This window comes from Ambystoma mexicanum, chromosome 13, assembly GCF_040938575.1.
Source record: "Ambystoma mexicanum isolate Mex_15411 chromosome 13, UKY_AmexF1_1, whole genome shotgun sequence".
NCBI classification, from domain to species: Eukaryota; Metazoa; Chordata; class Amphibia; order Caudata; family Ambystomatidae; genus Ambystoma; species Ambystoma mexicanum.
Window position 1 is genome coordinate 622055992 of NC_090938.1, and position 72089 is coordinate 622128080.

Sequence of the window (72089 nt, forward strand, 5' to 3'; positions counted from 1 at the left end):
CACCTTCCCTACCCCACAGGCAAAGTCACCCTCATCACTGCCACCCACCTTCACGGTCATCCGACCCATGAAGCGCGTGTCAGTTGAGGCTTTCGCTACCACCTTCTCGGCCCCCCCTCCCCCTTCGGCTGACTCACACCCTCACACAGCCCTCTCCACTCTCCACTCTGCTATATCTGATTTCCTTGATATCCTTGCCCCTGTCATGAGAATCCGCCTGAAGCCCAAAGCCAAATGTAACTCCTGGTATGACTCGGATCTCGTCACCCTTAAACGTGAGTGCAGGGTGGCAGAGAGGAAATGGCGTGCTTCATGTTCAACCTCTGACAAACTGGCCTGCCGCCTGCTCCAAAGGCAATACCGGCTCTCCGTCCTCACTAAGAAGAGAACCCTTATCCAAGCCCGCATCTCTGCGGCATCTAACAATTCGGCTGAACTCTTTAAAATCTGCAAGGAGCTGGCCAACCCTGCTGCAGTCTCCACCTCTCCTGTCCCCTCCCAGGCCCTCTGCACGGCATTGGCCTCTCACTTCATTTCAAAAACACAGGACATCCTGTACTCACTCTCCTCCTATCACCTCCCCCCCTCTATTCCCTGCTCTCCCTCTGGCCTTTCTGCAGCCACCCCTCCTCCCTCCTTCTCTGCCTTTCCCCTTTTTTCTGCTGAGGAGGTTTCGAGACAAGTCCGATCTATGAAAGTCTCGTCAAAACAGGTCCACCCCTGTTCCTCCAAAACTATCAAGGACCACATCGACTCCATGGCTCCTGCCCTGGCTGACTTCTGCAATCACTCCTTCGCCTCTGGAGTCTTCCCATCCCCCCTCAAGCACTCCCTTGTGCACCCCCTTCTTAAGAAACCCTCTTCCGACCCCTCCTGCCCAGCTAACGATCACCCAATCTCTATCACTCCCATCCTGGGCAAGCTCCTTGGGAAACTCGCCATCGACCAGCTTAATCTCCATGCTGAATCTGTTGGTAGTCTTCATGACCATCAGTCTGGCTTCAGAGCTGCCAGAAGCACGGAAACTGCTCTCCTGAACATCCGTGAGGACCTGCTCTCAAACCTTGACTCTAACACCGCTTGTGTTCTCATTTTGCTCGACCTCTCTTCTGCCTTTGACACTGTCAACCACACCATCCTGCTCAACCGACTCCGTGATAACCTGGGTATCACTGGTCAGGCTCTGGCGTGGCTGACCTCCTTCCTCTCCAATCGACCCTCCCAGGTCCAACTGGGTTCCTTCCTCTCTGACATCTTTTTCTCTACCTGTGGTGTCCCCCAGGGATCTAACCTCTCCCCCTGTCTGTTCAACCAGTATCTGGCACTTCTTGCTCACCGCATCGCCGCTCTCTGTCCCAACTTTCAGTGCTACGCAGATGATACCCAGCTCATTTTCAGGCTACCCTCGGCCTCCTCTTCCCTTTCCCTCATCTCTGACTGTCTTTCTGCTATCCAGGAATGGTGTGCCGCCAACAACCTCTACCTTAACGCCAGTAAGACTGAGATTCTACTTATCGGCACACCCGCTCCCTCCTTCCCTGCAGCACTCTGGCCGGCCTCCCTTGGCCCTCTTCCTGCTCCTACCTGCAAGGCAAAAAACCTTGGGGTCATCTTCGACTCCACACTCTCTTTCTCTCCTCACACATCTGACGTCTCTAAGAAGTTACACTATCAGCTGCACCTCCTCAGAGGTATCCTTCCTTTCCTCTCCTTCCCCCAGAAGCTCACTGTCTCCAGAGCCCTTGAAGCTGGACTACTGTAACAGCCCCTATCTAAATCTTCCTGCTTCTACTCTCCGCCCTTTGCAACTCATCCAGAACAGGACCGCAAGACTTGTCCTTGGCCTCAAGCCCAGGGACCGTATCTCTCCAGGACTGAAATCACTACACTGGCTCCCAGTGGCTGCGAGGATTAAGTTCAAAACCCTCTGCATTATCCACAAGGCCTTCTGGGGCCTCGGGCCAAAATACCTTCAACTCTCTCTTCCTAAATATCTTCCTTCTCGAGCTCTTCGCTCATCCACCTCCAACTACCTCAGGGTCAGCCGCTTCTCCAAGCAACGAGCTGGGGGTAGATCTCTCTCCGCAGCAGGGGCCTCCCTCTGGAACAGCCTTCCTGCCTCCCTGAAACTTGAGGAGAACCCTCTCCGTTTCCGGATGCACCTCAAAACCTTCCTCTTTGCCTCTGCTTTCTCTCCCTCTCTCCCTTGCTAAAATCACTGAACTTTCACTGAATCTGCAACTGGGGCACTCACCGATCTCGGTCCTTGGCCCAGCCACTCTTCCCTGCACTGCCTACCTGCACTACGGGACTGTCTCTGTATCCTACAGCCCCTTTCTCCCGGCACTTACCTTGCACTTGCCACCAGCTGGCCCTATTATTTATCTTGTATTCTACTAACCATGTACTGCACTTTCCTGCACTTGCCACCAGCTGGCCCTATTATTTATCTTGTACTCTACTAACCATGTACTGCACTTTCCCCTCTCCCCTTCCCCTTGCACTTTTCCCAGTCCCCTCTACACTTGTGCGATCTGAATGACACCTGGCCTAGTAGGATCGTTGTCTGTCTCCCCTTGTTCCCCTCCTCCCTGCCTCGTCGCGCCTTGAAACACTTGTGTATAGGCGCGTTACAAATGCCATATCATATCATATCATATCACATATGGAAGGAGGGGAAAGGAATGTCAGGAGTTACCACGTGGCCTTCTCCTCTGAGCCATCTCTGGTCCCCGGGATCAGAGAGGAAATCCCCAAACACGCCAGATACCAAGCCTGGTTCGATGCTGGACTTGAGAGAGTTGGCCAGCTGTGGAGAAAAAAGAAAATTCACATCAATAACAGAACTAGAGGAAACTCTCCAACTACACCTGATTCCGATTTTCCTGTATCTGCGATTGAAAGGTGTATTATCCAAAAGAGAATGGAAGACCAAAACGCAAAGAGAGCTCACACCCTTCGAGACTATTTTGGACACGACCAGCACAAACCAAGGCCTAATAGCACGCATGGATAGTGCACTGATCTGTAAGGAACTGCCTTCAAGTCCCTGCCTTAAAGAGAGATAGGAAAAGGATTTCGGTAGAGAATTCGACTAGCAGGCTTGGGACAGAATTTGTGAAACACCATCCAGAATATCAATTGCAGCCCAGTACAAACTACATGCAATAAAGCTACTCCACAGATGGCAGTATGACCCACACAGGCTATCCAAAATGTTTCAGACCTCCAGCCCGAGATGCTGGCGACAATGTGGCATGGACGCCGATTACTGGCACATGTGGTGGGACTGCCCCAAAGTTTGCATCTACTGACAGGAAGTCCTGCATAAAACAGTTAGACGGCATAGAAAGGGAAGTATGCCCCTTCCTGATCCTTTTTGGTCTTGAAAAAGTGGACGACGAACTGACTAGGGTTATAGGGCTAGCATCCCCTCTCCTATTGGCTGAGAGAGTGGGTCTGGTCATCAAATGGAAATCCCCACGCCTCCCAGATAAAAAGGACTGGATACAGATCGCAACAAACATCTACACAATGGAAAAAATCACGTCAGCCCTCCACGACAAGGCTGCATGACACGAGGAAGCCTGGTGTGACTTTGCCAATCACTACATCGCAGGCTCAGTGGCGACCGACCCAGCGCACCAAGGAATTTAGAAAACACCCCGTCCCAGTACGAACCGAGCACCACTTGATACGCCACCAGCTAAACATGCCTGTCACAAACTTAATCATCAACCCTTAACTGAAAAGAAGATCAGGGGAAATGTTATGTCGCCCATTACAAAGCGACACAATAAACGCCAAGGAACTGGAAAAGCTACGAGCACTGTTAAGGGATGGGAGGGAGGGGGGTAAGGGTTTAAAACTTCCTTCCATTATGGCAGGACATGCATTTGTTGTTAAAATGTTGTTCAGGTGGAACGATATAGTATCTTGATGTACCCCTGCAAGTATAACATGCCCCAACCTGTATGTTCAATCCTGATGTTTAAAAATCAATAAAAATGTAAATAAAAACAAAAAAAAAAGGTGCTCGCACAAAAGAAATAGGGTTTTATCCTTTAAAAGAGTTGTAAGCGGCGACAGTGCATAGTAATCTGAAATACAAACCTCCTGTCTATAGCAGTGATGATAGTCCAGAGGAGAATAAGAGAAAAGAAGACATCAGTAAGATCATGCAAGACAAAGAAGAAAAGAGTGAGTGGTCGAATGTGTCGAAAGAAATAGAAAGGGAAATGGAGAGATGGAAAGGAGAGAAGTATAAAAATTACGAGATAGCGCTTATGCAGATGAATGGATAGGTGGACAAATATTACTTAAAATAGATGGGAAAAGCATCAAGGAAGTTAGGCAAAGAGAAGATATGGATGAACAAGATAGGAGAGACAAAGAACAAGATAGAAGATTGAAAGAGGATGATCAGAAAAGGAGGAACAGGTAGCAACGAGAACAGATGTATCAGGAGGAGCAAGAGAAAAAAGAAGGGCGGGCATGGGAACAAAGAAAGTCTGACAATAGACAGAGACCGATAGAAGGCAGGGATAGAATAGAAAGGAAGAGAGAAGAGTAAGATGCGCAAAAATAAAGGGACAAAATAATACATAGACGAAGGGAAGAAGAGGAAAGAAGGGAAGGAGTAAGGAGAGAAGAACAAAGACAATTAGGTGAAGAAATAAAACGAAGAAGGAGACAGCAGGGTCTTGATACCAGTCTTTTTCTTAAAAAACCAGTAGGGCCAAGCCCAGAAATACGATGGGACATACAGAAGAGTTCCCTTCAATAAAGGAACGAATGCCAGGGGCATCTAGATTAGCATTAAACGAGGAAAGATTTGATGCGGAAAACATTGGATAAAGGATCGATAAGGCCTATCAACAGTTGAGACAAAATAGCAAGCATGAAACTCGAGGGAAAGATGATCGCTCCCTAATGCCACGATCACAAAGGGAGGAGGGAAGCCTGAGCAGTGATGAACGCCGATCATTGTCCTTAAGCAGACTGAATCGAGACAAAGGTGAAGGGGATGATAGTCACACCAGTTGGGGACATGACATGTCAGACGAGGAAAGAGAATCCATTCTTAGGGTAGAAGGAGGAATTACATGTGCCCCCGAAGGAAGCTTGCAAATGGAAAAAGAAGTAAGATGGTCGGATCTGGAACAACCTAACGATCGGGCACTAAGTCCCATAGCATATCCAGAGCGTCCCTGAGGACGATCGTATAGTGAGAAGGGAAAATCACTGCCATATGTGAACAGGTTAAGATTGCTACCATCAAGGAGACGGGCATGGACGATCGTCCCTGGCATGGATAGGGTAATGATGGGAGCTGACTGTGGGTTGGGGTTTACACAGTTTTCCTTATTGGAAAAAGGGTGAGCAAGACCGCAGTATATTCTATTGCCGCAGATGGACAAGGATAATTTAAGGTGTAAGCTCCCGAGTTTGACTTTGGGTGCTGGCAAATGGATATACAAGTTAGAAAAAATGACAGAAGGAAACACACTGGCCATAGGGGACATAAAAGGTCTCCTGGCAGCTATCCCTAGGGAAAGAGCTGATGACATACGGAGGGGAGCAGGATAATCAAGTTTGACAACACAAAACACAGCACATGACAGAATGCTGTTTAATAATTGTAGAGCAGACATGCAGAGGGCTCTTAGGTTACAGTATCCCAATGCATCAAATATGGGGGCAATCATGACACGCAAGATGAAGGCTTATGAAGACCCTATTTCTTACATTCAGGACATTCAAGAGAAATTTCAACTTGAAACTCACAAGCTGTGGGAAAAAAAGGTGGCATTATTTTACCACATTTTATGCCAGCGGTTGCCTGAACCAGTGGAGAGACAGATGAAGAAACAAGTGAGAATGGAAGCAAAACTGTGTGCTGAGATACAACTGACGATAGTGCATCACTGTCGGCTATTGCAAGAGAAAAATAAGAAGAAAGCTGAGATTAGGAAATTCAAGGAAGCCAAGTTAGTTCAGAAATATTTTTCAAAATTTGCCACAGAATGGGCGGTAATGACAAGCGGAGAAGGTTTGGGAATGCAGGATGCAATGGTTGTATCACAGGTGAATAATCAGCGCCCGATGGACCAAGGTGGATATGGGTTCATGCCACGAGGCAGAGTTGTGGACTATAGAGGAAGAGGAGGATTTCAAAATAATCAAGGTGGGTTTCAGAACACACAGAATGAAAATCAGAGTACCCAGGGAGGATATAACCAAGGGGATCTTGTCAGACAAGCACCCCCAGGATGTTGGACATGTGGGATGACAGGGCACATGGCACACGTATGTGGGAGCCAAGGGAATGTACAGAATGGCCTATCCTCAAGAGGGGGACAATTTACCCTGCACCATATAGCACACAAACTAGGGAAGGGTTCACCCAAGATATTACACTGTATCAGACACAAGTGCCACGAGTAAAGCAGATACAGCAAGAAGAACGAGTGCAAATGTAACCACCACAAGGGCAGTCGCAACAAGTCCCTAGGCAGACAGAGCAGTATGCAAACACAGGACAAGTGCTGACACCCAGAATTGTGGGTGCCACTGTGGTAGGAGAAAATCCTTTCACAGGGACTGAGATGAGCCTGTACCCATAATAGAACAGCTCACAGGGTGACTTGATGTCTTCAGTACTATCTGTGACAACAGACCCCTAAGAGGAACCAAGTGTCGATGTGACGATAGGATGCAAATCCTTTTCTTTTCTAGTATACACTGGGGCTACTCGTTCATGTATACGAGAGGGAAAATATCCAATGTCAGGAAATGGCATGAAAGCTCAAGTGTTCTCTGGAGCTACAAGTCAAGTTCCTTTTACTGCTTAATTACCAGTCTCTATAAGAGAGTGTCATATGTCTGTTCCTTTGTTATATTCATGACAGAAACCAGTTAACATTTTGGGAAGAGATTTGATGACAAAACTTAACATGACGATTTCATTTACTGTTCAAGTAATAGTGTGCTCCACTCCAGAAATACACTATTTAAACGTGGTAGAATTTATATTGACATTCACAGGGCAAGTGGATCTGCAAGGTGTTCCAGTAGATCCAGAGATTTGTCAATATGGGATAAGCATTTTGCTGACATGGCTACCTGGCTTAGTGGGAAAAATTGTGAGGATACCTGACAAGTTTTTGTTTAGACCACAAATACCTATGGATGAGGAAGGGGGACAGACTATCCCAATAGAATTGGAAGCAGCCATAGTCCAAAGGGAAATGGCAATTCTCAAAGGAGTAGGCGATGAGGATAGACCATGGAGAACAGTTCTAGCTCTTGAAGAAGGGTACAGATTGACTGATATCACTGATGATATGTTAAGGGAAGACCAAACAGATGTTGAAGGGGAGTTCTTATGAGCATCACATACTAGATGAGAATAGAGAAGAGGGAAGTGCTACCGCGAATGCCAATAATGTGGCAGCATCCAAGATTTTTTCAGGAATACTTGGAGAAGGTGCCACAGGCTCTTATGACGTTGCTCTATTGAAGAGAGCAGGGGAAGTTAAAATAAAGCTGAAGCCAGGAGTAATTTCACGTCAAGCAAAACAGTACCCCATGTCTCGAGAGGCCGATGAAGGTATGTTTCAGACTTTTTCAGCAAAAAATTGAAAGGAGGATCATGGAGATTTATAAAAGATATGAGACTGATTAACCAGATTGTAGATGCAAAGTTTCCTTTAGTTCCTAACCCAGCGACAATACTAAGTAGTATCCCGGTGGAAGCCCGATATTTCACAGTGATCGATTTGAAAAATGCATTTTTCTCAATTGCGTTGCACAAATATTCACAAGACTTGACTTCCTTTACGTTCCGCCAAACTTCACTGAAACATACCTGTTTGCCCCAGGAGTACTGTGAGTCCCCATCGATCTTCAACAGAGTCCTACAGATGGATTTAGGCAATATTTATCTTAAGAGTGGGGTGATACAATACGTAGATTACATTTTAATTTGTAGGGCCACGCAAGATGAGTGCAGACAAGATTCGAATCAGTTGATGACTATTCTAGCAGACAAGGGATATAAGGTAGACGACAAGGATAACTTACAATACTGTCAGGAAGAGGTGTTTTATATATAGGTCAAATGATTTTGCATGAAGGAAATAAAGTGTCACCTGAAAGGGCTGAGGTGATTTTGAAAACCTCAAAGCCAAAATACAGTGAAACAGATGCAACAATTTTTGGGGCTATGCAACTATGTTAGAGCCGGGTGTTTGATTACAGTTCGTACACAAGACCACCTTTGCAAGCTTTGAAGAAAGCACAAGTGGATAAAGTAAAAATAGAATTGACTGAGGAAATGGAAGAAGGGTTTGAGGAGTTGAAAAAAGCAAATTGTGGAGCCCCTGTTTTAGGGAATTCCCAATTATGCTGAGGAATTTTATTTGTTTTCACACACAAATGGGACAGTCATGACAGCAGTGCTTACGCAGAGAACTACATTGGGGTAAAAGCCTTTAGTGTACAACACTGGGATTTTAGACACAGTTATGGGAGGACATTTTCCTTGTGACAATCATTGGTAGCTGCTGTGTTCGCAATTGAGAAGTCTACAAGTATAGTAATGGGCTGCTCTATGACTCTCTTCATGGAGCATGCTCTGTTTGCCATTTTAGAGAAAGGTACATTGACATCCCAAAGAGCTTCAGCCTATGAGGTGATGATCTCTAATCCCATGATTAAGATTGTAACATGCAAAATAGTGAATCATGCTACGTTTATAGCTGAGCCAATAACAGAAAGTGATCATATGCATGACTGTGCTAATTATGTTGAATTTATGATGATATACCCTATGTGAAGGAAAATGCTTTAGTAGGAGGGAAGATTCTCTTTGATGATGATTCTTTGAAAATTGACCAGACTAGTGGGGAAAGGCATTCAGGCGCAGCGGTGTGAGACACAGATTAAACTGGGAATTTGAAGTTGTGCCAAAGTGCCAGGCTACAAGCAGCAGAATTGGTGGTGTTTATTGTCGCGCTTGAGAAACATGAAGGGCAGGAAGTGACGGTGTACAGTGACTACGTCTATGTGATGTCAACAGTACACGCAGGGCTAACTCGTTAAAAAAGGAGGGGTTACCGCCATGCGGACGGCACTCCAGTGCAGCACACATCTTTATTGGGCAGGCTTATTAAGGCACTACAACTCCCAGTAGCCACAGCGGTCGTTAAATGCACAGCTCATAATAAGCAAACAGATTGGATCTCTTGCAGGAACGAAGCCTCAGACTCAGAAGCCAAAAGGGTTGCATATTACTTCACAACTCATCGAGCGAGGAGGTCTGGAGCCCTTCCTCGGTATTCTGGACCAGCCGGCACGACAGAGATGCTGTCCCCATCAGATGCTGTGGTAAGAAACAGTGTGTCACTTTGAGCACTCCAGCCTCTTCAGGAAACCACTCACTATCTCTCACGGCGAGGCCCTTCTGTGCGCAACACAGATATTCTGAAATCATATCTGTCCGCTTTGAGGCGGGACGCTTTTATGCGCTGGGCCAGTGTTGAGATGGCCGCCACCATGATTTGTGGTCACCTTGTCTAGTAACATGCCAAATGGTTGCCCTACCAACACTTCGAAGTACCTGACTGGCCTCCTGCCGTTATTTGTTGATTTCAGACAGACCAGAAGACGATAGCCGGCCTACACCACCCAAGGCCTGCTACATAAGTCTGAGGGTCTGTCTGCGTCTGTATTACTTCACGACTCATTGAGCGAGGAGGGCTGAGCCCTTCCTCGGTATACCTGGACCAGCCGACACGACGGAGAAGCTGTCCCCATCTGAAGCTGCGGTAAGAATCAGTGAGTCACTTTGTGCACTCCAGTATCTCCAAGGAACCCCTCACTATCTCTCACTGCGAGGCCCTTCTGTGCGTAACACAGATATTCTGAAATCATATCTGCCTGCTCTGAAGCAGCTCGCTTGTACACGCTGGGCCAGTGTTAAGATGGCCGCTGCCGTGATTTGTGGTCACCTTGTCTAGTAACACTCTGAATGGTTGCTGCGCCAACACTACAGAGTTCCTGATTGGCCTCCTGCCGTTATTTGTTGATTCCGGAGAGATAGGAAGGCAATAGCCGGCCTGCACCACCAAGGCCTGCTACATAAGGCCGAGGGTCTGTCTGCCTCTGTATTATTTCACGACTCATTGAACGAGGAGGGCTGGAGCCCTTTCTCGGTATTCCCAGACCAGACGGCACGACAGAGAAGCTGTCCCCATCTGATCCTGCGGTAAGAATCAGTGCGTCACTTTGAGCACTCCAGCATCTACAAGAAACCCCTCACTATCTCTCACTGCGAGGCCCTTCTGTGCGCAACACAGATATTCTGAAATCATATCTGGCTGATCTGAAGCAGCTTGCTTTTACACGCTGGGCCAGTGTTAAGATGGCTGCCGTTGTGATTTGTGGTCACCTTGTCTAGTAACACACCGAATGGATGCCCCGCCAACAATACGAAGTTCCTGATTTGCCTCCTGCCATTATTTGTTGATTCCGGAGAGACCGGATGGCGATCGCCAGCCTGCACCACCCAAGGCCTGCTACATAAGGCCGGGAGTCTGTCTGCGTCTGTCCGTGACGGTGCGCCAACTGCCAACCAGAAACGCTGCTGCACTGCTGCTCTGACACTCGTCCTAATACTGAGCGCACACCTCAACAGCCCGACTCCCACCGGATTCTATCTTCCGCCTGCTCTCACCTATGGGAACAGAAATGCTCCGGGACATACCACCACCACTAAAACTGTAATACGTGTGGCACATCAACGTACATCGCACCCCACAGGTACATTCCAGTGAACACAACTTCGAACTGTCACCATTACAGTAACCATATCCACTCTCTGATTGCCCTCACCCCTTATATGAAGATCGCTCTGCATGATTACAGGTCCACAGTTAAGCCACTTGCTCAAGTTTTCTCTCTGTTTGTCTCCCCTACGCCGATGGTGACCTGCAGAGTACAGTCCTAGGGCTGCATCTGCATAACCACATGCTTCCATGATATAGACACCATACCGGCTATCTACCCAATCTACCCGCTTGCACCACCCCACCTTACATACAAAGTGGGGGCCCAGCACCACTACCACCCTCCTTGCTGCATGCTGTAATCACCATATATATTGCTCTGCGATTATCGTCACCATTTATTCTCTTTGGGCCAACTCCCATATAGGCACCAGCCGCCATTATGCTCCGTCAGCTTCCTCCTTGCTAATGTACAGATTTTTTTTTCCCACTTAAAGATTCTGACTCCTTCCAATGCTTCTTGTTCCCTGTTTACCAGCACCCCAGCAGCAATATTACTGCCGGGGACATCTACAACTAGTAAGACGCAAGACCCCATGCTTCTTCACCCCAGGAAGCCATATTTAAGCACAAATGAGATCCGGTCAGTCAACGGTTGGCTTGTCCCTGTATGAGAAACTTTTGTTTCCATATCTATCCAGCATACTGCTTTTTAATAGTATATTTTAGTACATGCAGATATTTGAGCCACTTGGCCGTACATGGAGAAGCTCAACATTAACTGAGTTCACTGTTACATATTCCCCTTTCTAGGGAGACCCGGTCTAGGTCCATGATGAAGGCTGTCTGACCGACTTGCTGAAACGTCACGGGACGGAACACCCTCAGGATTGGAACTGTCCCTCTGTACTTTCTAGTACAGCTGATCTATATTTAGACGTAGACCGCTGACTAGGTCACCCCTCAGTCTGGCTCTATTTTGAACATTTGGTGCTCTTAAAAAAATCACCAATAGCAAAAAGAAAGAAATATTAACACAAACCATAAAATGCAAATGTATTTGTGTCCAGCACTGAAGTGCCCTCCACTATACTGATTGTATGTTTATGTTGAGAGGGTGACTCCTATTGGTGACAGTACCAAAATATCTATTGTACCTGTATATATTGTGACGTGTAGCATTTTATTTCTTCACTACGATATGTACTGAATATTTTTTGTTTTACAATTTTCAAAAAAAGAATTGAATAAGAGTTGAATAAGAATGCGACATTGATTGAAAACCCTTGTCATGAAAAATGTAATGAGTTGGGTCAACACTGCTTCATTAATACTGGCTAAAATATTAAAAAGCTATGTGAACTCGTTAATTTCTGTTGCTTCTCGATCTCCTAACTTCCTTTAAGCCAGCACATAGCAGTCTCTCTCTGCAACAAAATAAAACATGTTAAAATTGGTGCTGTTGATGGAATAGATGTCAAGAGAAAATGTATGTGGCAGGACGCCACCTTTATGTTTCTATGGCCATTATGCTCCACTAGGCCATCTACCAATTGTGTTGCCCTCATCTAGCCACCTACTGTATTGCCATGTACCTCCCAATTGTGTTGCATTGCTAATGATATTAATTGCTCCACCATCTACCAATTGTGTTGCCCTGATCTAGCCACCTACTGTATGACTGTATTACCATGTACCGCCCAATTGTGTTGCATTGTTACTGATATTAATTGCTACTTGCCAAACTCCAATTTTGGTGCCCTGATCTAGCCACCTACTGTACTACCATGTACCTCACAATTGTGTTGCACCGCTATTGATATTAATTGCTACTTGCCAACCTCCAATCTTGGTGCCCTGTTCTAGCCACCTACTGTATTACCATGCGCCTCCCAAGTGTGTTGCATCGCTATTGATATTAATTGCTACTTGCCAACCTCCAGTGTTGGTGCCCTGATCTAGCCACCTACTGTATTACCATGTACCGGCCAATTATGTTGCATTGCTACTGATATTAATGACTACTTGCCAAACTCCAATATTGGTGCCCTGATCTAGCCACCTACTGTATTTCGAAGTACCTCTCATCAATGCTGCCCTGCTATTTGTTTTAATTGTGCTGCCCAGCGGAAGTCATCAACTGTGCTCCACTGGTCCATCCACCTCCCCTTTACCCTATGACAAGCTCTAGAGCTGAGCATACTTGCCCTTGTGTACTAACACTGGCAAAGGCCTGCAGTTACTGCGCCCAGCCCTATGCATGTAAACTGCTTTAGCCTGCAGAACCTCATCATTGTGCCTCAGCTTCATGCCGCAGCATGACACACTGCACCTAGCCCATTATGGCTCATCATAGTGCCTATGCTAGCAAACTGTACTCAGCCCATAGTGCCCGATCACTGGGCCTTAAGCTCAGGTTAGTTAACCACACCCAGACTAAAATGTAGTAAAACTGCTGACAAACTATACCTAGATCACTTAAATGTTTTTACTGTGCCCTATACTGCTAAATTATATCTAGCCCACAGTACCCACCTTAGAAGCCATGTTTCTTGTCCTAGACAAAAGTATTATCATCCTAATGTAAACATTTCTACCCAACACCGACACTCACCCCACTCTCAAACCGCTTATCCACGTTGTATCGCCCCCCCAACATTAAAGCCATCACTATGGCCTTCACCAACTCAACTATCAAACTGCCCTCTATGAAAAATCTGCTACCAACATCTAACCAGATCAGGCCTTTATACTTCCTACCACACTTCAACCCCACACAACAGACAACACACCTAACCAGTAAAGACACCCTACACACACCAGAGATATTATCAACTACCCAATGGATCCTCTGATTCTCAAGCAAGCCAAAGTCCAACCAACCGTGCTCCACCATCTGAAGAAATCACAGACTATGCTCTAGACTCACTAACCGAACAACTCCAAAGCCTAAGCCATGCACCAACAACCACAAAACTAAATCCACTCAGGATCCCACTCATCCTTCACCCCCTCAAAAAGTCCCCTCCAACAAAAAAGCTAGGTAAACCCACAAAATCAGAGGAGCACTCATGAATGCTAGATCACTAGTAGCCCATGCCACCCAAATCACAGACATCATTACAACGAACCAGCTTGATTTCCTTGCCGTCACAGAGAACTGGCTTCACAAAGCAGCTGGCCCCACCCTCTCCGTAGCCATCCCTGACAATTTCACCATTATCAGAAAAGACAGAGAAAACTCTAAAGGAGGAGGCATAGCCTTCATCTGTAAATCCAGACTCGATATGAGAGAAACGTAATCTACCCCCTCTCATTCCGCCAAATTGCTATGAGTCAAATTACAACTATCGGCCAGCCGTACTATCTCCATGCACCTGATATACCGTCCCCTAGGACCACTAGGGACCTTTGTAGAAGACATAACGATGCTTCTCAACACCAACACCAAATCCAGCTCCCAAACTATCATACTCTGCCTGTCCTCCGTTACAAATTCAGAACCTTGCATGTGGACAGATAACAACATGATCTCATTCACCATCCAGGACAATCCCCAAACCAACTCTACCAGACCCATGGCCCCTCCGACCCTAGCTAGAAACAGGAAGAACATCATGGTTCCCAACTTCCTGCCCATGCTTCAACCCATCACCAACCTTGTGGACCTACCATCCAATCCCACATATCTCATCGACCTATACAATAACACCATTAACACAGCCATTGACACCATTGCACCACTTAAACTCAGCAAAGAGAAACCCATAGCCCACCTAAACACCTGGTTTACTCCAAGCCTAAAAGCCCTACGCATCGAGAAAAGACTTGCTGAGAGCAGATGGCAAAATAACCCAACAGCTCAGAATAAGATTCTTCTCACCTCCAAGGCCGCTAAGTATAAAAAGGAAATCATTCAAACAAAAAAGATACCTTCAATGACAGAATAGAAAAACCAAAAACAAAGGTGGGGACCCCTACATGGACATCTGGGGTGAGTTCAATATATACTAAACAGAGAGGATGCCCTATGTGCTGAAAAATTCCATAAATGTGTTTCAGAAAACGCATGCTGAGGACCAGAGAGTGTGTTATTATTAAAAATATAACATTTTATTCTGTTACAATTTCATAAAATACATCATTTTTGAACAATTATAAAAGAACAATTCATTTCCAATCAACATGTATTTTTGTGAACAAAGTTTTTTTGTGCAAATAGCGCATTTTTGTGTAACATTTCTCCTATGTGTATATCACTAACACACCATTCTACCATTCATCTTCACAATCCAATCTAGTTTGTATAGAGACATTCTAAATCATTTTTAAATCATTTTTACAGTAGTAATCTTCCTAATTTGACAGTCCACCATTATGCATCAAAAACAAATCCTGGTGCACAGACATCCAAAACGCCCTCTGTAATAAGATAACCATGCTCCAAGAAAAAAATGAATGCCAAAAAAAACACCCTATATAAGATTGCCCCAGATACACAAGAAGCCATTCTGCAAGAAACCTCCTCCAAGCAAACTAGTCCCAGCCACCAATTTAAATTCAACTCTATCTGAACCGCTGAGGCTGAGAAAATAATCACTTCCCTAAAACCATCCAAATGCCTGGGGACACTTGCTCAGCACTTATTATTAAAGAAGCCGCAAGCAGCCTGGCTCCTTTCATCACCACTTTTATGAACACCTCCTTCAAATCCTGCTCAGTACCCTTCAACCTCAAAGTTGCCTGAGTACTAACCCTACTAAAAAGCCTAATCTAGACCCCAATATTCCCACCAACTACAGGCCAATCACACATGTACCCTTTCTTCTCAGAATCCTGGACAAAGCCACCTACCTCCAGATTCAAGCTAATCTGCAGATCAATAACCTAGTGGGTACACGCCAATCATGGTTCAGGCCCAGACATGGGACAGAGACAGCCCTCATAGACCTGAACAATCAATTTCACGACGGGAAAGACAAAGGTGAAGCTTCCACCCTTCTCCTCTTGGACCTGTCCACCGCGCTTGACCTCGTAAAAGATAATAACCTGTGCAATCACCGCAAAACTGCCACCCACTTCTCCAAGGAAGCCACCACCCGGATAAGCTCATTCTTGGACAACAGGTCCTTGCATGTATTCTCACCCACCTCCGCAGCAGACCTAGTTCCTATCATATGCAGAGTACCACAAGGCTCCTTCGTCTCCCCAACCCTATATAATATCTTTACAAAGCCCCTGTTTGACATACTTGACAATCTGGGTGTCTCATACACCACCTATGCAGATGACACCCAGATTCTCATCCCTATCCTAGGTGACTATGACAAAGATACATTCATGATCAATAAAATCTATCTAATTCTACAAACATGGATGGCCCCCCATGGCCTATGCCTCAACGATGAAAAAACAGAGCTCCTAATCGTTGTGTCCCCTAACAAATTGACTAAACTATCCACTCTCTATAATTCCATCCTCATTGATGGAATTAAGATCACAGTTTCTAAGGAGGTCAAGTCCCTAGGCTTCTACCATGAATCGGGTCTTAACCTTAATAAACAAATCAACGCCACAGCGTCTCCCACCAACTACACATGCAAACTGATCTTTACATGAAGACCATTCCTGTCTGCGGCAAGCTGCATAACAATTGCAAGAGCCTTAATCCTTTCCAAAGTAGACTACAGCAAAGGTAACACCTCTAAATTACAAACAATCCACAACAATGCCTTAAGAGTGGATCTAGGCATACCCAAATCCCAACACATCGCCCATGTGAGACATGATACCAATTGGCTTTCCATAACTGACCGAACAAGCTCAAATCACTCAACCTCACTCATAAATGCTTGTCCAATAAGGCTCCACTTTACCTCACAGACAGATTTTCTAAACACACCTCCACACGTCCCATCAGAAAAGCACAAACCAACAGTCTCAGAATATCTAAATTCAAGCTAAAAAAAACAAATAGGAGGTGCTAGCTTTCCAGTCATGGCCGTGCAACTGTGGAACTCTATATGGGACTCACTAAGAGCCATATCTCCCTTCCATTGCTTCAAATCTAACGCCAAGAAGGGGCTGCATTCCCTAGACTGCTGACCCCTATTATGTTTTCTTGTACTTCCATCCGTTGATTTCACCTAAATATGAAAAAAAATTTAGTAATGCATCCAGTGTATATATGTACCTCGAGGACACATTCTCCTGCTCTAGCTGTACTTTAACCGCACATTGTACCAATTCTTTATTGTGTACATCTTTATACTGTCATATGTAACCTTGTAACATGCTCTGCGCACAGATGGCTATGGGCCCGGCATGCACTATAAATGAATAAACAATTACAATTGCAATATTCACCAGATATTTGGAATTGTAATACTGAGAATATTAAAGAGAAACTAGTCACAACCATGATAATGCAAGAAGGTTTTAATAAATTATTGATAACCCAACTAATGGAAGTTCAAGGGAGTGCACGAAAGGAAGAGCAGAAATTATGGAAGCGAAAGGGGGTGTTCTTTATCCCCCACAGATTCATTATGTTGACAAGATAGCACTGGAAAGCCTGTGATGCCAGTAGCGTTATTAAAGGTTGCGCTTGAACAGCTGCCTTACACCGTGCATGTAATTAGGGAGAGTCTTGCTACAACGATTGCAGAAGTGTGGTTCATTCTGAATTTGCTGGAATACGTTGCACTATTTACGATAAAATGCATTGTGTGTGAAAAGGTTACTGCTGGGCATAGCACATAGTTCTACTACTTCTTTTCATACATTTCGACCACTGATCGAGTCAGGTGCATGTACACACCTTGATGCCACTTGCGCGGAAAAGTTTTTAGTGAGCAAAGTCTTTCCAAGATGGGGTGTGTGTGAAGTGCTGAGATCCGATAATGGGCCGCATTTTGTTAATGAGCTATTTGAACAAATAGGGCTACTATTGAATATTAAACATACATTTTCTTCTGCTTATCACCTGCAAGCAAACAGGGTATGTTAGAGTCTCAACAGCCTCCTTAAAGAAAGGATTGCCAAGATTAAATTGATGTTGAAGAAGGGATGGCTATACTGTCTACCCTTTGCATTATATGCCCTTCGGAATCAGCAAGGTTCAGTCCATCACTTCACTCCTCACTATCTAGTGAACGGGCGGCAAATGAGAACGCCTCTTACACCTCCATCTAGGAGTAGAAGTGATGCCCACAGTGTAGCTAAAACATTAGGTGATGAATTGTATGACTATTTGACATGTATGACCTCTAGCATCTCTCTCATTTCAGATACACTCAAGGGCTATGGTGATTGGTCTCACAACACAGATGAAGACAAGTCAACAACCAGCTCAACTGAAGTTTTATCAGCAACCAAGTTGTATGTTGGTTATCTTGCGCTTATAAAAAACGGTACCCGAAAGTGTCATGAGCCACGGTTTAATGGACCCTTTTGTGTTAAAAATATAACCCCTTACGCTGTGAAGTTCCAAGGGAGACAAGCTTAAATTCACTTAGGAGAAGTGAAGTCCACAAAAGTGAGACCTTCAATCCCACCATTGCAGATCCAGAAGTAAGACTAGAAGAGGAATTTCAGTGTGTGTAGAATCGATCAATGACGAAGAAGAAGGACGATAAAGCAATGACCAGTGAATGATGCAGATTTAGCTTGGACTAAAATTCAGCAAATGCTCCTTAAAGATATTTTAGCTGGATTACAAAGATTTGCAGCACATTTTAGTAGGCCAAAAATGAACTTTAGAGACACATTGATGTACCAAAGTTATGCATAATCGTCAATTCTTGATCAAAAATTGGAAACAAGATCAGCATTCAGATTAATTTCATGGTTCATATCTATTTGAAGCAGTTAAATGGTATGGTCCTTACAGACAGTGATGTGCATCAGCTTGTGCTAGCTGTTTTTATATTAATACTTCAAGCTTATCCTACTCTTGTCAGAAGAGACATTGATATTCCCAGAATCCTAAAAATGATAAGGAGACAAATCATTGCGATAATCGAGCACATTTTACAATTACAGGTGTAAAAGAGATTTGAGGATTGTATTACAAATGATAATTTTAGAAGCATAAGCATACATTGTCCACCTGACAGTAGACATCCAATCACAATCCCACCCCTTATATAAAGACAACTTAGATGATCCCCTTGATCCTATCACAACACCTTGTAGGGTTTTCACATTTGCCACATAGTATGACATCACCTCTGACGTATCTTTCGTAAATAAGGCTGTTTTCATGTGAAATGAGTGAGAGCTCAATTGAACGTCTGTTGATGTCCGTTGTTACCCCCCCCCTGTTTTAGATAATTGTTAATAAAACAGCAACCTTTGCCATCTTCCTGAGTTGGTTTGATTTTTTAGTGTCAGAGTTACTCTGCATCCCCATCTATTGCATGCACACTATCCAAAGGGCCTTACGCTCACCTTATTCATCGAGCCCTGGACTATAAAGATCAGGTCTAACAGCGTAATGATAGTTCCTATAATCGACATAATTCCCAATTGAAGCACATTGATACATCTGTTCCTCCAACAATAGAAGAACTAGCCAACTTTGAGAAAGCAGCAGGCTTCACTATTAATTGCTCTAAATCACATTTCACAGCGTGAATGATAAATTAACGATCAAAAAAGAAAAATGCCATTAAAGTGGGAGGCCTTGAATATCTGGTGTTCCAATTATTGATAGAAGCTTTCTCACCACAATGTACCCCTCCTTATCAAACAATTACAAGCAGACTTAGGGAGATGGGCAACACATGGAATTTCATGGATGGGTAGGATACATGCTCTGAGAATTAACCTAGTACCTGAATTACTTTGCTCACTCACCAGTCTCCCCATTCTGATCCCTTTACCTCTCCTATCTCACTTACAACGCAAACCTTTCTACTAGATCTGGAATTACAGACCTCCCCGTATTGGACGGAAAGTACTTATGCCCAACCATGCTTGGGGTCTGTAAGTTCCCGCAAATGACAGCTGTCTTTTGGCCACCCAGATGACCCACCTCTTTGACTGTCTACAGTTCTCTGCAGACCAGAGATGGACACAGAAAGAACAGGCTGCTTTCTGTATCCCACTGCCCCATCGCCCTTTCGTAAGGAGAGAAACATGCTGCAATGCTGGTTCCTTCTCCCGGCAGCAAAAACATCACGATGCTAATGGTACAAGGAGCAAACACTATGGCAGACAAACCCTGGCTCTGCAGTGATAGGCGACCCTGAATTCTCCCCAGGTATCAATAACAGAGCTTTTCAAAATTGGATAAAGGGATGCCTGGCAAGGCTGAGTGACTGTTTTATCCAGTGTATCCTCCTATCCTTCATACAGGAAAACAAATAATGTGCCCTACTGAGACCTATACATAATCTCAGCTGCTCCACTACATAGCTCATCACACCACCCGCTTAGCGGGCTCGAATCGCAACATGCAATGTGTACTTACCGGCCCAAAACACTGACCTGTTTTACATGGGGATTTGCCTGACCAAAACATTTCACAGTCAAATTCAGAATCTCGCCTTAAAGGAGCAATGGACACCCAAAAAAAAAAAAATTCCTTTAAATAAATGTAAATGCCAACCAACAATCAGATATGAGAGGAACTATGAATGAACTTCAATCTAGTCCCCCTTAATAACATTTATCAGGTGCCAAGAAATAGGGTGCTGCTTCTTGTTTATATAAGGATCTGATATATCGAATTTAGAGGCAGATGCTCGCGAGATCACCAGGGAACAGCTTGGAATTTTGCTTTTTGCTGACAATGCGATTCTTTTAGCAAAACAAAAACCTCTGGCCTCCAAAAATAGCTGGCTACATTTAAAATGTGTTTCCAAAGCTCTCAAACATGTGTCATACAGCTAGTCATCACAGGACAAAGCTAGTTTAAACATGTGCATTTGAATGTCCAACTGACAGAGCAGGATCATTTTGTTTTCCTTTTTAGTTATCCAAAACAGCCAAGAAAGATTCTATCATTTGCTGATGTGTTTCAGGAAAAGAATATTCCTGCTATGGCCAATCCTCTGTCAAGTGGGACCTGCTCTATTGCTGGCAAATCGTTACCCTCGAGGGGGACAAATACTATCCAGAAATGCAGCCGATGCATGGAGCTCAAACCTCCCAAAAGGGGATCAGGGTTTCTTTCCCAACACATTGTTTTTAAATAATGGCTTAAAAGTGCCATTTTAAAGCACATATTTAGTGAAAAAATCATAAAAATCCATACCATTTACAATCTTTTTTTAGGGATACTCGTAAGAACAATCCAATAGATGCCAGAGTATATAGGAAGAATGTCTATGCATTTTTAGGATGCATGAGCGCACAACGTATTGCAGCATTGGGTGGCTGGGTATGCGTGTGTGGGTGTACGGTGAAAGGATGCACACTTAAATGTATGAGTGGCTGCATGGGTGTGCCTGTATGGTGAAAGAGTGCACACTTAAATGTATGGGTGGCTGCCTGGGTGTGCCTGTATGGTGAAAGGGTGCACACTTAAATGTATGAGTGGCTGATTGGGTGTGCCTGTATGGTGAAAGGGTGCACACTTAAATGTATGAGTGGCTGATTGGGTGTGCCTGTATGGTGAAAGGGTGCACACTTAAATGTATGAGTGGCTGCCTGGGTGTGCCTGTATGGTGAAAGGGTGCACACTTAAATGTATGAGTGGCTGCATGGGTGTGCCTGTATGGTGAAAGGGTGCACACTTAAATGTATGAGTGGCTGCATGGGTGTGCCTGTATGGTGAAAGAGTGCACACTTAAATGTATGAGTGGCTGATTGGGTGTGCCTGTATGGTGAAAGGGTGCACACTTAAATGTATGAGTGGCTGCCTGGGTGTGCCTGTATGGTGAAAGGGTGCACACTTAAATGTATGAGTGGCTGCATGGGTGTGCCTGTATGGTGAAAGGGTGCACACTTAAATGTATGAGTGGCTGCATGGGTGTGCCTGTATGGTGAAAGGGTGCACACTTAAATGTATGAGTGGCTGCCTGGGTGTGCCTGTATGGTGAAAGGGTGCACACTTAAATGTATGAGTGGCTGCATGGGTGTGCCTGTATGGTGAAAGGGTGCACACTTAAATGTATGAGTGGCTGCATGGGTGTGCCTGTATGGTGAAAGGGTGCACACTTAAATGCATGAGTGGCTGCATGGGTGTGCCTGTATGGTGAAAGGGTGCACACTTAAATGTATGAATGGCTGCATGGGTGTGCCTGTATAGTGAAAGGGTGCACACTTAAATGTATGAGTGGCTGCATGGGTGTGCCTGTATGCTGAAAGAGTGCACTCTTAAATAGATGGATGGCTGGGTGTGCATGTGTATATATGGTGAATGGTGTGTGTGCTTGTGTTCAGGGCACAGCAAAACCTACATTTCAGGGTGGCTAACCTCTTAAATGTTGGGAGAGGCGCTAACTTCACCTGCGGTGGAGAGGAGCAAACTTATTTGTGAGTGGGCATCTAACTTCTTTACACATTTCAATGAGACTATTCTAGTGCAGCTTCAATGTTACAAGCAGTTCACTCTCTCCTTTTAGTCTGAAAGCACCCACTTAAGGACTGCTGCGAGAATGACTGGTCTCCTGTTCCCTCTCTACCCTTCCAATCACTCCCCTGGCATGCAAGTACTAAACCCACATCACAATTTCAATTGCTTAAAAAATGTGGCATTTGAATGCAGGTACTAACAGTGAAATGCTGTACATTAATAATAGCTGGGATGGGCCCTTGTTAACAGCTAAACCCATGTGCTGTTTAACATCTGTGTCCTTTTCTGTCCGGCAACTGCTCTGTTTGTCAGCAAGGTCAAGTCAACATAGCCCACAATTTCAGTGGGGGTGGGGTGCTGAAGCCCAGTCAGCTCAATTGAGTTGCACCACTACTTGTGTATAATGCCTTGATTACTTATTGGTAATCTTCATTACACCTAGCCCTATTCTTCCTCTTCCCAGTACTTGTGTATGTAATGATACACAAGTTATGTTATGTTACCTGAACTTGTAGAGCGCACGTTCGCCCAAGGGCATCATGGCGCTGGTGAGGAAGCTATCAAACAGGAAGAACAGTAATAGTCAAAGAGCTAAAATAAAGTAGTTTTCAGGGCTTTCCTGAAAGCCAAATGGTTAGAGGTAGACTTGAGTGATAATGGAAGGGTGTTCCACAGCCTTGCCGCAGCAATGGAAAAGGCTCTGCCACCGAGTCTTTCCCGGTTATACCTAGGAACCGCCAAGAGGTTGGTGTTCAGGGAACGAAGATTGCGTTCCGGGATATAACGAACAAATTTGGTTTGAAGAAACTCAGCACCTAGGCCCTGGATTGCTCGGTGGACAATACACAGTGACTTGAACTTAACTCGCTGGGCCACTGGGAGCCAGTGGAGTTGGCGAAGCACTGGCGAGATATGAGCTCCATAGGGAGAACCTGTGGCCAGTCTAGCTGCCAGGTTCTGCATACGTTGGAGACGTTGGAGAAGGCCCGTCGGCTGGGCGAGGTATAGGGAGTTGCAATAGTCCAACCGTGAGAGGACTAATGCGGCTACCACAGGAGGGCGCATAGCCTCTGGGATCATAGGGAGGACCCTCTTAAGTACCCTAATCTGGTGGTGGGCGGATTGGCAGACCGTTGAGACCTGATTTGTCATGGACAGGGAGGTGGAAAGAATGACCCCTAAGTTCTTTACTTTGTCCACTGGACAGGGCAGGGGGCCCAGTGAAGTAGGCCAAAAAGCAGGGGTCCATAATGACGGGCTGGGAGGACAGCCCACCAGCATCACCTCAGTTTTATCGCCATTGAGCTTGAGCCAATTTTGGTCCATCCAGACACCGACTGATGTCAGACAGTCATGAAGAGAAGCTGCGACCTCGGTATAATCCTGATCCAAACGGATCAGGATTTGAGTATCATCCGCGTAGGAATAACAATTAAGTCCATACGAGCGGATAAGGCAGACCAGTGCCCATATATAAATATTGAATAAGATAGGGGAAAGAGAGGATCCCTGGGGGACACCACAGGTGAGGGCACAAGGGACAGAGAGGAAAGGGGGCATAGCAAGGGTCTGGGTGCGGTCTGCAAGAAAAGAGGTAAACCAAGCCAGGACTGATCCAGAAATCCCGATTTGTGCTAGACGTGAGAGGAGGATAGGATGGTCCACCGTATCAAATGCGGCGGACAGATCCAGCAAAATCAAAGCTCCAACTCCACCTGCGTCCGCAAGTCTGGACATATCGTCTTGCACTGAGACAAGCACACTCTCCGTCCCTCTTCCTGGCCTAAAACCTGCCTGGGCAGGATTAAAGATCTTAGAAGATTCTGGGATAAGGTAGAGGTACATGAAGGTAATGCCTGACTTAGCTACCTGTAATCTTCATTACGCCTAGTTCCACTCTTCCTCATCCCAGTACTTATCAGTGAGGCAAGGAGCCTCATACATAAGCACTGGGACAAGGAAGAGGGACATGGAGGTAATTCTGGGCCAATGAGCTTATTTTGGAGGTTGGGGTAGAAAATGGGAGGGAGAAGGGATGTGTGAGGGGTGGTGTTGTGCAATAAATCATAATGGTCGTCCAGGTCCATGCTAAGCAGGTACGATATGTGGTATTAGTGGGGAGAGAGGCATTTTGGTGCAGCCAGTCTAGTCATTCCTCAGTTTGGTATGACTTTTTTAACTGGGCATTTCTGATAAAGCAGTCCTGCTAAGTGTAATTACCTGGCTAGACTGGCATTTGGTTTCTGCCAGTCTAGCCGTTTCTTACTGCGGCACTGTATATTTTTCTGGGCATCTGTGATAAAATGATATGATATGATAAGTCATATATAACGCACCTGTACACAAGTGTTGTTAGGCACGACAAAACAATGGAAGGAAAACAGAGGGAGGACAAGACAAATAATCTTACTAAGCCTTGCGTCATTCAGATCATGCAAGTGTGAGAACGAGAAGTGCAAGGAGAAGGGGAGGGGAAAACAGAGCAGCAATTCTCTGAGTAAGTGCAGCCAGGGCAGCGCGGCTCTGGGTAGTGCAAGGAGAACAAGGGACTATAGGGTTCACTGACAGCCCCTAACAGCATGGTCGGCCCGCAGCAGTGCAAGGGTGACTGATCAAGAAAGAGCCCAGACTCATTGAGACTGAGGTTGGCCAAGCAATCAGTTGGTACACCAGACAGGTAGGTAAGGTAGGACAGCAGGGAAGGGAGAGAAAGAAAGCAGAGGAGAAGAGGAACATTTTGAGCTGCTTCCGGATATTCAGGTGGTCTGGCTCAGGTTTGGGAGGGTCAGAGAGGCCATTCCAGAGGGAGGACCTGCAGGGGAGAAGGAGCTACCCCCCCACTGTCTGCCTGGAGAAACATCTAACCCTTAGGGCTTGGAAAGAGCGTTGGATGTAGTGTGGATTCCAGCCCCAGAAAGCATAGTGGACAATGCAAAGGGTCTTGAACTTGATCCTTGCAGCCACCGAGAGCCAGTGGAGAGATTTCATGGCTGGAAAGATACGGTCCCTGGGCTTGAGGCCAAGGATAAGTCTTGCAGTCATGTTCTGGATTAGTTGCAGAGGGTGGAGAGTAGAGGAAGTCAGATTGAGAAAGTGACTGTTGCAGTAGTCCAGCCTAGAGAGAACCAGAGCTCTGGAGACAGTGAGCTTCTGGGAGAAAGTGAGAAAGGGAAAAGTCCCTTTGAGGAGGTGCAGCTGGTAGTGGGACTTCTTGGCGACCTCCGAGATGTGAGGAGAGAAAGAGAGAGTGAAGTTGAAGATGACACCAGGATTGAGCGAGAGAGGGGAATAGCTGAGGGAGCATGGAGGAAAGCTGGGTGTCATCCGCATAACACTGTAAGTTAGAGGAGAAGATAGAGATCAGGTGGACCAAAGGGGCCTTGTAGAGGTTGAAAAACCAAGGTGAGAGGATAGAGCCCTGGGGAACGCCACATGTAGAGAGAGGTGGCGGAGTGAAAGGGACCAAGTTGGACCTGGGAGGGGCGGTCCAAGAGGAAGGAGGCCAGCCACTGCAGGGCCTGATCCATGATGCCCAAGTTCTCACAGAGTCAATTGATCGGGATGGCGTGGTTGACCGTGTCAAAAGCAGAGGAAAGTTCCAGTAGGATGAGGACAGAAGGAATGCTGGAATCAATGTTAGAGATCAGATCTTCACAGCTGTTCAGGAGAGCAGTTTCCGTGCCTCTGGCAGCTCTTAAGCCACACTGATGGTGATGGAGACAACCAACAGATTCAGTATGGAGAGTAAGCTGGCAGTTTGCCAGCTTTTCCAAGAGTTTGGGAGAGGGGAAAGTTCCAGTGGCAAAATAATGATTACAGAAATCGGCCAAGGCTGGATCAAGGGCGTCAATGTGGTCCTTGATGGTTCAGGAGGAGCAGGCGAACACCTGTTTCGACAACACTTCCATAGATGGGACTTTTCTAGAAACCTCATCAGGCTTTAGAGAGAAAGAGGGGAAAGGAGGAGGAGAGGGAGAGATGGCCAAAGGGGGCCGAGAGAGAAAGAGGGAGAGGAAGAGGAGATAGTGGACAGTATGTCCTGAGTTTTAACGGAGAAGCGAGAGGCCAAAGCCGTACAGAGGGCCTGTTGAGGAAACAGGAGAGGTAGAAACTGCAACAGGATTGGCCAGTTCCTTGCCGATTTTAAAGAGTTTGGCTGTGTTGTTAGAGGCAGCAGAGATGCAGGCTTGAATGTGTAATCTCTTCTTGATGAGTCTCATTGCTTCGACTTGCATTTTGATGCAACCAGTCTAGGTATGTCTTAATGCGACCTGGCATGTTTTACTGTAAAGTTATTATGTGTCTACACTGGTCTACATTGTGCAGCCAGTTGGACATGTTTTCATTGTGGCATGGCACTTTTAATAGCAAAGCATTAATGTTCATGTGCACTGTGGGTGACTTGCATGTATTGGATTGGTGTTACCCTACACAACAATAGCAAACACTGTGGCTTTTTTGCCAATTTTTCTCAGAAAGTGTGCTGTATATTGCATTAAAACACATATTTATATCTTTCTCCTAGTGCAGTGTGTGGCATACTCCTTCAGCAACAGGTTTGTGCGTATTGCGCACATGTGGTAATCTAGGCCGGCCCAGAGTGTGGCGCGTCTCATGATTTCTTGCCGAGTTGGGGGGCGGGCCCTCAGCAAGGCTCGAGGGGGGGCCCATATCTTGTGCTACGCCACTGGCACAAGCCCCACTCAGTGAAACACTCAAGCTCATTTCAGTGAGACACATAAGCACCTCAGAGATAAATGCAGAAGCTCCACTCAGTGACACACTCAAGCTCATTTCAGTGAGGCACATGAGCACCTCAGAGATAGATGCACACGCTCCACTCAGTGAGACACACAAGCTCATTTCAGTGAGGCACATGAGCACCTCAGAGATAGATGCACATGCTCCACTCAGTGAGACACACAAGCTCCCTGCAGGGAGGCACATAAGCACTTCAGAGGTAGATGCACAAGCTCCACTCAGTAAGACACAAACGCTCCTTGCAGGGATGCACACGAGCACCTCAGAGATAGATGCACAAGCCCCACTCAGTGAGACACACAAGCTCCTTTCAGGGAGGCACATAAGCACTTCAGTGGTAGATGCACAAACTCCACTCAGTAAGACACTCACGCTCCTTGCAGGGAGGCACACGAGCACCTCAGTGATAGATGCACAAGCTCCACTCAGTGAGACACACAAGCTCCTTGCAGAGAGGCACATGAGCACCTCATCTCAGAGATAGATTCACAAGCTCCAATCTGTGATATACTCCACTCAGTGAGATACACAAACTCCTTATTGCGAGGCTAATGGCTATCTCTGAAGTAGATTCACAAGCTCCACTCCGTGAGACACACAAGCTCCTTTCAGGGAGGCACATAAGCACTTCAGAGGTAGATGCACAAGCTCCACTCAGTAAGACACACAAGCTCCTTTCAGGGAGGCACACGAGCACCTCAGATACACACGCTCCACTCGATGAGACACACAAGCCCCTTGCAGGGAGGCACATGAGCGCCTCATCTCAGAGATAGCTTCACAAGCTCCACTCTGTGAAATACCCCACTCAGTGAGATACACAAGCTCCTTATAGCGAGGCACATGGGCACTTCTGAAGTAAATGTGCAAGCTCCACTCAGTGAGACACACAAGCTACTTTCAGGGAGGCACATGGGCACCTCACAGATCGATGCACAAGCCCCACTCAGACACACAAGCTCCTTTCAGGGAGGCAAATGAGCACCTCACAGATCGATGCACAAGCCCCACTCAGTGAGACACTCAAGCCCCTTGCAGGGAGGCACATGAGCGCCTCATCTCAGAGATAGCTTCACAAGCTCCACTCTGTGAAATACCCCACTCAGTGAGACACACAAGCTACTTTCAGCGAGGCACATGGGCACCTCAGAGGTAGATGCACAAGCTCCACTCAGTGAGACACACAAGCTCCTTTCAGGGAGGCAAATGAGCACCTCACAGATCGATGCACAAGCCCCACTCAGTGAGACACCCAAGCTCCTTTCAGGGAGGCACATGGGCACCTCAGAGGTAGATGCACGAGCTCCACTCAGTGAGACACACAAGCTCCTTTCAGGGAGGCAAATGAGCACCTCACAGATCGATGCACAAGCCCCACTCAGTGAGACACCCAAGCTCCTTTCAGGGAGGCACATGGGCACCTCAGAGGTAGATGCACAAGCTCCACTCAGTAAAACACACAAGCTCCTTTCAGGGAGGCACATGGGCACCTCAGAGATAGATACACACGCTCCACTCGGTGAGACACCCAAGCCCCTTGCAGGGAGGCACATGAGCGCCTCATCTCAGAGATAGCTTCGCAAGCTCCACTCTGTGAAATACCCGACTCAGTGAGACACACAAGCTACTTTCAGGGAGGCACATGGGCACCTCAGAGGTAGATGCACAAGCTCCACTCAGTGAGACACACAAGCTACTTTCAGGGAGGCACATGAGCACCTCACAGATCGATGCACAAGCCCCACTCAGTGAGACACTCAAGCTCCTTTCAGGGAGGCACATGGGCACCTCAGAGGTAGATGCACAAGCTCCACTCAGTGAGACGCACAAGCTCCACTCAGTGAGACACACACCCTCCTTACGTACAAAGCAGAGGCTCCACTCAGGGAAATGCACAAACCTCACTCATCACGTTCTCAAGCTCCCCTCGTTGTGATGCACACACTCCCGTCAAGCCCCCCAGGTGAGATGCCAATTGTTTGAGCATTCTACTAATGACTTAAACATACATGTTATAATGTACCTCTGCAGAGTAGTGATGCTGGTGTTTTGATGAAGGGTCATAGGGACTGCTCAGAGGACGTATATTGCGCATGCACGCAGCACATTTCCTTTAGTTGCATAGCGGCCCGCTCGTTGCCATGCCACCGTAACCTTGGTTCGCTGCGTGGAAGCCGATCATAAGAGGTAGTTACTATGCGCAATTCCCACTATCTTCCAGTCTAGCTCAGCTTCAGACTTGGACAGCTTGCCTCCATCTTGGAACACTCAAAGCCACCAATGTAAATCTCCAGATGTTTTATCTAGCACCAACATCTGGTGATTCAAAGTGTCCACGATGTTTGCTGATCAGATGCACATGTTTGGGAGATAAAGTGATGTCCCCAGTGTAACATAATTCGCTTGAGTGGGGGAAAAGGATTAGAACTCAGATGTCCTTGCTTCACAAGTGGCAACTACGTGTATGTGCTTAATCAGATCCCGAGCCAACATGGCGTCCTCTACCAGAGGCACAGCAAACAGGCCACTAATGTAGATCTCAACAGAGAGAGTTTTATTTTAACACCCCGGTCCGAAGGACATATATTTCCTTCAAAACACAGTGGAGGGATCACTGGAGGACCAATACTGATTATTGTGGGTTCAGGATAACAGCAGGTTGGCCGACTTCTATTGGCTACCGAATGGCCCTGTTTTAAGATTTCTGGAAGAAGAAGTATGATCTCTGCTGTGAGCAAAGGAGAGGTGATTCCCACCCCACTGCCCCCATTTCCAGTGCCCAATAAGCTTTTATGGGGTAATACATGGGTAATGATCAATGTTCTGCTTAGAAACAAATTTAAATGAATCTTGGGGATTGATAGTTTCGCGTGATGTGCAATTTATTGGATGGACTGTCACCCTAGTTTGAAGGTGACAACCTCAAAATTAGTGTGATTTGAGAAGTATAGGTTTTGGGGGTCTCCAAAGGTTTTGGATGGAGAAACTTGGAACAGTTTCTTGAGAGGTCACAGACTTTTGGATGCAGGTGTTTCAAAGTTGTTTTTCCATAATTTTCAAAGTAAAAAATAAATCATAAAAAGGCAAAAAGTTTTGTGAAATTATAAGACCTATGGTCGAGTAATTTGGCGACATAAACTACATTTTCGTCCATGGTCGCACTGGCCCATAGGGCAATATGGTAATCCCAAACCAAAAATGCAAAATGCTAGTGTGGGGCAGTTTTTCTGATCAAAGCAGGCCACCTTTTTGGCTTATGTGGGACAGTTTGTTAAGTTACTTCACCATGTTGCCATGAGTTTTAACCAGTGTTACTGAATAAATATTCTTTAAAATGCACAATGTACAGCACATTTTATCAAAAACTTCCCCCTTGGGTGCTACTGCGTCTGTCTCAAAAGGAGTGAAATGCCGCTTGCAACTGTGGGCCACTTTTTCATTGGTGCCGGGGATAATTTTATAGCCCAGTCCGATTCTCTCTTGTATGTCTCATAACTGAAATGCATGCAACGCATGGGCCCCGTCAAAGACCATGTGATCCATCCGAATTGAAAAATCCTTCAAGACAAATGACTTCAGTTTTGGGAACATGGGATCAGGGAATGTGGGATAAGGGGATGCGGGAAATGGGTTGGGGGGCCTGGAGGGGACCAAAGAGGACCTCAGGAAAAGAAAGATGTTTCTCAGGGATGGGGGCATTTTTCTTAGTCTCAGGGTTAGAACACTGAGAACACCAGACATGCAGAGAAGCATCGGTGATTAATTGACTGCAACAGCTGAACGCTAATAATATCCCTGTTCCCCAGGTTTTATGGGGTATCGCATCTTTCAGCATCTCTATAGTATAAAAGGATGATTTATTGGACAGAGCGAGGTGTGTCAGGGTGGCAGCGGGCCACATCATATCTCACACAGCAAGCAGAGCAAGCAGGTTTAAATTATACCTTGTGAGAAAGTGGGAATAAAAAAAAGGAAAACACCCAAATCCTGGATCTTGTGGAGTGGGCTGAATGCAGCGAAAAGGAAAAATCCAAAGTTGGCAGAGCGACCGGGCTGGTGACTCCAATAAAAATACTGCCAGTGGTGACGCCCATCCCTGCACGGGTATAAATAGAGAAGCGGGTGAGGAGAAAGACTTGTGCTCAACCATAATATCTCGTTCCGTGTAGACTTGAAGACTTGCTTGCCGTCAGGATGAGCCATAGCTATGGGTCTGGAAGTGGGTCAGTGAAGGGGAAAGGGAGCACCGGCGGCAGCTCGTTCTCCCGGACATCCGTGCTCTCTTCTGGGAAGTACACTTCCAGTGGGGGAGGTGGTGGCATTGGTGGTGGGAGCTATGGCGGTAGCATGAGCGGCGGCCATGGAGGGGGAAAGAGCAGCGTTAGCTTTGGGGGTGCTGGTGGATATGGCGGAGGATCCAGTTGTGGTTTTGGGGGTGGCTCAAGTGGGAGCTATGGTGGCTGGTCTAGCAGAAGCGTTGGAGGCCATTTTGGCGGGGGCTACGGTGGCTTTAGCGGAGGATCCGGTGGCTTTGGCGGAGGCTCCGGTGGCTTTGGTGGGGGCTACGGTGGCTTTGGTGGAGGCTTAGGCTCTTGGTCCGGTGACGGCGATGGTGGCCTAGTCAGTGGCAGTGAGAAGTACACCATGCAGAATCTTAATGAGCGCCTTGCATCCTACATGAGCCAGGTGCACTCACTGGAGCAGTCCAACAGTGACCTGGAGGAAAAGATACGGCAGTGGTACTTAACACATGGGCCTAAAGCAGCAGAGGATTACAGCCATTACTACAAAACCATCCAAGATCTCCAGAAAAAGGTAAGGGCATCTGACACTACTCTACAAAGTAGTCTTCAGTGACTGATTGGACCCAATGCTACCTATGGCATCCACCGTTGTAGGGCACGCTCACTCATTATTTCCAGACTCCGCACTTCAAGGTATCTTAGAATGAGTGCTTACATTACAGGGTCTTTTGCATGATCTCCTATGCATATTTTTCCTTTTCAAATACATTATCAATGTCAATGTTGCTCTCTTAACATATTCTCCCTTTGTTTGTGCTCTTACTATTTCAAATGTTTTCTGCTTGCACAGGTGGGTTTACATGACAGTGGGTGGAGCATCTGCCCACTGCATCCTGGGAAAATGTGAAACTGGGATTTGCTTTTAAAGTCAACGGTGCAAGAGCACCCAAAGGCTGATGCCCCCCAAAAATGCAACCCCCTTAAACAAGTCACACTCACCCTTCCTGACCTCTCTAAAAAAGAAGGAATCAAACATTGGAAATAGGCTGTGACTTCTTCTGCACCACTTTGTTGTTTTCCTTTCAGTCTGGCCCTTGGTGGCGGCTACAACCTGACTGTCAGTGTCGGGGTTAGTAGAATCGGAGGCTTCTGATTGGCCACAATCGCAGGTTCTTCAGGACTCTGGTTTGGGCCTCAACCTGACTGGCAGTGTTGGTTTAGAATCTGAGGCTTCTGGTTTGCCACTATTACAGGTGTTAAAGCTCTGATGTGTGCCTAAACCTGTCTGTCAGTGTTGGGTTAACAGTATCAGAGTATTTTTATTTGCCATGATCACAGGTGTGTATGTCTCTGATCTGCGCTGACCGCCTAGCACTGTTGGTCTTTCAGAAGAGGGACGCACATATAACGCAAACGAGGGGGTAGATCCTTTCTCATTGTGCTCTGTGAAGCGACAGCGTAAGCACTGTTTTTCACAGTTCTAGCCAGAGAAGCCAGTCTGAGGATTCAGGTAAGTGTCCAATTACAGATACAGATCCAATCAAGAGTGACATGCATTCGAATGCAGGACCCTTCGATTTCTCCGCAGGATTCAGGTCCTGGGTTGCTGTAAGAAGATGTGTGGGCTTCTGGACCCCAAGATTAGAAATCTCTGTTTATTAAGCACGTTATAAATAACCAATTTGTTGTGGTCTTGCATGCATGCCAGGGCTTTCTGTGTGGAAGTCTGTGGAATATACAAGTGCTGTAGCTCGCACCATGTGAACATCAGGTCAGATCAGATAATTTTGGTTTAAAAAGATCGTCCTTTAAACTAATTATACAATAAAATAAGACAAAAGATCATCAAATATACAATTGAAAGACCATCAATCATTTCATAAAAAAAGCCCTGTTTACTCCACAGGTATCATAGGGAAATTCACAAAGCACAAAAGAAGGACCTGTCTACCCAGGTAAACATTTAAAATGATTAGCTGTTTAATGCCTTTATCTGTGCCACCCTAGCTAGCGACGTTTGCATGGCCCAAGTCCGTAGTTGGTTTGTATGGGAATAAAACAATACTGGAGCTCTCCCTATGTAAACATATGGGAATATCAAGACTGGAGCTCGCCATGTAACCCAATGCGAATATGAAGTAATGAAGCTCTCTCCGTGTAAATCTAAGAGAATAACTAGAGCTCCCCATATAACCCAATGGGAATATGAAATATTGGAGCACTCACTGTATAAACCTATGGGAATATGAAGTACTGGATCTCTCGCCATATACACCAATGGGAATATGACATATTGGAGCACTCACTGTATAAACCTATGGGATTATGAAGTACTGGATCTCTTCCTATGTAAAGATATGGGAATATCAGTGACTGGAGCTCGCCATGAGTGAATGCGAAATACTGGACCTCTCGCCATATACACCAATGGGAATATGAAACAATCAAGCACAATCCATGTACGTCTATGGGAATATGGCGTATTGGAGCTCTCTTGTAAATTCACGAGATATGAAATACTGGCTCTCTGTCTATAGGAATAGGAAGGACTGGAGCTCTCTCCATGTACCCCGATGTGAACATGAAGTACTAAAGCTCTCGCCATATAAACCTATGGGAATATGGAGTATTGGAGCTCTCTCCATGTACACATATGGGAATATCAAGGACTGGAGCTCGCCATATAACCCTATGTAAATATCAAATATTGCAGCTCTTACCATATAAACCAAAGGGAACATGAACTAGTCAATCACACTCCATGTAGGTCTACGGCAATATGAAGCACATGAGCTCTCTTCTTGCACATTCATAAGATATGAAATACTGGGTCTTTGTCAATGTTAACCTATTTGCAAATGAATTACCAAAGCTCTCCTCTTGTAATTCTATGAGATTATGAAGTACTGGTGCTCGATAGATGTAATCCTACGGGAAAAGGAAGTACTGGAGCTCTCTCTATATACATCCAGGACAATATGAAGCAATGATGGCACTCTATATGTAAATGTATGCAAATATGAAGTATTACAGATCTCTGCATGCAAACCTATGAGAATATGAAGTAATGGAGCACTCTTCATTTAAACCCATGGACATATAAAATATTGGCACCCTCTCCATGTTAGGATTAAAAAATAAATAGAGGTTATTTACCCATGTAAGTCTATGGGAAGCATGCTGTTGGTCTATTGTAAATCTATGAGAATCTCTGCAGAAGACTATCTGGGTATGACCATATTGCACGTCTACAGAGCTCTTCCTGCGCATGTTTGTGGGATGTTAAACATGACATACAGCTCAATTGTGTTAAGGTGGTATATAAGTGAGATAGCTCTTACCTATTAAGATAGGGAGAATGCAAACATGCTGTGGCACTTTCCATAGAAAAATGTTGGAGCCATTTCTCAGATGCATGCAGGATACCTCATTGTTTTTAACAAACAACTTTCCCTATCTGGGATGTGGGCTTCCTCATTGACATTGACCTAGCTTGTAAAGGTTGCATCGTCTCGGCATGCCACATCCATTGTGATGATGGCGGCCTGTGCAGCCACGACACATGACATACAGACATTCGTGAAGCACCATGATTGGGTGCACACCTTGCTAAGGCTCATGCTGTTAGCGAGAACTCCGAGCCTCTCTACACCATCTCAAGTTGGGACATTGGGAGCGTTTACACAAGAGAGGCTGATGTCTCAGAAAGACCAGATTCTGCGTCAGTCACCGGTGTGTCAGGGTTTGAGTTTGCCACAAGTCCTACATGGAATTACAGACTTGCCGGCAAACTCACTGATTTCTCAGCTGAGATTTGCTACATGGGCATGTAGCTAACATGGCAGATCAGTCGGCTAGAGTTTAGTCCCGGAAGAGTCCAAAAATCGCTCTTAAACCGGGGAACTGCCTGGGCTTCCCTACCTCATTTCCCTGCACTCTCAAAGTAAATGAAATCATGATGAGTGACAATGCTTCTCTCTACCAGTAGATGTCACTATCACACCATTTTTAGCATCACACCATCAGTTCATACTTATGGAGATACATTTATTGCTTATAACACTTTCAAGGGAAACTATCATGTAGAGAAGACATTATTTTATACAGAAGTTTTGCCTTTAAATGATTCAATACATTTTCTCAATACATGATGGGTGCAAGGATTATAAGCTGCATTTTCCTATTTTTGTTTGATCTCCTTTTTATATTTGACCTGTGGGGCCCTGAGATGATTGTAGGAGGTTGGTCATGTCAGTGACAGCTGGCCTCCTCGTTGGGCCCTGTTGTGCGAGTAATGGCGGCCTTAACCCTTGACCACCAACATAGCACGACAAGCTGCACTGAGCAGCTCATGTTCTAAATCTACATTGCTTTAACTGAGACATCCCTGGTGTGCTGGTCATCATCCCTTCTGCCCTCTCCCTCAGATCTCAGATGCATGTGTGCAGAATGCTGGAGTTTTGTTACAAATCGACAACGCCAGGCTGACTGCTGATGACTATAAGATGAAGTGAGTAGATGCCACAGTCGTTGGGACTACACGCGCAAGAGTTACATGCTTATTTCCCTGAAACATGGAATCTTTACTTCCTGTTGCCTTTGTTTGCTGCCTTTGCCCTCTTCTTTGTCTAACACAGTCACACCCTGTTCTCTTTTATGTGCTTCTTTTGTTATATGCCCTTTTCTTTGACGTGTTTCTTCCCTTTATGCTCCCTTGTTCTAGATGTAATACCTGCTTTCATGGGATTCTCCCTCTCTTCCTTGATTGTTTGTCTTCCTTTTCCTTACCTTGTTCCACGTGACTTTCAGGCTTCCCATGGATTCATCCCCACTTCTTTGATTTTTGTCTTTGCTTGCCTTTCCTTGTTACTTATGCCTTCCTGCTTTCCTGAGAATCAGCCCCTCTTCTTTGATTTGCTTCTTCCCTTTCCCTTGTTCCAAAATGGCCTTCTGGATTCTCTGGGTTTGCTTCTCTCTTCTTTGATTTGTTTCTTCACTTTTCCTTCCCTTGTTCCACATGGCCTTACGGCTTCTCTGGGATTATTGCCCTCTTCTTTTATTTATTTCTCCTTTTCCCTCCTCTAATTCCACATGGCCTTCCAGCTGCACAACCATTGTTTCCCATTTCTTTGATTTGTTTCTTCCATTTCCCCTTGCTTATTATACGTGACCTTCCTACTTCCCTGAAATTGTTTCTCTCTTCTATGGATATTTTTCCCATTTCCCTTTCCATGTTCCATATGCCTTCCTGCTCCTTGGGATTGGACACCTCTTCTTTGATTGTTTTTTCCCTTTCCATTCCCTTGTTCCACATGGTATTCCTGCTTCTCTAGGATTGATCCCCTCTTCTTTGAATTGTGTCTTCACTTTCCCTTCTCTTGTTCCACATGGCAAAGCTGCTTCGCTGGAACTGTTCCCCACTTCTTTGATTTGTTTCTTCCATTTCCCTTTACTTATTCCACATTGCCTTCTTGCTTCCCTGGGATCCTTGCCATGTACCTTTTTATCTATGTTCCCTGGCTTTGTTTATCCGCCTCCCTCCTCTTCACATCCTTGATTCCATCATTTTATACTTCCCATTTTTCTTGTATTCTTTCCCTCAACACCTCATACCTGGATCTGCATTATTTAAACATTAGAATCTGCACTCTGAAACAAAATCTCCTGAATTTGTAACCGCTTGGTGTTATACTGACATTGGAGAAACATAGCAAGAACACTCCTTCTTCTCCAATGCAGGTATGACAACGAGTTGTATTGTCGCCAAAGTGTTGAAGCCGACATCAACGGACTACGCAAGGTCATGGATGACCTCACCCTGGAAAAGTCTGATATGGAAATGCAGCTGGAGTCCCTGAGGGAGGAGCTAGCTGCCCTGAAGAAGAACCATGAGGAGGTACATTGCACATCACTGCCTTGGATTTCCAGTTTACAAGTAGAGGAGGACATTCTTAAGACTTTCACTCCTTCAGACCAACCATACTACTCGCTCAATGATGCTTGAGATTCTTACAAGTACCACGACTACGCCCTGTACGTCATTTACCACTTCACGTCCCACCAACTTCCCAGACCTACCACACATCCTCTCTACTTGACCGCTAGCACTGAACTACCTAATGCATACCTCAAAGTATAGCCTCAGTCTTACACTGCTACAAGATCCACTCTTCTCACACTGCCCGTGTCTCCCTGGAAACACATTTCTTAATCAACCGCCCACTTCAACACGGAGCACTGATTCTTACACTGTGCACTGCTGCGCCCAGGTGCATCACATTTGCAGTCCCTAGCATACACCTACACTGCCATTTATGGAAGGCCACACTCCACCAACTAACACCGTTCACGTATCAGTGCCAGATACTTAGCCCATCCTGGCTAACATATAACACACACTTCCATCCACAAACCACTGTTCCATGCTCAGTGTCAAATCCTACTCCATCATGCATTACTTTGAACACCTGTTCCCCTACCTATCATTGTTCACTTTTCTACACTACCATTATTCTTCTCTAATTTCCCCACTTTTCCTTATCAACCCTACCACTTCTGCACACTCCACATCCATTAACAAATCACTCTGTTCTGATTACCACAGTTCCATTGCAAGCCCTGCCACTGACACAAGCTTTACATCCCCCAAAAACATTCTTCACTTACGACCCACTCATACCCGAACCCTATTGCTTGCCCAGGGGCACTTAGAAATACCTCCACATTACCTGTGTATCCTCACCATTCCCCATTTAACTATTCTGCTACCCAACATTAGCGAGCCCTTTCTCTGCCTTCATGCCCACTCCACATACCACCTAGTCAGCATCCGCCAAGGTGCGGCTGGAGATGCCCATGTTTTCCACACGTGGGGTGGGTGACCTAATACATGCAAATGCATGGTCTAGGTCCTTCCACTATGATCCCAATTGTTTTAATGTTCTCTGACATCAGTCATGTCTTAGTAATTGAATTTTGTGGTTACCTGTCGAGAACTGCACAAGTGTACAACCCTAATAATTAATAATAATGCTGAAATAACCAAATTGCTATTTCTCTGCAGGAGATGAACCAACTAAGAGGACATTTGACAGGTACTGTCAATGTGGAGATGAACGCTGCTCCCGGAATCAATCTCCAGAAAACCTTGGATGAAATGAGGCAGAGCTACGAAGTCGTCATGGAGAAGAACAAGAAAGAGCTTGAGGGCTGGTTCCACACACAGGTAAATTCCCTTACGATAGAAGCTAGGAGTTTGGTCCAGAAAAGCTCTAGAAAATGAACAAGGAATCTGGTTTAGGAGAATTTAATAGCCCAACACACCTTTGGAGAACAGCTAGACACATGCAGATAGGCTCGGAGGCCAGTCAAGGAAAATTCAAGAGCATAGGAAACATTTCATTTATTTTTTATTTATTGGGCAATTGTATGGTGCTTATTCACCAGAAAGCTTTTCCATGTGCCACAAGACAAAAAAGGGTGGTGCAACAGAGGAGAAAGTAGCAGTCCTACTAGGCCTTGTGACATTGGGATCATGCAAGTGCATTATCATGTAGTGTGGGGAGAAGGAAAGAGGGAGAAATGCAGGGGGGAATGGCCCGGGGCTGGGCAAGTGTTATGGGAGGCACATGAGGGCAAGTGCTCAGGAAAGAAGGGGGGGTTTAGCTAGTGTGAGGGGAGTGGACTAGACTCAGTAGGCTAGTCGGGGAAGGGTGCCCGAGGGCAAGTGCTGTTAAAGGGTAATGGGGGAAAATGGCTGAAGCAGGATCTGGCCCCAGTAAGACTCATAAGGGATACAGGCTACCAGACATAGAGGCAGGTGGAACTAGCAGGGGAGGGGGAGAGAGAAGGAGGAGGAGAAAAGGAAGGTCTTGAGATGCTTCTGGAATTTAAGGAAATCCGGCTCTAGACAGAGAGGGACAAGGAGGCTGTTCCAGAGGGATGCTCCTGCTGAAGAAAGAGCTCGACCCCCACTCTCTGCTTGGAGAAACGTCTGATCTGCAGAGAGTTAGCGGTAGAAGACCGAAGGACTCTAGAAGGGAGGTATTTAGGGAGAAAGAGTTGCATGTAGTTAGGTTCCAGGCCGCAGAAAGAATTGTGGATGACGATGCAGAGGGTCTTGAATTTGATCCTTGCAACTACATGGAGCCAGTGAAGAGATTTTCGGGATGGAGAGATGTGTTCCCTGGGCTTGAGGCCAAGGACACATCTCACAGCTCTGGAGACATTAAGTGTCTGGGGAAGGTGAGGAAAGGAAGAACGCCTCTGAGCAGGTGAAGCTGAAAATGAGATTTACAGATCACCTAGACACATGTAGACAGGTTAGGAGGTGAGACAAAGAGAACTCAAGATTATAAGAAACATTTACAGAACAGCTAGACTCATGTAGATAAGCTAGGAGGAAATTCCAGATTATGAGAAACCTCTACAGAACAGAGGAATTTCCCGACATGGGTCACTGATGCAGACGAGGATAATGTTAGAATAAATGCCAGTTTAACAGCAAACAATATTTACGAAACACGGGTAAACATTGCAGACCTGGAGATTTCTGCATTATATGGGTGGAGTCTGGCAGGTTCACTGGTAACACTACCACTAATGCTACTAGTACTATCATTACTACTACTGCTTCTACTTTGAGTACTACTAGTAGAACTAAGAGCTGTGCCCGTACAACTAGTGGTACTACCTGTAATATGACTAGCAATACATCTAATAATAATTATACTACTGCCAACTCTAATGCTACTACTGCTACATTTGCCACGGGTACTGTTGCTAATTATCATGGTAGGGGTACCCATTTAAGTAGTATGAGTATTGGCAATACTATCTATAGCATTGCCTCTTCTGGAAGTGACGCGACTCTGACTACAGATATGGCTTTTGGTATTACTGATGTTGCTTACTGTTGCATCATGGTTAATATATATGCAGACTTGCTAGAAAGGAAACACACAGTCAGCCTCTTACTTCAGGACGAGTATGCTCGTCCTTTTTGCATAAACTTGCATAATAGCCTGGCACTTAAGGGGTTAAGCTGAGCAGAGACATATTGCGACCCTTATGAAATAAAACCATGAACACTATATGTAGGTGGAAAACGTTTGGCCGCAGGCTATATTATTACAACACAAGAGTTGACACGATCAGCGTGTAAGGTGCTTTTGGTCACCACGGGGTCAGGAACAGTAAGCCCACCTCCCGCCAGCCTTGATTGCAATGAATTCCCAGAACCAGATGTGCGTCCATGCCGTCCTATTTATTATCTGGCTAATGCTCTAGTTTTCTCACCGAGGTCTCCTTTTGCGTTCAGCAAGCAGGACCTGGTCTTCCATGAGCCTTATCATTTCCTTCATTACTCTGCTGACAATCCCTTATTCACAGGTGGGCTTCTTCTGCTCTGACCCATGCCACCGTTCTCCTGCCACGTTTTGTTTGCTGTTTCTGCTCCTTTGGCTTCTCTTCTAGCCAATCACTCCTTTAGATTTCTACACTCTTCTTTATCTACAATACTTCGGCTTTTGCTTCTCATTTTAATCACAGTAGCTTTTCCCTGCCCTTCCGCTCCATGTTTTCCCCTTTGCACTGCCTGCCTCCGCGAGGGGCACGGTTGGTGTTGTCACAGCCTGCATCTTTATTCACCATTGCTCCTTAAACACTTTATTTATTTATTTATTCAGAACTGTTGGAGTGGGAAGGCAGAAAGAAGAACTTCTCTATCAGCACAACCTGCCTCTGTGAGGGGTGCAGTTAGCAACTGATCTGCAGAGTGTAGTTCAGACGTCCTTTTATGCTTAAAAAACCCCTTTGGGCGCATCGTGTGTATAGGGGGGACACTCCCCAGCATATCAGCACCACCCCCACTGGGTACCCTATTTCCCTCCTTGTGGTCCTTCCTTATAGCCCTGAACTTCCATTATGGTGCCCCCCTTTGAAATCCTTGGGTGAGGAGCACTGCCTCGAGCCCTACACGTGACACCTGAATGGCGCTGCCTCCCTCTGCTTGTTGCTCACCCTTTCTAGGGTGCGCCTGGCGTCACCTGGAAACATGGGCTTAGTTTTAAGGTGGGACAAGGGTGTTTTTCCGCACCAACTTTTGTGGCACACCATTTTATCCCACTCATTTGGCAGGGACCACTTTCATTTAGGTGCAATGTCCCCCCCAACATTTTCAGCAAAGTTACTCCACCACCTGGAAATAGCCCTGCCTTCCTGTCTCGCTCGCTTCACGGCTTGGCCCTCTACCTGCACGGCCGCTGTCCATTTCGAGTCCAAGACCCTACTTCTTTGCTACTTCCATGGATCTTAAGAGTGCACTCCTTCTCCTCCTCTGATGTCGCTTTCGGCTTGAGTGTTTGGCGGCAGCTCACAAAATGGATGCCAATCTACACAAGAAAAATGCTGGGAAATCTTTTCAAATCAGCATAGGTGGAATACGTTTTTAGTTGGGAAATCAGCAGAAAATAAAAAAGTTCAATTAAGAAACAAACGTTTTCATAAAAAAGTGAAAGATATTCAAAAGATAGTCAGATAAACATCTGATGTAGCTAATATCAATGTGTTAATTTTTAAATACACTTGTGGAATTCAATGTGTGTGTGTTAGTTGCTAGCTAAGCAGTCACTGTTTTAAATAAATGCAAATATCCATTTGGGAAATACAGACTTCCTGTCTGTGTGTGGGCAGTTTTCTTCAGATAAGAGCACTGAGGCACAAGGCGTTAGCATGATTTTCATGGGATTAAATAATGCAGTCAAGTTGGCAAGGCGGTCTTGAAATGTAAGTCTGATCAGGGCAGGGGGGCTTCATAACCACTAGACAACACATCCACCCATACATTGGTTCGCCCCATGGTGTCTGTTTTAGACACTTTTCATTGTATTATACAGTAGCACTGACACTCGTTGGGCCCAGCGCAAAGCTTTGTCTTAACCAATGAAAATCACCTGAAGGTTATCCTGTGATTCTGTTTTTCAGTCCCAGGAGGTCAGCCAGCAGGTCTCCACCACTTCCCAGGAGATCCAGTCTAGCCAGATGGAGATCGTCGAGATAAGGCGCACGTTGCAGAGCCTTGAGATCGACTTCCAGGCCCAGCTCAGCACGGTGAGTGATGGAGCACTGTCAGCTGTGTGAACCACATCAACCACCTGAAGAGGACCTTTGGTATTAGAGAAATCTGCATCCACCTGAACACATTCTGGTGAATTCTTATTCTTTTGGATACCCATGAGGTCTGATGATGCTCGAGTTGCAAAACCTTACATTGATTCAATTAGGTTGCATTTAATTAAAACAAACCTGAAAATCACAGAATTCATTAATTTAAAAATAAATAAATCTCAGCACAGAAAACTGGCCTCTCCATCTACTTGGAGCAAACCGGTTGCCTTGTAGACAAGCATGTCTAAATTCTGCTTTCCCTTTTTCAGAAAGCGGCCCTGGAATCATCATTGGCGGAAACAGAGGGCCGCTACTGCGCGCAGCTCGCTCAGCTGCAGGCCACCATTGGGAAGGTGGAGGAAGAGTTATCAGAGCTGCGCAGTCAGATGGAGTGCCAAAGCAGGGAGTACCAGATGCTGCTAGACATCAAGGACCGCCTGGAGCAGGAGATCGCCACCTACCGCAGCCTGCTGGACAGCGACAATGCCAAGTAAGTCACTTCAGGGGCTCCCATGGAAAGCTGCCATCAAAGATGAAAAATAGCATGTACATTGCAACCAATGCAAAACCATTGGCTGTTCTAGCTTGGAGAGTACCATGTTTAAGTAAACAGTGTCCACAAAGTCAGGTTTCCTACTATTTCGCAGAATGCTTCACCCATTTGTATCGCTACCAAAGAGATACCCATTTTAATTTCTATACAGCATTCATGTCCAATAGTTAGCTGCCTGCAAGTGCCACCATTTTTCATGCAAGGGATCAGGAGGATCATTCAATTTGACAGTGAAACTGCTGGTGCGCGTCCAGTGTATATTTCACAGAGGGATAACCTCTGGTCCCTTACCTTTTCCTCCCACCACTCCTTACCCTAACAGAATGGAATAATGAACGGTCATTTATATACCAAGGATCATACAATGTGGGTAAATTGTCTATCTGTAAATAAATGTCAGGTGCTCTGGTTATAATTTCACCAGTAGGTCAGGTTGCCGCAACTGATAATGAACTACGAGATTTTATATCACACCCATACATATTGAGGGTGCAATATGTTTGCCATGTGTCGTAAGTTCCACTTACAATGGACAGTTTCTGGGGCATCAGCTGGCATCTGAATATTAAGCTGTCAGTTCTGCTTTGTGACCAATACTCCATGCATGGGACATTCTACAGCTCCCGGTTCATGCCTCTACCTGTTTGTAGCTACTGTGCTGCAGGCTGGGGGTCTACTGCCTCTTGAGATGGATGCAATGACCTCAGGCTGACCTTGCTTGTCTTTGTATTCTGCTATTAACATGTCTCCAGTGGTAATGCCAAACTACTGGCACGATGAGTGATAGACTCAGCCAATGCATTTCACTCTCAACAGCCAGTGAGCACACACATCTCACTTGTTTCAAGAACACACCGACTAAGAGCAGCAGCAAAGTTGACCATCTTAGTTGCTTGTCCTTTGAGTAAGCTAGAAGCCCCCCATTTCTTGATAGTGGTCATAAACTCCCCAGGAATCCAAATACTTCAATGGTCTTCCTGAGTACTTCATGCTCACATCTTCTTTGGATATCTCCAGTTTGTATCTGTCCAGGACTGTGTTTCTTTGACCCCTGTGCTTTCAGTCCAAATAACCACACTGAATCTTCCACAGGCTCCCGGATGTTTCCCACCATGGGACATCTAGCTCGTCCCACCACACTTCCTCGTCGTCCACCTCTCTGTCTGGCAAGCCAGGTAAGCCATGGTCTTCATTTCGGGATGTTTGAGGGCTATCAGGGCTGAGCTGTCGATTTTGTGTCTGATGTGATAGGAATACGTAATGGGAATTGCACAGCCTAGACACCACCAGGAACTAAGTCTGGAACTGCTGATATCCATTCTCTTGGTAAACTACAATTTGAAGGACTTCTCACAAGTAATTTCATCAGATCAATGTTTGGATGCATGTTTTGGACTGCAAAGATGTTGTTTTATACATGCAGATCGGGGCGTTATGAGCTGATACAAGACCACTCACCCAGTGGCCTTTTAACATGAGAGAGGACATATAAAGGCTGTGTTACCATTGGGACCTTATTGCTTTTTTAATACTCAGACCACAAAGCAAGGATAATCCCATTAACTCAAGGAGCAACTGAATAGCCACATTGGATCTGTGGAGTACAGGGAATTCAATTGTCATTACAATCGCTATGCTACCACATTCATTTCAATGGCAATATAATCCGTCCCACCTTCTGATTATGATTAAGCATTTGGATTAACCTCACTTAATTTCGAGGTAGCATGCATTAGCTAATGTGATGGCTCGGAATGCTTGTAATGTACACTGCTATGAACCTGCAATCAGAATCCTCTGATTATCTCCTTGAACCTCAGAGTTCTCTTTAAAACAATGTTATTATCTCTTTGTTTTGCATAAAGCTCTGGGTGCCAATTCATTTCCCAATCATGTCCTCTAGGGCCGTTTTGTCCTGTTGCTTTCTGGCCACCATGGAAATAGAAGATGGTCTCCTTCGTTGCAGAAGGTCCTCATTTCCAGGGTTGCCATCTTTGTTTGGGCTCTTTGTTCCCAAATTTTATTTTCAAAATGTTTTAACAATAATGAGATACATACACAATTGCAAAACAATATGCATTAATCAAAGCAAAGAATAACAAACTATATACAGTGAAAGACACCCCCCCACAGAGTCACAACATATTCAAAAATCAGGTCTAATATAATAAAAGAAATGTACCCCAAATCTTGTTGAATAAAGCACTTTTCTTATCCCTATGATACAACACCCTTTCTATTTCCGCTAGATTATGCATCTCTGCAACCCACATCTCAATTGTAACAGGAGCAGACGTTTTCCAATTTCTCAAAATCAGTTTTTTTCCCTGCCATCGCTCCCCGGAAAATCCATTTCCTCTGGGAAGTACTCAAGTCATCCAGATCCTCATCACTACCCAGTACAACAGTCTTAATTCCAAATGAATCCTTTCATCAAGAACCCTCTCACAAATCTGGTCAAATTGAACCACATACCCCTCAGCCTTGAAATGTCCCACCCCACAACATATGTTCAATGGTGCCAATCTCATGTACACATGCTCAGCATTCAGAGTTGTCACACATTCCCCTTTTCATCAGTCTCTCGGGTGTCCAGTAAGTTCAATGTAAAATCTTGATTTGACGTGATCTTTCACCCAGACTTAAAGAACACAACTTCCCATTCTCACAGATCCATGGCCGATGATCCTCCGTAATATTCTCACCGATCCTCCGGTTCCAATCCAATCTCAGAGCATCATTTGTTCTATACTTTGACACAGTCAGTCTGTACACATAGCTAACCAAGCCACAACCACTCACCCCTGGCTTCCAACCAAGCATATCCACATTGATCCCTTCTTCCATATTCACTTCACCCACTGCCCTCTTGATCTTCCGATAATCTGCCAGACAAAAAGAAGGAATATCAAACTTCACCTGTAACTCCCTAGCCGTCATCCAATCCACACCCTTGAAAAGATCCCCAATCCACTGCACCCCAGCAGCCAAGAACCAATCATGCCAGAACAAAACTTTCCCTTCATGTGTAACACTTGGGTTCAGCGAAACTGAAGCATTTTGATCTTTCAATGCATTGAAACCCAAACAATCATTCAAAACCAACCACGAATTCCGTAAACTCCTAGTCAACGGATTCTCCAATTTTGTTTTGCATTGTTTACTCGTTAACAGAGCCCTTGGCGATAACGGGCCTACATGGCTAGATTCCGCACAAACCCAATCATCCTGTTTCGGTGTGAGAAAGGTAAACAAAGTACGTGACATAAAAGCCAGGTGGTATGCTTTCTAATTTGGGACACCCAGTCCACCTCTAGGCAAGGTCAACTGTAACTTACTAATCATCAGATGCGGAGGCTTATGATCCCACAAGAAATCTTGCATGAGTCTATCAAACTCACACCAAAATTTTCTTTCAATATCCAATGGGATCATACTCAGTACAAAGTTAACTCTAGGAGTCGACACCATTTTCAAAGTGTTCACCTTCCCCCAAAGGGAAAGGTGCAATAGATACCATCTCTCCAAATCCAATTTGAAAGTAGTGCACACCATATTCATATTCACTCTCACAAAATCAACAACATTAGGCAAAATCCAAACCCCCAAGTACTACAGTTTCTCAGCACACCATTTGAAGCCCAAGCGTGTAATGAATTGTTGTCACATAATGGTACCAAGGGCAAAACCTCTGATTTTGCCCAATTGATCTTGTATCCAGAGCACTGATGAAAGACATCCAAAATATTCATGAGCACTGGCACTGATTCACCAAGGTTACTGAGGACCAATAACAAGTCATCAGTGTATAAGCACACTTTTTGTAGCATTCCCCAGCAGTTAATACCATGCAGGCCATCAAAGGTTCAATACTAAGTACAAATAACAAAGGAGACAGCGGGCAACCTTGTTGCGTGCCCCGTTCCAAGTCAAACGGTCTTGATCTCCAACCATTAGTTTTAACATCTGCTGTGGGCTTGGTATAAAGCAGTCGAATCCAGGAACAAAATTGATTCCCGAAACCCATCTTTTCCAGTACCTTAAACATAAATTGCCAGTTGACTCTATCGAACGCCTTTTCGGCATCCAATGAGAGGACTGCTGAGTCATCTGACAACTCTGAAGCCTTAGTGATGGCTCTTTGTGAAATGGGAATGTTGTCGAAAGCTCTTTCATGTTACATTCAAAGCTTTTAATTTACTAAAATAAACACCAGGGTATGCTGCAAAAGTGCTAACTAGGTCCCCAGTGGTTCCACGGCTTTTATAGTGCACTACACAAGGCCGTAAGGCTAAAATACCAAAACAAATGTGACATGGTGCCTCCATAGAATTTGGAATTATTGGATTAGTTTGCATATGAATTTCATTTTTTTTTTCAACAAGTCAATAACTAAATGAATTAGATTGCATAGCTGGCAGAGGGTAAAACCCTTACCCAGATACTTTAAGAATACACATTCAAATCCTGCACAGCCGGCTGTGATTCAAATCCCTTTGAAGTCCTTCTGAGATGCCATAATTAAGCGGAAAATAGGATCTATTATATGGGCCCATAGAGACAATTTCCTTTGTGCCATGGCCTAAATAAATATCATGATTGGAATCATATTGACATACACTAACAGGCGACAAATGTGAAGCTCTCTAAGAAAAGGTTGTCAAGAGGATATAGGGGGAAACACAAATATAAGCCACAATGCAGCAGCTGTCATCGAAATATCTTAATAGATCCTGTATACCAGAGACATACAGTATCCAGTCCTTTCCGCACAGAAATTCCCCCAAAAAATAAATATCTCAGCTCAAGTTAAACATGTTATTTGCAGTATTTGTCTTAACAACTTTTTGAACAAATAAGCAATGTGTCAATATCAGGTGATTTTGACTTGGCGTTTGGGGCGGAGCTAATCACATTTTAGAATATGCTGGCTTGAGTTGAGTTTGCTGGAGCTTTACTGATCTTCCCAAGGCATTGACCTGTCACAATATTGCCAGATTCCCATCGCCAGTCAAACTCTAAGTATGAAGACTTTAGACCAGTGGTTACGAATGGAAACTCTTCAGCAGTGAAATGTCTGTCAAGTTCTGAGAGTTGAGTACTTTAAACAATCCTCTTTTTTGTTCACAGGGTCACATGAGACACAGGGCTCCTATGGCACCCAGTCCGGCTCCCACGGTTCCCAGTCCGGCTCACACAGTTCCCAGACCGGCGCCTACGGTTCCCAGGCTGGCTCCCACGCTTCCCAGTCAGGCTCCTATGGTTCCCAGTCTGGTTCCCACGGTTCCCATTCTGGCTCCTATGGTTCCCAGTCTGGCTCCTATGGTTCCCAGACTGGCTCCTCCCCACAGATCCGAAAATAAGATGTCCCTCAAGGTCAACTTTCAACCGGGCTCCAAAACCTGAAATGAAATGTGCTAGAAGAATTTATAATGGAACGTGACCTAACAACTAACTCAGTGTCAGCATGATCTGTTAATCTTCTACTGGTTTTCCAACACCTTTTCCCAATGCATTTTGGATCACGTAGTGTCAACATTGTAAGTAATAACTATGCACAAATGCTTTCTGTGCAATAAGATGGGAATTTGGAAACCAGAGTCGATGATAACCTCGTGTAGACTTGGAGTTTATGTTGGTTGCACTTTGTCTGGTTTCTAATGGTTTCTTTGCCTGTTTTCACCTATCATGGTAACCTGTCCTACTTGCAATGCTCTTGTTAAAAGCAGTTGTTCAACAGGAGTTGCTCACACCAGTTCTGGTCAGGATGCTTTGCTTCTTTCAGGCTGTATGTTCCAATATATACCATGCTGCCTCGGCGCGACCGAGAAGTCTGTAACAGGAAAAGAATTCCGTGACTAACAAGCCTAAAGCTGTGATGGAAAAATGCAGTTGACTTGATTTCTGACTCATCATTGTGTAATTATGGTCATACATGGGATTGGAATTCTGAAAATGTGGGAAGAATTCCAGAATTTATGTTGAATCAATCCTGCACTTTTCGGGCAAACATTCAAAAACATGGCCTTTGCACTGTTGTTGGGGTATTTCTGATCTTCAAATGCCAATAGGGCTGTTCCTTGCGAATACATACATTCTGCAGAGGGAGAGTACAGATATGGCAGCCGGACACATGTTGGGTGCCGCAGAAGGGCCAGGAGTCTTGGCTTCGTTTTACAGTAAGAAATCACCTGCCAGCCAACTTCAGGCCTCTTCCAAGAGACTGAGAACGCCCTGAGTACTTAATCTGCACCCTCAAGGAATGTCGTCACTTGAATGATCAGAAACCATCAACATGTGATTGTTTTACATGTGCTTGCTTAACATGAGAATGTTCTCCAGGACTGTATGCCCTCTTTCCTTCTCTGCTTGGGATGGAACCGTGAATGCTGCAAATTCTTAAATAAACTTTGATTTTCCCTTCCTGCAATCACAATCACTTGCTGTTTCTACTCTTATCTCCGGCACCTGAGGAGATGATTCACTGTTTAATTGTAAATGCAGCACCAGGCTACTCTCTCTCTTGTTCGAAAACCAGGCCCCACTGCCTGCTTACTGGTATAGCTGTTTTTTGTTTGGTGGGTGCACAGACCTGCACTTCTGTTCTGTCCATTATAATAGACAGGGACACTGTAAAAGAAAGGGGGAGCAGGTGTGGGCAATGAAGGTTTACGAGGACAACATAGACATGTACACTAAATTCCCACACCCACCTCGAGACCCATGCACAACCTCAATGCAGTCTTGCCTCATGCTTGGAAATTCTCGATATGGCGGGGTGCGTTCACAGTGAAAGCTTCCTTCACTTGCCTGAACTTGTACACTGCTCAAGAGTTTGCAAAATAGCCCCTGTGCAGTCTTTGTGTAGAAGTCGGGAGGAGGGCAACACAGTGGGGCAAACTGACCAATCCGATCCCATGGTGAGACTGATGGCTGCTTTGTGCTGCCTGAAGACTGAAGCCACTCTATGGAAGAAAAGCAGGATAAGAATAAGAAATGAATAAAAGAAATGGAGGGATATTGCTCCTCAGCACCCCCGGAGGGAGAAGACACCTTGAGTAGAACTCATTGTGGGGCAAACCCATGAACCGAAAAAAGGATAACGCTGCAAAGGTAATTTAATGTACAATTAAACAGGATATCAAAAGTTCAAGGTTTGAAAATACAAATGGCAGACCTGAATTGCTACATCACAGAATAATTTTCATAGTATAAAAGTTTCAAAAATGTTAAAAAGTGTCCTGCGCCACACGAAAGAAAAAGAGAGAGAGAGAGAGAGAGAGAGAGAGAGAGGGAGAGAGAGAGAGAGAGAGAGACAATTGCATTTCTCCATGAAATACAGTTAACATCTCACTTTAAAAGCATGGGCACAGGATGTGGTAACCATGCAACAAATCCACAATCCACCAACCCAGACCTGTCTTTAGACTCCCAAGCCACTAAATTAGCAAAATGTTTCCTCCTTGGTTAAGCACATCACAGAAGCGGAAATGCAAATAGTTGAGTTAGAAAACTCCTCCGGTGAACAAGTTTGCAAAATTCCAATTCTCACAAGATGTAGGGACTGGAGTCATTGTTGGTGAAGCAGGAGGATCTAGAAAACCGATCAAGGAGGAACAACCTCAGTATTCGCGCAATGCCCAGGGACACCGGAGACTAGGTTTTAGATTGTTATATTCAAGACCTTTTCAGAGATATTCTACAACCAGGGGATGAAGTACCTTATTCTATTGGATCACAAACATCAGGTTTGTTCTCCTTCCACAAAGACAAAGGTCTATTGCTGGACGTCCTCACAAGGGCCCACTATTTCCACCTGAAAGACAAACTCCTGAGAGCGCCATGAGCCAAATGCCTGATAAATTTCAAAGCCACAAAATATAAATATATCAGGACTTTGCAGTCTCCACCCAACCGAACACTGATATCTTTCGAAAGGTACCACTTGGTTGCAAGATAAAGTACAATTGAAATCCACCCAGTACGCTTGATTTTTTCTTATGAGCACCGCCCCACATCCATCACCTCCCCTCGCGAGTCAGAAACCTTGTTCCATCCAGAATCCCAAGATAAGCCTGAGGAATCAATCACCACAAGACCCGGTTTGAAAAAACCAGGAAGAACACCTATTGGTTGGCCAAAGTCAGTGAGAAAAACAAGAAGCAGTGCTTCAGAATAATCTGGGTTGCTCATGCAAGCCCTGACACTTCCGTCGCCAATTTGTTTCCCTCTGCATAACAATACTGTTCCTTCGATGTTACTTCCCTCCACCTCACTGCAGTGGTATGAAATGGCTATTTCTTCAGGGCACATAAATGAGTAACCTACTCTAGCGCCTAACTGACTCTACGGTTGCAACAGGTTCCCGTCCCCTCTTTAGTGGGCAATGTCTAAAACATTTAGGACTGGGTTTATTTACTCTTGTTTGCTTAAATGGCTCATCAAGATCCCATTGTTCATAGTTGTTATATTTTTCTTTTTCAATATCACCGACACAGATGGGTGGTACCTGATCAAGTGGGTATGGACTGGAAATTGATTACTAACACTGTCTTAACTACCAATGAGCCTAACTGAGCTTCCCATAATCTCCCTGAATGTTCAGTGTCTAAACTCCCCCCTTGTAACACCCTTTCTAGGCTTGCACTCTTGGAGTCCCAGATAGCTTTGTTGCAGTAGACCCACCTTCTCAATGATGATGAGCATTAAATGAGCTTCAGATACTTTATATCCCAATTCTTTGCCTCCGGTGGTGAGAAGAAGAGAAGTATGATTATACTAATGGCTAAAGGCATAGCCTTTGAGAAACATGATATGATATGATAGGTTATTTATAATGCGCTTAATACCCAAACGTTTCGAAGCACGGACCCAGAGATCGAACCTGTGGTGCTCTGTGTCATCTTGCTTCCTTTGGGTGTTATCCTCAGAGACCCAAAAGACAGCTACCTCATGTTTAGGAGTGCACTGTTTTGCCACCCTCTTACCAAAACATCAACATATGCTCCCAATGAGAAACAAGATACCCTGGCTCAGATTTCTCTCCTAAAATAGCCTCATTCATGAGGGGCTTGCTGATAGGCAGTGGTGACTTCAACACCTTACTAAATCCTGCAGTAGACAAATCCCTTGTTCCATACCCAGCTAACTTTAGAAATACTCATGCCTTGTTAAGGTTGTTATGCAAATTATACTTAATAGATATTTGACGGCTCCAGCATGAGGGAGAATGTGATTTTATCACTCCTTCCATGTCCTCAGAGGATATTCCTGAATTGGCTTGATCCTGGTCTCAACAGCCGTAGTACCTTGCTTCTCCAAAACTAACATTGGTATTAGAGCTCTTTCTGACTACTTCCCGCCTGTGCCGTCGCACATAAGCATAAGCACTGCCCAAACCAATCTGGCACTGGAAGGATGCTCCCTCAGGAGACCCTTGCATATGTAAAGACACTGCCTCCTTAATTGATCCCTATTCTTTTATTATTGTTATTTGGTTAACAAAGTAACCTTTAACTAAAGAGAACAATATCACAGTAAAAATAAAACCTTTGAAACCCAGGAAATATGCAGCAAATAGACAACATTAATATCGTGAATCAAACATAATGTCATGTTACAAATCTAAAACTTCTTTTAAAAATGAATTGCAGCAACCAACCAATTATTGCGACCCTAAGAGCTCATAATAAGTTGCAATACTATTTTGGTAGGAACCTGGCAATAATATTTGAGCAGGTCATCGAAGAAAAACATGCACCTCCCCTCTAAACACTTACATTACAGTAAAATATGTTGCAACATTTCCACCTTATCTGGTGAACAGCAGACATCTGCACAATCTCAAGCCCCTAGGTATTTTATTCCTAGCACCAGTTATTTCCTTAGTCGGCTACGTGTTTAACTGCAGCCTCATCACCCTAAATCGCCAAGAACTTTCTGGGGATTTAATCAAGTATTTATGATAGGTTCCCACTAGTCCGACATCAATCAGCAAGTCTGCGTATAGATGATATGTTCGAACACTGCAAATAGTGTCTATCGAGTCCCATTCCTTAAGTCTCCTTTTGAGAACAGTTGGTTCGTACAAGGTTATATCCCTGGAGATTCCATACCTCTCACAGATGGTATAACACTTGTTCTCCCAAGTCTTTAAGGCATTCCAGGATTTTGTTTTATCAAGCAACAACTTTGGTAGCCTCCAAATCGAGCCTTCCATTGCACTAAGAATGTTCCTCAATAAGGAAAGATTCTTCCACTTGAGATAAAATTGAATGGAGGGTACACCTAACTCGTAGCGGATAACAGCCGTGGGTACTCCATTAGGTAAGTGCAAGACTTTCCTCCACAACAACCCCTCCAGAGCATCCTATTCCAAGGATATTGGGAGACCCAAGTTTCACGCCCCCATAAGTTATAGTTGGGACATCCTTCATCTTGTATAAAATGTAAGAACTGGAGATAAGGAAACATTAACAAATTTGTGATTCACAGCACATGCTTGACACTTTGGAGCGATAGTGACTTTGAGACTCGATTTTATTCTGTAGTTCAAACAATCTGCAGCCCAGGTAGCATAAGTTCGACACTCTTTCCAGAGACAGGTCCTTTACATTCCAGTCAAAGGTCTTATACCTTTGTTCCATTCCTGGTCTTAATGAGAGTATCTGAGATTCTTTTATATAGGTACTTTACTTGTTTTGATCCGCATATGCTACCAAGGCATCTAGTTTATGCTGTAGGCCTATCGGGGTGTAATGAAACAAAACAAGATCCTCCACCTGCAACAAATATTCCAAACTAAAGTTAGCCAAACATGGGGAGCATCTACAGATGTTCTGAAAGATCTCGCCTGGATCCGAGAGTAAAAGACTAAAGAGTAGCGGGCCAAGACCCAACCCTGCTTGAGACTGTGCATGGTAGCAATAGATGTTGGCAGTTTACCCTTGGCGTTAAGGCACAGTCCAATTGATGTGTTAGAATGTAAGCCACATGGATACCAAGCAAGTTGTCCGGACACCCCCACTGTCTCAGTTTGGTCCACAAGCGGGATCTGTCTACACTGCCAAATGCCACAGAGAAGTCGATAAATGCCATATATGTTGATCTTGACCTCACAATGGCTTCCTTTTTCATCATGCCCAGAATAATATTGGCATTAGTGCCAGTTCCCTATCTGAAGCCCGACTGCAGCGGGTCCAGTCTCCCCATATCACAAGTCCAGTCAGTCAGTTCCTTCAGGACGATAGTAACCAAGTTTTAGCAGGGACATCTAGAAGCGCAATAGGCCTGTAGTTGGATGGAAGCGATTGTTGACCCTTTTTGTAAATCGGGACAATGATGGATTTTGCCCATGATTTTGGCATAGTATCTGGCAAAGTTATTTTACTAAAAATGATGCCCAAAATGTGCACCCACAAATAAGGGTCAAGTTTTAGCACCACGTTGGACAGACCATTCGGTACTGGCGCTCGAGAGTTCTTACTTCTGGACATTATTGAGGCAATATGCTCCTCAGAGCAGACCAAACGCCACAAACCCGATGGAAGTTCCAAATGCTGGTCACTCTCAACAGTTCCCCCTTACACGCTTCAATGAAGTGCTCAATCCACCCTTGCTCCCTAATAGGGTTAATGAGGGCATGTGAAAGCGGTTGGACAAGGTTGTTGATCGTACACTAAAAGGAGCTAACGTTCTTAAATTTAACCGGCTGCAGCATCTTGGATGCATCATTCAACATCATATCATATTTATGAAACCAGACCCATTGTCTATATGTAAGCTTCAAGGCCCTTCGTTGTTCAGCATCCACAATTGATCAGAGGTGTAAAGTACGCCTCAAGTCCCTTTTCATTAAATGAATTACAAGGTCATAGCCATGGTTCCTTAATACACTTCTTGGCTGGCCAGGGTGAGGTATAAGTGCATAGATTTGATCCAAAATGTTCCCATAAGGGACGGTTAACAGAACCACCTCATGTTTGCATGGTGGGAAAAGATGGAGGAGTGCAACATAGAACTTCTCCATACTGACCCTATTCCAGATCACCCTATTTTTCCCGAGTTTACCTCTAGCGTCTGGTCATAGGTGAATCTACCCTCTTCCAATTTTCCCATCTTCCAGATCAAATATAAAGGGTTGTAGTGACTACGTTCAGTTTTCTTAATCGTCAGGGAGGTGACATTCTGTAGGATTTCACCCAAGGCAAAGAAGTAGTCCAAGATACTACTTGAGCTACCTCGATGCCATGTAGGATTGGGAGGAATGTCACCCGTCACCATACCATTCACCATGTTCAATTCCCAGGCATTCATGAGCTCCATCCATGCACATCCACGCGCTTCCTTGCTGTCCGGATATGGTTGGACATGCCCAAGCCAACGTGCTCCAAACAAAACAAGTTAAGATCGCCACACAACATGATCGAGTTACAGTTTTTCTCCATCTGCCAGGCATACATCAAATCTTCAATTGCATCAAGTAAAGCATTTTATGTAATCACATTGGGGTTCCAGTAGAGATTAACTATCAGAGTGAAAGACATTCCTAAGTAAATCTCCTTGTGCCCGGTTAGCTCCACTGCTTGTATAAAAGCATTCAGAGTTGCATAAGGAGTGGCTATTATGCATTGCCATTACGAATCCCAAACACGAGTATAGAGGAAGGTCTCCCTTTGTCCCCCTTGTAGGCTGGATTCAGCAAGCAATGATGTCCACCCACACTTGGGGGCTCCAGGAGCCAGCACTCCTGGACACAGAACAAGTCTGCTTCAAAAATAGGCGAAACTGAAGTGGAGAGCAAACTGACATAACCCCTTGAGTTCCATGAAACACACTTGAGTGGTTTAGTTGCTAATGACCATGTGCATTCAAACAAGCCCCACTACCCAACTCCAGTCCATGCCACCCTGAGATTCCACATTTCCCATTATATGGTTAGTAGCTTGTCTGCCAACAGAGTCATCCTTCTGCATGTTATTATTAAGATGGGAGGACACTGCAACATCTTTGCTACCTGATCAATACAATGAGTGGCTTGCGTGTCAACAGGAATAGGCAAGCTAGGCATTTGCAGGTTACCAGAATAGGCAACATTAGAGAAGCCCCAGGATCTCAAATGGGCCGTGGCTGATAGAACCTGGTCCAAACCCAGACAGAAGCAAAGTGGAGAATAACCTTATCCAATCTAATGTTGTTCCAAAGCTCCACCTACTGGATGTCATCTAAGACAAGATATGATAACGTAGGTACTTTAGTTAGTAGCTTCAAAACTGCCGACCTATTTCTTATCAGCTGGACACAGTCTTTTAGCTCTGAAGACAAAAGCAATAACAAATTTGGAGATGCCGACTTGGGTAACAGAGCCTCTACTTGAGCTTTATTTAGAAGTTGAGCATGTCGCTCCTCCATGGTTGCAAACTGGGGGGACTCCTGTCACCCAAGTAGCGATAGTCAAAACTCTGAGTACCCCGGCACTGTTCTTCACACACTCTAGGGGGGCTCTGAGGGACATCAAGCAGTGCTGGGCAAACAGAAGTCGCTTCTTGCATGGAGGACGAACCCTGTATGAGGACTTGGGAGATACAGGGGTTCTGCTGCACCATACCAACCCCACACAGGGTAGCTTCCATCACCTTCGTCATAGTTTTTAAACCTTCTGTGTAATCACCCTCTTCCCTAGCTTCAGACAGAGCTTGGCTTGTGGTTTCACTAATTTTTGATGATGTCACAGGTTTTAGTGGAGACTGCACCTTGTCCACAGATTGTTGCTGATGCAGTAATTGATGCACCCTGAGGCAATGGGGCTCAAAGGGGAGCTGCAGGAGGGTTAAATTGTGCAAGAATGTTCTTGAGCCCCTACCCGCATTCTTATGGAGATCTTTCCTGTTTTTGGTCTTATTAAGGACCAAGGTCTGTGATGTGCTCTTCACCCTCTGCTCCCTCGATTTGGCTCTGGCTGGCTTGTTTAGCTTCTTAGTCCTACAAACCCCAAAAATGGCAAAGGACTCTCAAGGTTCAGGGGCAGGAACTGTCACAGCAAGATTACAGCACGTCACGTCCCCCCTCCCTTCAACCAAAAGGGCCTCAGCCATTTGCATAATGGCAAAGTCGATGTGGATCGAAGACTCCACCATGATCCCCTCAGAATCTTCAAAGAAACTGCCCACTGCATCTGCTAGTGGCTGCAAACAGCAACCTCCCGCTTCTTCACTTTTGATAAGTGTTCAAGGTTGGTGGACCTTGGTAATCAAATCAGGGTTCAAGGGCACCAAGAGCAAGGGAGCTGAGTGGAAAGCCCCCGAATTTCCCAGAAGATGTTTTACTGGGTAGGGGATAGAGACAACAGCTCAGAGTTAAGAAAGCAAGCTTGATCTAGGCCATCGTCAAAGGGGTCCAGAGAGGAAATGATCATGACGGGGCCCATGTGTTTCTCAGCCACAATACTTGCAGACATGAAAATGGTGGACCAAGCATCCTCTTCACTGAAAAAAGAACCACATTCCAAGTCTGTTATTTCTTTGAGGATTTCCTGGGTCTTGGTGAGGAGGGCCAAAAAAGAGTTATTCTCCCCTAAAATTCCCTTCAGTGACTGCTCCAGACACTGTATTAGTGTCCTTCTTTGATTGCCCTCCAGCATAAAATGGCCCTTTATTATAGTCGTTCTGGAAGGAAAAGGATTGACAGTGAGAGTTCCCAAAGTGAAATATCAGAGTCTCTCGGTTCATCACAGGGACCCTGGGAGGAGCTGACTTTGGGGGGTACATTATAGTGAGATTGTGCTTGGGCGTAGCACTTTGTGACATGCGTGAAAACAGACATGCTTCAGCACAGGAGAGGAGAACAGTGGTACACACTCCAGTAACAGTTTCTTTAACTGCTGGGGAAGGGGAGAATTCGAGCAACCCCCAGCCTGACCTTCCCCGTTATCGGCAGATGGAAGTCCAAATTAACAGGAGGATTCATCAATTCAAATTCCAAAGCAGAAGTGGGACTTTCCACTGCTGGTTCTGATTCTGGTATAGAATTGCCTAAATCCGTAATCCGGTCACCAACCGGAGGTATAGGAAAAGAGGATGTCAGCTGATTTTTTGGAAAACGCAAAGAACAAGGGCCTGAAGATCTGGGCGCTGTGAGCGCGATAATGCAACTCAAAGGTTATAAGTACACATGGCTAGAGATGGTACAAGCAAGTCAAAGCAAAACTCAAAGCACCACGTACTTCAAAGGACCTGGGGCACACAGATTGCACACAGATGAAATTCAAGTAGTTCGAGTAGTTCAGGTACTCACGGACCCCCCAACGGCCACACGCCACTCCAGCCACCAACTTCCAATAATTGCAGGACTCTAGAGCGACTCTGTGGCGCTCCGAGATACAATACATTTTTAAACCTGCTCTGCCTCCAGGATAGCAATAGTGAACACACTGCTCCGGTGCCGGCTCCTTCTAAACTGCCAATAACTGCAGTACTCTGCAGCGACTCTGCAACACTCCATAATACAATGGGTTTTTTAACCCGCTCTGCCTCCAGGATATCAATTGTGAACAGACTGCTCCGGTGCCGGCTCCTTCTAAACTGCCAATAACTGCAGTGCTCTGCAGCGACTCTGCAACACTCCATAATACAATGGGTTTTTTAACCCGCTCTGCCTCCAGGATATCAATTGTGAACAGACTGCTCCGGTGCCGGCTCCTTCTAAACTGCCAATAACTGCAGTACTCTGCAGCGACTCTGCAACACTCCATAATACAATGGGTTTTTTAACCCGCTCTGCCTCCAGGATAGCAATTGTGAACAGACTTCTCCGGTGCAGGCTCCTTCTAAACTGCCAGTAACAGGACTCTGCAGCGACTACCTATTTTGAAACAAACACTGTGTGGAATTAGCCATTAATATTCCTGGGATGCTTTTAAATCCGTCATTAGGGCATATTGATCTGTAAGGCCTTGGCCTTCATCACCTCCAGAGACAAACTCCATACTATCTTAGAAACTGAGGTAAAGAAATGTGAAAAATAGTGGCTCACTTAAGTCACTGAGCGACCTAAGTGTTGCCTGCTAAAATTATGAATCCCGCCTCTCAGACTGAACAGCACAGTTTACGATACACACGACACAAATATATCACACCCGGGATAACAAAACTAATAGGCTTCTTTCTTGACCTTAACTAGGAATAGGAATTGCATAACAAAATTAAAAGACACAATAGGGGAAATTCACTCCAATGATGAATCAAAAATCCATATAGATTTACAATGTTTCTCCCAACTACTGAACGACAATCCCACACCATCTTCAGTGTGGGCTAATTATCTCCAAGGGATCACTCTTCATCACATACAGGCTTTATTAGAGCACCAATATCCAAAGAGGAGATAGAGTCGGCCATCAAGGACATGCCCCTTCATAAGACCCCCACGGTTTTACACAACACTTCTAAGAAGCATTTCAGGCCCCCCACCTTCCACACATAAAGCTCTTTAATTATTTCATAGAATCTAAAACTATGTTTGCCTCCTTTTTGGAGTCTCTGCCACTACTCCTTCTTAAACCTGGCAAGAATAACTGAGATTGTAATTCGTGCCAGCCAATTGCTCTCCTAAATTTCGATGCCAAAATGTATGGGAAAATCTAAGCCACACAGCTGGCTACGACCCTCCCACTTCTCATTAATCAAGCCCAAACTGGTTTTATTCCAGGTCGCTCTCCCAGGGCGAACATTCAAAGGGCTAGTATTTGAATGGATCTTGACTCATGCACCCAATGTTCCCTAGTCCTTCTGGGTCTAACCTTCGAATAAGCATTTGACAGAGCGATGAGGGCTTCGTTAAGGAAACAATAAGTATAATGGGATTTAGACAACACTTGATGGCTCGCATCGAGGTGACGCTCTCTACCCCCACGACACCCACCACTTGAGATGTTGAGAGTAGTCTGTCAGGGGTGCACCCTGTCCCTCCTCCTGTTTGCCTTAGTAGAGTAGCAGCTGAATGCTTATGCAGGAAATCCCGCACCCTACATCCTGTATGTTGGAAGCCTGGGATTGTGCCATGCTTGGCACCAGCAGTTGTGACCATACCCCGGAGAATATTCGAAAGACGGTACCCTCCAAGAAGACCCTGTTAAATGTTTTCCCATAGAGATAACAATCTGAGGGAGAAATTCCCTGAAGGAATATGAAAAAGAGCGAAAGAGGAGCTGCTGATGTCCTGAAAGATGAGCGTGATGCTCTGAGAATACTGGCTGAAGAGAATGCATGGACCTTATAACAACTGATGCGAAGTTAAGAATCGAGTAAAACTTTCATATGCGAGAAGAAGATTGCACGAGTGTGACGCACTGCAGAAAATGCAAGCCGTTCAATAACTGTACAGATGCTGTAACAGATGCAGTAATCTTAGAAGCTGGCTATGCATAGTGAATAGATTGCAGGTGTAGCCGCCATTGTATAGAAACTGGGCCTAAGTGTCATGTATTTAGTAAGCCCGTACTGATGGAGAGGAATTGCCGAGAGCTGTGTCGCAGCAAGAATTAGCTGAGATCATGAAAATGAATGGCAACACTGTCTGGCCTTTTGTCAAAGCAGAAGCAAACCAAGGCTGCTTATCTATTCTTGAAGGCGGTGAACATGAGAAGCTGAATCATGCCTTGTTAAGGTGCAAAGAAAGAATACCAAGCGTGGCATGTTTTATTCATTTAAGACATTTAAATGCTGCAAAATGGACCAAATCATGGTCTCCTGTCATGTGAGTCAAGGATGGAAATAGAGTTGATCTTGGAGTCCAAGAACAACGATAGAGCATGCTCGCACTCCCTTACATTCCCAGAGACAAGAATACTCTGCAAGGCCAAGTTCAAAGACAATCTTCATGGCAGAAGGCATGGGCAATGAGAGATGATGGGCTAATTGGGTGGGAAGGTAAAGTCAAGTCCACCTCCTGGCACCTGGGTTTGAGCTTACGTGCTGCTAAATGAACTGAATGTTCCAGACATGGCACACGCATGCCTACCAATTATAGAGGGCCGTATAATGAAGGGCCTTAAAGTTTGAGAGCTAATGATATACTGTGTACTTAACAGTGTTGAAGCTGACACATTTTAGCAGTAGGCATAAGTTGTCCACCTGACAGGAGACCTCCAATCACAATCCCACCCCTTATAAAAAGTATACTTAGATGCTCCCCTTGATCCTATCACAACCCCTCATAGGTTTTTCTCATTTGCCATGTAGTATGATGCCACCTTTGACATATTTTTCATTTATAAAGCTATTTTTATGCGAAATGCGTGAGAGCTCGCGCAAACGTCTGTTGATGTCCATTGTAACTCCCTGTTTTAGATAATTGTTAACTAAACAGCAACCTTTGCCATCTTCCTGAGTTGGTTTGATTATTTGATGTCTGAGTTATTCTGCATCCCCATCCATTGCATGCACGCTATCCTAAGGGCCTTATGCTCTCGTGGTTGCACTGCGGATTGTTCAATATCCAAACTAGTTTCTCTCCAGAGTTTTGGACAATCGGGCATCCTCTGTAATTAGCCAGAAGATTGCGTGGTTTCCTGTGGAGAGCGGACGAATAGAAATAAACTTGCAAGAAGAACCGAGACAGTGGGAAGGTCCCCCTTTGATGAAATCCCTGCCCGATTTCCACAGGCGCTCTGTGGACGAAAGGCAAAGTGGTTGAATTGGAGTAGGAGTCAATACCGAAGGCCTCAAGTCAATTAATGAACTAATGGTGAGTAGACTAGGGGGATGGCAAATGAAGGGAATGGGGTTGTGATCAATTTTGAGTAACAGGAAATATTGTGTGAAGAGGAGATAGCGCCTAGAGTCCTAGCTCAAGGGAGATCAGAAGGAGACCTCTCAAACTCCAATGGGAGTAGACTGAAATATAAAATGCGTGAACAGGTTCACGTAAGGTGACGTCACAAACCCTGTACAGGGTACATAGAAAAGGCGAGAGAAAAAAGGTGATCACAATGTTTTTAAGGTGTAATGTCGACTAGTCTGTATATTGTTTGGTGAGTAAAAATATCAAAGATAGAAGTTGTGAAGTCATTGAAAACAGTTGAGGAGCTATAGTAACTACCCTAGCGTAATGGTTTGTACCAATCCAAAGGCAGAGATAGCTAACTAAGAAAATAGAGGCTTGAGCGACAATTGATGGTACACGCTCATATTTGTTGTTTTAAAAGCATTGAAAAAGTGGTGATTTAAGGAAAAGTATAGAGCTTATTTTATAAGCCTGGTAAGTATTGACAGTCAATTGAGTCTTGTCATCATGGGAGACACTCCGCTGATGCACTTGTGTAAGACACTGCCAAATCACATGCCCAAGCTCAAACAGTATAATGCGGAATGGGTGAAAGGCACAGCAGATAAAATTTTCTTGTCGTGGCCACAAGGGGTATCATTGTAAAAAGCGGTATTGCAACACATGACAACATACTTGCACGCTGCGTACACTGGGAAGAAATTAGAGAAAATATTAGCGATTCTATAACTCTGGAAAATGTATCAGGAAGAGAGGGAAGATCTGCCACCTGAGGAGTGGATACTTAGTCAGCGAAAGGAGGAAGGTGTTGAGCCCTCAGCTCGAAGTAAAAGGTGCTAGCAAGTTGGCCACCATGGGCCGCACGGATGATGAACACCTCCGTGTGAGCTCCAGACCCACGTGCCCCAAAGGTGACCTGAGCCCCCACTTTTGACCCCCCCTGTGCACAAAAACAGCTGCCCAAGCTGTCCGACTTGAACCCCACCCATTGAGTGAAATTTTGGTGAAAAACGGACGTGCCAACCAGGAGAAAAGTCTGTCCGTCTGCGCCTCCCCCTCCCAGCCACGTATGCAGCAGCCAGAAAGCAGGCCGTGGCTACACGCGACCCAAGGTACCCAGCTCCTCCTACCATTCCCCTGTGGAAGGCGCGGGCCCCGCTGCGGCTCCCCCAGCAGCCGCTGTCTCTCCGCCTGTCCTGCATCTCCTGTGGGACGGGCAAACACCTCGCACAGGCGATTGTGTGCGCACTCCCCGTGCGGCTGCCTGTGCAGCTCTGGACTCCGGCACCCCGCCGAGCAAAGAGAAGCTGCGGAGAGGGTAAATGGCCCCCCCCGGAACACGCGGAGGCACCCCGTCTGTCCTGGGGCCCCTTCTCCCCCTGGAACACTCCCCACCCGGGGTCCGGGGCTGGGTGGCAGTGCCCGGGTTGCAGAGGAAGAGCGCCCCCTGCAGCCCCCACCCCAACTGAAGACCGGACAGGAGCCACTGTAGCAGGTGGCGTGCGGGCCCATGAGGACCCCTCGCTGAGCGCGCCGCCCCCCACAACAAGGCCTGACACACGGGTCCCTGAGGCGGGCCACTCATACGCTGGACTCTGTCTACACCCTTGCCCCAGCAGCCCCGGAGGACCCCAATAAACATAGCATCGAGGGCCCAAAGAAGGAGACCCTAACTCCCAGCTGGAGCCGTTGGCCCTGCCGCGTTCCCTGTACTGCGCACAACATTGATTCCAGCCCAATTCAACAGCCCACAAAGCTATATGGGCCACTAAACTGCCCCCAACTATAAGCACCCTACAGCACACCTTGTGCCACGCCCCCCTTTCAATCACAAGGGTGCAGTATACCACTCAGTGAGGCTGCTCCACTAGACATCTCCTATAGAGGTACTGCTTCCCCCAGGCACAGTCACAAGGGAACCAACAGCCATCTAACCCCCCTCGGAGGGCAGCAACATGCTCAGACTCAAGGAACTCTTCCCACCAGCCATGTGAAGCGTTTTGCGCTGGGAACATCCCACAGAAAGTCCAGACCCCGTCCACCCAATCACAACACCATAACTGGCGGCCCTGGACCCAACGCAAGCGACTGAGGACCTATTCATATCATTTCTGCAAAATACATCACTGAAGGCCACAGCAAGGCAAGGGGCTTGTGCCCACAGCGAGGGCAGTGCAGAGGGTTGGGCCCCCATCCACGGGGTGCGTGCCCTCCTCTGAGCAACTGCCAGTCTTTTGTCCCTCCCAGAACCGGACAGGCGGACCAGCGACAAAGAGAAACGAAGCATCTGAGGGTGTCCCCCCCTGAACTTTAACTGGAGCCAAAGTCCCCTGCTAAGAGATCTTTCCCACGCAACCCCACCAGTGCCTACACTTAGGACCACACCAACAGCGGAGCACCCTTGAAATTGCACTGAGCCCACTGACAGAAGCCAACTCAGACGGAGGGTAGGGCACCTGGACCCAGGGCGTGTGTCTCCTCCCATCCACAGACCCATGATCCACGAGACGCCTTGCACAAGGTCCCGCAGCATACTTCAAGACCCATACAACACAGCAGTGCAGGGGGTGGGGCCCCCAGACCCGGGGCGTGTGCCTCCTCGCACAAAAGCACCATATGAATATTAAAAGCAAGTTTGCCAGATACGCATATACGCCGCTTCTTCCGGACTCAGATCAAAGAACCAGAATGTCGTTGGAAGCCTCGGAAACGGGAGCGGCAGCCACCAAGGGAGACATCGCAGCTCTCCTGACAGACATCCGAAACATGGGGGCTAACCTCGGCGGCAAAATCGATAAGATGACACAGAGAGGTGATAACATTGAGGAGAGATTGGAGGGCGTAGAGAACAATCAAGCCTCGATAGACATCTTGGAAACCCAATTGGACCTCAGGATATGTAACATAGAGAAGAGAGAGGATGAGATACGCCTCAAGATGGACGACTTAGAAAATAGAGAAAGAAGGAATAACCTACGATTCTTTGGGATTCCGGAGCGCGAAGGGAAAACAGAAGAAAACCTCAAACAAACAATACATGATATCATTAAAATCCTGACTTCAGATGAAGACATCGAGGAACCTAAAACCGAGAGAATACATAGAGCCGGTGGCCCAGCGGGCGGGGCAAGGTCAGTCCTCGCCAGATTCCACGGATATCAGGACAGAACAAGGATACTCGGCAAAGCCTGGACCGGGGGCCCCCTCACCCTCGGGTGGGGCTCAGATCACTATCTTCCAGAATCTATCCTCGCTCACCCTGACCCTGCAACTTCTCTGTAGCCCCCTAATGAAATGGCTTAAAGACCAAGGCACGAGAAACAGGTGGGGATATCCCTTCACCCTCACGTTTGAGCATGGAAGCAGGAGGATACTGCTCCGCTCTGAAGAGGAAATACGAGAATGCGTCACAGATCTTGTACTGTTCACTTAAGTCTATATCTCAACGATGTTTACCTCAATAATATTGCACGGATATCTATCAACACCCCCGAAATCCGGCACACCCCTACTGCGGGGCCTAATTCATAGCGGACTTCCCGCCTGGAGCACAGGAAAAAGCAGTCAGTGGACGATGAATCCGGAAATCGCATGTATCACTAAACTTACTATTATACAGTAAAATTTGTTGTTGCTTAATACAATGTTTGAAGGAAAGGGGGGAGGAGGCTCAGAATGTTATAATGATAATAGTTGTAGTAGGGGTTGTGCGGTTACGACCCTCACTGGTGGTCCGATAGTGGACCGGCTGTATACACTCAGTCCAACTCGGACGTCATCGAACCAAGATGCAGAACCTCATGGAAAAAGGGAAGGGCAAAGAGACAGAACTGAGGGCAAGGGGTATTACGTTTAATACCTTGAAGGGGAGGGAGGCGGGACGGATGTGGAAAGCTTCACAGCCCCAGTTAGTTGGGGGCACCTATCTGGTTACTTCCACTGCAGCGACATTCAGTGACGGGCGACGCAACGTGATGAGCGAACCTAAAGGACACATCACTGATCAACAGACATGACGAATCAAGTGACAGGCATGGCACACTCAAAATTGGCACACTGAACGTCAAGGGACTTAACTCTCCCACCAAAAGGTCGCTAGTGTCCAGAGAATTCAAGAGGGCGAACCTAGACATACTTTTTCTAAAGGAAACCCAATACAGTAAGGGAGATGAGAGGAAGGTCCTCTACACCAAAGCAGGCTCTGATTATTGGGTTCAGGCCCACTCAAGAAAGCTGGGGTCGGCATCTTAGTCAACAAAGCGATCCGGTTTGAACTCCTGAAAACCTGGGCTGACGTAAGTTGCAGAGCCCTTGTACTGGTTGGCAAAATACAAGGCACCATCATCACACTTGCAGCCATATATGCACCTAACACTGGACAGACCAGGTTCCTACAACAAACAGTTCCCAAAGTCATGAACGAAGTGGAAGGCGAAGTGATCATGGGAGGTGACATTCGTGGATGGATCCAGTCCAGGACAGACAAGCGGGAAATTCACTTGCAACCCCCCTATCTGGCTCCGGATGCTCACAGGTCACAGACATGCTGGATGCCTACAACCTCAATGATGCATGGCGATACATAAACCCGAATCAAACAGGTTTCACTTTCTACTCGACACCGCATGCTACGTTTACCAGAATTGACTATATATATCTCACCCCAGAACTCACAGAGGCAGGTTTATAGTTATTAAATCGAATGTAAAAATGTCGAAAGTCATAATGTCAAAAAAAAAATGTCAAATTTCTTTTTTTGGTTGCTTTTTATTCAAAATGGGGGGGTTCCACCCCAACCCCCCTTTTTTGTATATATTTTTTTGTTTTACCCATTTTTTTACCCCCAGAACCCCAAAAAAACATGTAAATAAAAAAATTTAAAATTCGACATTTTTGTTTTCGACATTATTTTTTCGACATTATTGTAATTCGATTTTTTTTTTTCGATATTATGACTGCACACCACCGAGGCAATGTCAGAATCCAGTATATCTCCTGTGACATGGTTGGACCATGACATGGTCACGGTCATCATCGATTGGATGGCTCTCCCCCAGAGAAACTCTAAATGGCAATGTCATGAGACTCTCTTCAAGGATCCGACCTTTCAGGATCAACTCGAGCAGGACATCCCCCAATACTTTGAACAAAACAATACAGACAAAACTTCCGTAAATACAGTATGGGAGGCGGGTAAAGCCACTTGGAGAGGAATACTCATTAGAGAAGGGGCAGCGAAGAAAAGGGAATGCCAACTCATAGAAAACAGGCTCCGAAATGAAATCACCCAACTGGACCTCGTCGCCCAATCTTCGGGCCCGACAGAATCAAAAAAATCAAGCAAGCCAACAACAAGAGGGAGGAACTTCGGCAAATAGAAACTGGTAGCATTGTGCGCAAACTCCAATGCCTTAAGCAAAAACAATACGAACATGGGGACAAGGCAGGCGACCTACTTGCCGCAAGACTCCGCGGGCAACGCACAGAGCAATGGGTCCCAACGATACAGAATGAAGATGCACCTCACGGACACCATCCTCCGATACTGCTGAAGTCTTTGCTGACTTCTACGAGAAGCTATAAGATGCGGCCCCACACCCAGGGGCGATCACAGAATATATGAATAAAGTATCCCTGCCAAGCCTCCCCCTGGACATAGCACAAGCCATAGATGCCCCTATCACAGGAGAGGAAATTGAGGAGGCAATTAAAAGACTTCCAGCGGGGAAAGCCCCTGGAAATGATGGCTATACAGCAGGGTTTTAAAAGACCTTCAAGGATGCCCTCCCCCCATTCATGGTCCACCTCTTCAACAACATCCTCCAATCTGGTGTGGCGCCCGAATCCTTCTCAGAAGCACTTGTAACGGTCATACCCAGAGAAGGCAAGGATCCCAAACAGTGCGCATTTTACCGCCCAATTTCCCTCCTAAACACTGACGCCAAAATCTATACGAGAGTTCTCACTGCGCGGCTCGAGTCACACATGCCCGTAATAATTCATAATGACCAAGTGGGTTTCATCCTCGGCAGACAAGGCGCAGATTCTACCCGGAAAACCCTTCACCTCATACACATGGCCAAAAAGATGCCAAACATGCCCGCACTATTTTCAATTGATGCCGAGAAGTCGTTCGACAGAGTTCAATGGCACTTCCTGGAGGCCACACTAGAGAAAATAGGCCTAGGTTCCACTCTCCGATGAGGGGTTAAAGCGGTCTACACTGGGCCACGAGCTGTAGTAGTGAATTCCCAACACTCCGCCTGGTTCCCCCTCAGTAGAGGAACAAGACAAGGTAGCCCCCTCTCAGCAATACTCTTCGCGTTATTGCTGGAACCACTTGCTCAAATGCTTCGAACAGATGCCGGTGTAGAGGGGATGAGAGTAAACGGCAGAGAGTATAAGCTGGCCTTGTGTGCAGACGATATCCTGCTCCATGTACAGAATCCGACGTCATCGATCCCCTGCGAGATTTGCCTGATAGAAGAATATGGAGCACTCTCAGGCTTCAAAATGAACAAAACCAAATCCATCCTCTTCCCGCTCCACGAACCCTCCCCAGACCAATTAATAGACCTCGAGCGCCTAGGACTAATCATCGGAAGCTCAACACTGAGATACTTGGGGGTCAATCTAACAAGATATCTCGAACACCTATATGAAGCAAACTTTCCCCAACTCCTCAACGCCCTTAAAGCGGATCACACAAAATGGAAATCGCTTACAATTTTCTGGATGGGACGTCTAAATGCCATTAAGGTGGTGAGCCTCCCACGCTTCCTATACCTCTTCCAGGTCCTGTCTATTACAGTCCTGGGCCAATTTTTAAAACAAGTCAAGAAGGCCATATCGGAATTCCTGTGGAAAGGAAAGAAACCCAGGATACCCTACGAAACCTTGATACTACCAAAGGAGCAGGGAGGAGTGGGTCTTCCGGATATAGAACGATACTACCAGGCGGCACAACTCAGAATACTGATTCCACACCTCTGCGACAGAAGGGACCTGCAATGGGTTCAGTTGGGCAACAATAATCTAACCCCCGCAACTCTCGCAGAATGGTTATGGGTCCCCAGGCCAAAACTTACAAGAAGACTGTGCAACCACCCAATACTGGGGACATTATGGCACAGCGCGTTGTTGTGCCTGCTCCCCCTCTCCCCTTCAGCGACTTCCTGGTCCTTGTCCCCTGCCCGCCTCCCTGCCCGTCCACACCCCCCCTCCCCTTCCTCTCCTTCTGCCTTATACCTGTTCCTCCTGGGCAGCCCCCTGCCCGGCAGCCCCATCGGCTAAGGGCCCTTAGGCAAAAGGCGGCTCCTATGGGTGCGGCTCCCACTGTGTCTGCAGGTGTCCGCAGGGGACGCCAGACGCCGGTCCGCCTTTCTTTCTGGTTAGCGCCAAGTGCTCACCCAGCCCACCAACCTACACCTTTCCTTTTCATTCACATGGTTTCTAAACTCCAGTGTGTACCACTATTGTGATAAACTAGGGTTTTTCTCCCCTCGCAGGACTCTCAAACTTAGGTGGCCTCTACTCTGGGTACCTAATTCATATTTACTGTGCTACTGTTGCTCTGTAATTGTGGTAAACTAGGGTTTTCTCCCCTCGCCGGACTCTCAAACTTAGGTGGCCTCTACTCTGGGTACCTAATTCGTATTTACTGTGCTACTGTTGCTCTGTAATTGTGGTAAACTAGGGCTTGCCACTTCAGTCCTGTCCGCTTGCTCTCGTCTGTCTCCCCCCCCACTCCCTCCTTATTCCATGGTGCTCTCTATCTCACCTATCTTCTCTAACTGCTTCTCCATTGACTATTATGCTCTCCTCACTAAATCTGGTAGGAAAAAGTTTAAAAAGGATATCCTGGTCTCCAACCCAGGCCTCCCTATCGCTGACACCTACACCAGGGCCTCTTCCAAGGAAACTCTTACTGACATCCTCTTTTTCGTGCCTTCCCCTGACCAATGGACCCTTCATATGGTCTCTGTGCTCTCTCCCTTCTCCTCTTCTCCCATTAATGGTGGCACCCGTTGATATGTCCTCCTGGCCCCCTTTCGCTCCTCTAAGGCCATCATTAATGTCTATGCTAATGGGACTGTCTTGGTCCAAGGTCCTCAGGCCAACCTCCACCTCTTTGATAGACGCTTCCCACGCCTCATCAACTTCCTTACCTCTCTTGCTGTCCCCTCTTCTCTGTCCTCGGCTACCTTGCCTCCACCCACTCACCCTGCCCTCTCTCTGGCTCCTTCTTCTTCACCTCCGCAGGGCGTACCACTGATCTGTTCCCCTCCCCAGAAGTCCTTCAAGGATGGCAACCCTCTCCACATTGCCACTCTCAACTCTTGCTCTGCAGTCAAACATTCCTCTGATATTTGTCGCCTTCTTGAGGAACTGAACCTTGACGTCCTCGGTCTCACCGAGACATGGTTCACAGCCAGCTCTGTCACCAGCTTTGACACACTCCTGACGGTTACAATATCCTCTCTTTGCCCAGGCCCAACCGTGCTGGGGGTGGTGTGGCCCTTATCTTCCCTGAGTGGATTCCTGCCACTGTTACTCCTACACAGACCTACTCCTCCTTTGAATGCCTCGTCTGCCGACTCTCTCTCTCCTAGCCATTCCCTGACCATGGCTACTATCTATCGGCCACCTGGTCAAATTTCCTCCTTCCTCTCGGAGTGGGCTGACCTCTCCTCCTCACTCCTGTCCTCAACCACTCAACTCCTCTTTCTTGGAGACTTCAATATCCGACTTGATGCCTCCTGTCCTCCCTCTGGACTCTTTTGCGACCTCTGCGACTCTTTCTCACTCTCTATTCTCCCGTCTGGGCCGACCCATTGTGTAGGGCACACTCATGATGCCCTGATCTCTTCTGACCTTCCCCTCTCTGTCCCTTTCTCCACTCCTCTCTCCTGGAGTGATCACTTTCTCCTATCCTCCCACCTCACCTTCCCTACCCCACAGGCAAAGTCACCCTCATCACTGCCACCCACCTTCACGGTCATCCGACCCATGAAGCGCGTGTCAGTTGAGGCTTTCGCTACCACCTTCTCGGCCCCCCCTCCCCCTTCGGCTGACTTACACCCTCACACAGCCCTCTCCACTCTCCACTCTGCTATATCTGATTTCCTTGATATCCTTGCCCCTGTCATGAGAATCCGCCTGAAGCCCAAAGCCAAATGTAACTCCTGGTATGACTCGGATCTCGTCACCCTTAAACGTGAGTGCAGGGTGGCAGAGAGGAAATGGCGTGCTTCATGTTCAACCTCTGACAAACTGGCCTGCCGCCTGCTCCAAAGGCAATACCGGCTCTCCGTCCTCACTAAGAAGAGAACCCTTATCCAAGCCCGCATCTCTGCGGCATCTAACAATTCGGCTGAACTCTTTAAAATCTGCAAGGAGCTGGCCAACCCTGCTGCAGTCTCCACCTCTCCTGTCCCCTCCCAGGCCCTCTGCACGGCATTGGCCTCTCACTTCATTTCAAAAACACAGGACATCCTGTACTCACTCTCCTCCTATCACCTCCCCCCCTCTATTCCCTGCTCTCCCTCTGGCCTTTCTGCAGCCACCCCTCCTCCCTCCTTCTCTGCCTTTCCCCTTTTTTCTGCTGAGGAGGTTTCGAGACAAGTCCGATCTATGAAAGTCTCGTCAAAACAGGTCCACCCCTGTTCCTCCAAAACTATCAAGGACCACATCGACTCCATGGCTCCTGCCCTGGCTGACTTCTGCAATCACTCCTTCGCCTCTGGAGTCTTCCCATCCCCCCTCAAGCACTCCCTTGTGCACCCCCTTCTTAAGAAACCCTCTTCCGACCCCTCCTGCCCAGCTAACGATCACCCAATCTCTATCACTCCCATCCTGGGCAAGCTCCTTGGGAAACTCGCCATCGACCAGCTTAATCTCCATGCTGAATCTGTTGGTAGTCTTCATGACCATCAGTCTGGCTTCAGAGCTGCCAGAAGCACGGAAACTGCTCTCCTGAACATCCGTGAGGACCTGCTCTCAAACCTTGACTCTAACACCGCTTGTGTTCTCATTTTGCTCGACCTCTCTTCTGCCTTTGACACTGTCAACCACACCATCCTGCTCAACCGACTCCGTGATAACCTGGGTATCACTGGTCAGGCTCTGGCGTGGCTGACCTCCTTCCTCTCCAATCGACCCTCCCAGGTCCAACTGGGTTCCTTCCTCTCTGACATCTTTTTCTCTACCTGTGGTGTCCCCCAGGGATCTAACCTCTCCCCCTGTCTGTTCAACCAGTATCTGGCACTTCT

The 72089-nt window shown here is 46.0% G+C and overlaps 1 protein-coding gene across 1 annotated transcript; it reads left to right on the plus strand.

Moving 5' to 3' along the window:
• Positions 1 to 31201: 31201 nt before the first annotated feature.
• LOC138521573 (keratin, type I cytoskeletal 13-like) lies at positions 31202 to 49474 on the plus strand. Its single transcript, XM_069634519.1, has 8 exons — positions 31202 to 31890; positions 35747 to 35829; positions 37059 to 37215; positions 38383 to 38544; positions 42303 to 42428; positions 42755 to 42975; positions 44131 to 44213; positions 48169 to 49474. Exons 1-8 carry the CDS (start codon positions 31270 to 31272, stop codon positions 48399 to 48401), a joined length of 1686 nt encoding a protein of 561 aa, XP_069490620.1. The 5' UTR covers positions 31202 to 31269; the 3' UTR covers positions 48402 to 49474.
• The last annotated feature ends 22615 nt before the right edge of the window (positions 49475 to 72089 follow it).

Coding starts and splice junctions, on each gene's coding strand:
- LOC138521573 (XM_069634519.1), top strand. CDS start 31,270: ATGAGCCATAGCTATGGGTCTGGAAGTGGGTCAGTGAAGGGGAAAGGG. Junction 42,429..42,754: donor TCCAGGCCCAGCTCAGCACG/GTGAGTGATGGA, acceptor TCCCTTTTTCAG/AAAGCGGCCCTGGAATCATC. Junction 42,976..44,130: donor CTGGACAGCGACAATGCCAA/GTAAGTCACTTC, acceptor AATCTTCCACAG/GCTCCCGGATGTTTCCCACC.